This window comes from Haliotis asinina, chromosome 4 (genome assembly GCF_037392515.1).
Source record: "Haliotis asinina isolate JCU_RB_2024 chromosome 4, JCU_Hal_asi_v2, whole genome shotgun sequence".
NCBI classification, from domain to species: domain Eukaryota; kingdom Metazoa; phylum Mollusca; class Gastropoda; order Lepetellida; family Haliotidae; genus Haliotis; species Haliotis asinina.
The window spans coordinates 76,580,093-76,642,721 of NC_090283.1; the positions used below are offsets into that span (position 1 = coordinate 76,580,093).

At 39.0% G+C, this 62,629-nt stretch overlaps 2 protein-coding genes across 5 annotated transcripts; one reads left to right on the forward strand and one right to left on the reverse strand.

Moving 5' to 3' along the window:
- Positions 1 to 1,441: 1,441 nt before the first annotated feature.
- LOC137281906 (nascent polypeptide-associated complex subunit alpha, muscle-specific form-like) lies at positions 1,442 to 44,397 on the reverse strand. 3 transcript variants are annotated; one of them, XM_067813619.1, is made up of 9 exons: positions 44,322 to 44,397; positions 23,843 to 23,984; positions 22,803 to 22,977; positions 21,225 to 21,387; positions 20,286 to 20,412; positions 18,258 to 18,438; positions 14,154 to 14,687; positions 5,362 to 6,535; positions 1,442 to 5,229 (listed from the first exon to the last, which is right to left on the reverse strand). In XM_067813619.1, the coding sequence occupies exons 1-9, from the start codon at positions 44,332 to 44,334 to the stop codon at positions 4,607 to 4,609; spliced, it is 3,132 nt and encodes a 1,043-aa protein (XP_067669720.1). In that variant the 5' UTR covers positions 44,335 to 44,397; the 3' UTR covers positions 1,442 to 4,606. The 3 variants fall into 3 exon arrangements, with proteins under 3 accessions (XP_067669720.1, XP_067669719.1, XP_067669721.1); XM_067813618.1 differs by having other exon boundaries at positions 1,442 to 6,535; XM_067813620.1 differs by lacking the exon at positions 14,154 to 14,687 and having other exon boundaries at positions 1,442 to 6,535.
- On the forward strand, positions 44,340 to 52,411 carry LOC137281909 (coiled-coil domain-containing protein 160 homolog). 2 transcript variants are annotated; one of them, XM_067813626.1, is made up of 3 exons: positions 44,340 to 44,654; positions 48,309 to 48,565; positions 51,268 to 52,411. In XM_067813626.1, exons 2-3 carry the CDS (start codon positions 48,325 to 48,327, stop codon positions 52,023 to 52,025), a joined length of 999 nt encoding a protein of 332 aa, XP_067669727.1. In that variant the 5' UTR covers positions 44,340 to 44,654; positions 48,309 to 48,324; the 3' UTR covers positions 52,026 to 52,411. The 2 variants fall into 2 exon arrangements, with proteins under 2 accessions (XP_067669727.1, XP_067669726.1); XM_067813625.1 differs by having other exon boundaries at positions 44,409 to 44,642.
- Positions 52,412 to 62,629: the final 10,218 nt, after the last annotated feature.

Below are 62,629 nucleotides of genomic sequence, written 5' to 3' on the forward strand. Positions count from 1 at the left end.
TAGGTCACACACAACACTTGCCCATTAAATGCCCATTTATAACACTTAGTGTCATGAGTTTGAGATCTCTATGAGGTGCTGACTGAAATTAGGCTAGTGCACCGTGTAAAGAGCTTTACGTTTACTTTATGTTTTTTGTTTGAAATTGTGCATCATGAATCAAACCTGTGTCTTTGGCATATTATGCACATATGGCTATCACATTAACTAAATGGCTACCCCCACTGCACTGATGAACACGCTGGTACCGTGTTTGCCCTAGACATAAAAATTTCAGTATGGAACGTTCATCAAGACATCAACTGTGATTGTATAATAATGGTAATAAAGCAAGGTAAAGGAGATCAGGAATTTTATCTGCACTGGGCAGTTAACTGGCAAACAATGAACAAAGCAGTCATAAACAACAGCAAATTACAAGCTTAGATTATCTGAACTTAGGGCCTGCATCATCAATGATGCAAACTTTTAAATTCACAGTGTATAGGAGATAATTTGTGCATAAAATATGCACGTTTTTCTGCGTCAGGGCAAACACTGCTGATAATACGTGAATCATCAAAATTAATTGGACTCCAGAAATGAGTATTGAAATATATAATCACAAAACTGTCTTTCTTACAGGTTGCCTTGCAAAAGAAAATTCATTTATCGATATGCCAGTTTTTTTGGTGATGATTGTTAAAGCTTTAAAGATAATTTCCTTTAATGCCATTTGAATAAACAAGGGGAGGTAATCACCGTATCAAACTAACACAAGGTCCATGCGACGACCACATTCAAGTATTGTGTAGTAGAAAGCTACAAGAGTCGGCCATAACAAAAGAAAGATAGACGTTACATTAGCAGCAAGCCAACTGAAGATCTCAGATGTTGCCATGGTTACGTAGGCTTCCCAGCATGCTGTTAGGGCCAGCTCATCAAGGTCAAGGTTACTTGTCCAGCAGATTCAAACATCAGTGTGGCAGATGAACAAATGAGCAATCGAACGGAGCGTGGTGTCGATCAGTTGCCTGCAAACACATGCATTGTTGATAAAAACTAAAGTTATTGAGTTAATGCTGTAAAATAGCAAGAGAAATATATAGTGGAGTTTCAATGATAATTCTGAAGGAATTCAAGATAATACCCAATGATTTCATTCTAACTACAGTAACTGTAGTTTGATCAAATCCCAAAACGTCTTCACTTACATTTCCATGCAGTATGTCATGACAAGATATATCCAACATTGACTTTTTCAACTACACAAGGATCGCAGCCAAACAAAAATCTCAAAGCAGAAATTAATAATACATTTATTAGGAATTCAATATGGTGGAAGTAGTAAATTACTACAATAATTATTACTAAATAAATTTGGACTACTTGTTATCAGTGCCAAATTATTCATATTAATATGCCACATAATGTAGGACAAATCATACGAGGCAATTGAGTGTATTGATACTCCACTGAAGAAGGCAGGAAAGCTAATTGTTATGTGTTTAGTATGTCATCGTTCAACAGCTAAAAACATGAATGACAGATGAAGAAGGATTCAAACTCAATGCAAGGGGAGATAACTCTAAAAGTGATTTCACTCACTCAAAGCTGAAGCTTGGAAAAGACACTGTTTTTTTTTCATGTAGAAATAATTAAAGTAATTTGGTTTTGATGCGAAAAGCAAGCATAAAATGTTCGTCTTTGATTCCTAGTTCAAAAACTCACAATGAAATTAATTCGATTTAAATTAGACAGCCAAAGCAAGCTAATTCAACTTGACATAGCCTACAACACTTTCTGAGGACCAAATGAGTCATTTTTGGTGAAATGCATGGCTCTTAGTAAATGTGTAACATTTAACACTGACATACATCCTAACCTCTCTTTTTTTGAAAATATATAAGCAACTATTTCACATAAGATAATTTCAATGTGAGCATAAGCAGTATTAAGAATGTCTACATGCTACCAAGGTCATGGCTTCCTTGGGACTGTGTCAGTGCATGAGAGAGTGTGAGAGAGAGAGAGAGTGGCAACACACCACTGTCATGTTGAAGCAGTAGAGAATTTATACCATGCTGGGGACACACGCCAAAAACGTAAACAATATAATGAACTATTTTCTTCAAAATTGTGACTATGAGAGTACTGAACCAGGCACTTATTTTTCAGGTTTGACATATTTGAAACTTTCCGTAAAATAAACATACTTTCAGAAACGTATTTCACAATTAAAAATAAAAAAATAAAAATTATTCATGACTCTTCCCAAAAAGACAAAATTTAACAATGAACAGTGACCTTTTCAATGAACTTTCATTCTCAAGTAAATTATCAAAAAATAATTGAAAAGACATTTGTCTCACTCCATGCAAATTCTACTAGCCAATCAAGCATGCTTTCTATAATTTTAGGGTATGTGTTTCAAAACCATGCTACCCTCAATGTACTGACATTTCATCATCAATTTCAAAACAGAGGCACTGTTTGCCACATCCAGTAGCTAACTGTCTATTAGATGTGGTGGTACATTCTACTAACATGCTCTGTATGAGGTAAGCAGATAGAAACTAGATGTGTATTTCTGGCGAGAAAATGGCAATTTGGGAAAACAAATGTACACATAATCATTATGGCATGTGTTGCTATGCCTGGAAGGAAAACTAATATTTCAGATATGCCAAAAATATAATCCATAGATTCCTGAAAATGCATTCATCATTCAGAAATCTTCTCGACTCATAGACACAAGTGGAGGATCATTTTCAAATACTCATTGAACAAATGTAAAAATTTCCAAAACTTTCATAAAAAAGAAAGGTAAAAAGAAAACGTTTGAGATACAGAAGACTGACATGCAACATGGTAAAATTTATGCAACCATGGTAACCCAAAAGATGGCTCCAAGGGACTGAAACAAACTAAGAACAAGCAGGATGAAGATGAACCGACATGACTGCAATAAATATAATCTTTCACAAATATAATGGAATAAAATGAAATAACATGAGCGTAGATACTGAGCATAATAAAGGAATAATGGCTTCATTGGTCAAGCATGCCTCTTGCATATATCATGAGACATTGAGGCATTGTAGATCATTACAAAGGACACTTTGTAGGATGACATATGAGAAAAGGCAAAAATGTTTGACATGTATTGGATTCATCATATCTCCCAGACAAGTTAACATCTATTTCAACAGAGAGGGTTCAAAACAATTATGTGGCAAATGAATGCATTTAACTCACGTACAGATAACTCATTAAATATTTTAGGTTGTCATTTTCAAAATATGGGGCTGTAAACGACAGCAGTTTGAGAGAGACAGAAGTGTTCATGATTGGTTGGTTTGGAGAAATGCTAGCCATGCACTGAGACAATGATCTATAAAATTACACCTGGAAATTACCAGTGTCTTATTAGGGACACACACTTCAGTCTCATTCAATTCTGAAAGTCTGTAGATTTGCATTATCTTAAACATCTGTAGAGTATTGAAAAAGATTTAGTCAATAAATTGGTAAATAGAAACAGCAGGAATTACAGGTCATGTGCAACCTTGTATGGGTATGGATACAAAATTCTATTTAAGTCTGCTTGCCTGAGAATAAAACTGAATAAAATAGAAATAATAAACATCGTAACATTTTTGTCTCATTCGAGGAGAAAAAGACTAGCTACAAGCACCGAGGGTCTAGTGAAATAATGATCGCAGCGTCATATGATTGGATAGATGGCTGACTATCAGACACAACTGACATCATAGGTAATGCACATAGAATACAGCTTATACCAAGGGACTAGTTACATAATCCGTCAGTAGATGCATTCTGGGATGGGTTAGCAGGAACACTTTCATATTGGAAATCTTCATCCATAATTACAAACAACTAACACACCAAATATAGATATCCATGATTTAATCCATGGCGGTAGAAAAACAGTAATCCTCCACTGTACAGGGCAATATATGCCCTGCCTCTGTATATCACACAAACATTCAGGGCGATATATACACTACCTCTGTATGTCACACAAACATTCAGGGCAATATAAACGCTGCCTCTGTATATCACACATTCAGAGCGATATATACACTACCTCTGTATGTCACACAAACATTCAGGGCGATATATACACTACCCCTGTATGTCACGCTAACTTTCAGGGCAACATAGGTACAGCGTCTCTATGTCTCACAAACATTTTGGGTAATATATGTAATGCCTCTGTATATCAAACAAACATTCAGGGCAATAGATACTCCCATAATCATTACGGTTAAGATATAATCTGCACTTGTACTTCACACAATCATTCAGATCAACATAATATTCTAGACTTTATTTCACACAAATCACTATAATACACCATTGGCAAAATATATGCTATTTCTGCATATAACATTCCACCAATGGCTGTGAAGTAACCTGGGCAATACTCCAGTACTATCAATGAAACAATCAGGGCATATAAAGTATTGTATTTTATTGCCCTGAACAATGGAGGATATCAGTCTGCTCATCATAGTCTCAAGAGCCCTACATATATCAAGCACCACAAAGATACATATTCTCAAATTATGCAGCCAGTCACATTAACATGCATGGCAAGAACTCATTTCTTTGTGGGAGGGAAATATGCCCCAAATCTAGAGGGTTTGGGGGCAGGAGCCGGTGCAGAAGGTTTGGGGGCAGGGGCTGGCACAGAAGGTTTGGGGGCAGTTCCCGGGGCAAAAGGTTTGGGGGCAGTTGCAGGGGCAGTTGCAGGGGCAGTTGGGGACGGTTTGGGAGCAGTACTGGGCGGCGAGGTGGGTTTGGGTGTTGTGGCTGCTGCTGATGGTGTTGATGAGGATGCAGCTGCTGCACCATATTTTGGTCCTGTTACGGATCCATACTGCTTAGCACCAACAGAAGATGACCATGGTTTGGGAGCGTATACCCCACTGGATGCTGTGCCTGCAGCCTTCATAAATGGGGATGATGATATCAAGGAAGTAGGACCAGGTCTGGCTGCAGCCTTTGGTGCTGCTCCTGCTGGTGCTGCTGCAGGCTTTGATTCTGCAGGTTTTGGTTCTGCAGGCTTTGATTCTGCAGGTTTTGGTTCTGCAGGCTTTGATTCTGCAGGTTTTGGTTCTGCAGCTGGTTTTGCTTTTGTCTCCCATGGTCTAGAACCAAAGGGTTTAGCAGCAGGGGAAGTTGGTGAGGGCTTAGGTTCCACCACAGGCTTTGATTCTGCTGGTTTGGGTTCTGCATCAGGTTTCGATTTTGTCTCCCATGGTCTAGAACCAAAAGGTTTAGCAGCTGGAGAAGTTAGGGAAGGCTTAGGTTCAACTGCAGGCTTTGATTCTGTAGGTTTGGGTTCTGCTGAAGGTTTTGGTTTGGGCTCCCAGGGTTTAGAGCCATAAGGTTTATCAGCTGGAGCTGTTTGGGCAGGTTTGGGGGTGAACTGTGAACCATACTGCCTCTGCCATGGTTTGGGGGCAAATGCAGCAGCAGGTTTAGGTGCCGCGGCAGTCTCAGCTGGCTCCGGAGTGGTGGGGGATTTAGGGGTGACGTCTGGTTTAGGTGCAGGCGAGGGAGGAGTTGGTTTTGTAGAGACTGCTGGTAATCCTGGCTTGGCAGCAGGAACAGGAGGCTTAGGGCTTGGTGCTGGGACACTGGGTTTAGGTTCAGGGGCTGGGATAGTAGGTTCAGGGGCAGGGGTAGGCTCAGTCAGGACAGGTTCTATTTCTTGCTTCCTTATAGGTTCTGGCACTTTTAGAGGTTCTGTTTTCGGTTCTGGAACTAGCACTGATTCTCCTGGGATTGGCGGGGCCTCAATAACAGGTTCTGCCACTTTAACAGGTTCGGATTTAGGTTCTGGAACTAACACTGGTTCTACTGGGATTGGTGAAACTTCTATAACGGGTTCTGGTTTGGGTTCTGGAAGAGGCTCTGAAGGTGCATCAGCTGCCAGAGCATGTGCTTCATCAGCACCAGGAGGGGGAGGGGAAGGAACCTCTGGTTCCGGAGAGGGGGCTTCAAGGGAGGATACAACTTCAATTTCTAACACCTCATCAGCAGCTACAGGGGCAGGTTCTTCATCTACAGGTGGAGAGAGAACTACGTTAGCTACCGGAACCTCATCTGAACCTGCAGATGGATCTAAAGCTACAACAAATGTCTCACTAGCAACAACATCTGTGTCAGAGGCATCCTCTGATGGAGTAGCATCATCAGGAAGTTCTGTACCTGGTGTTATTTCAGCAGTACTTTCTGGGGGCACCTCAGTTCCTTTGGGGCGAGCGGCTACTTCATCACCTCCATCATCAGTCTCTCGACTTAAGGGTGGTGTTCCTCCTTTACTTGGGCTAGGTGAGCGCTGGTCACCAATTTCTTCAGTAAGTTTTCTCATGATATTGTCAAACTTGTCGACCCCCAAGTAGTCCATCTGCCCCCGTTCCCAGGCCAGCTTGCGTTCCCTGTCATCCAGATACACCATTCCACCTGTTCTGCCAACTCCACCATCAATTTCAAGGCTGGCTAACTGTCCTACAAGTCCGCCCTAGGTAGAGAAAAACAGAGATCACTCAAACAATCACAACTGTTCAGAAAGTACATTAGGTTAGAAAAAGGTCTGACACTTTGACAGTGGATTTCAATTTCTTCATTCTTTCAATGAGAATTATATGAAACATGATGGACAACTACCTTTACTAAGCAGTCATTTGCTTTACACCATTTTCAGCAATATTTCAGTAATATCATGGAAGAGACTTCACACACAGTACTCATGAGGGGAATTGAACTCAGGTCTTTAGCACAATAAGCCAACACTGTAACCGCTAGGCTACCCCACCACCAAAGTGTATGACAGGATCCTCACAATGCTGATAATGTAACGATAACATAAACATACAAGACTGAATATGACATCATTTATCAAAATTGCCTTTCACTTTGTGATGTCTAGATTGAATGAGTGAGTAAATGGGACTGAATGCTGCTTTAAACAGTATTTAATTATTTTCACAACATATCAGCTGAATGTGGGAGAAGACCCTGAAGTGATGCTGGATTCATATGTGGTTATTGCAATGAAGAACTCATGAGCATGGGGGTGGTCAGCAATTTCTGCCACTCCTAAGGTAGGTAACTCTGCAAGTGGTTTACGTATTGAAGAACTCGTGAGCATGGGTGTGGGGTTGATCGGCAATTTCTGCCATTCCCAAGGTAGGTAACTGTGCACAGTGGTTTATGGCCCCTGAGACGATGCTTCACACAAGAGTTTTGCACATTCTACCTATGTTAGGAATAGAACTCAGACCTTTGGTATAAGAAGTGAATGCTATAACTAGAAGGCTATCCCACTGCCTCTGAAAAATCAGTGAACATAGTTGACAAAAACATTCCTGTAATCTATTGCCTGCCTGTAAATAATAGATTTACCAGGAAAATAACACTGACCAAAAGTATGAACAAAGATCCATGGTCGTGAGGTACAAATAGCTGACAAAGCCACAGACCCTAACACCACAATACTCACTTGTCACTTCTAACTACAGACAGAAGGTACAAAGCGCAGCAGGAATTGATACATAATTCACAATTAAGTTCTCTCTCACTTTAGAATTTTATATGATATATGATGTTAAAACCATGTAACAGGTTAAAGCCGATTCCTCTTTATCAATTGTGGCCTCAATAAAATGCCAGTTAGCTACTACTACAAGAAAACACTGTGATATTTCTATACCAACTTAAGAACTTTTAAAGACAACCGCTTAAGTGAGGGTGTGAGGCTGGTTTTACGCTGCTTTTCGCAATATTCCAGCAAAATCACAGCAGGGGACACCAGAACAGGGCTTAAGATCTTCTACCCATGTGGGGAGTCGAACCGGGCCTTCGGTGTAATGAGAGAACGCTTTAACCTCTAGGCTACCCCCATCACCCCAGAACTGCTTAAGACTTGTGTCTAGAAAATGATTTCTTTGTTGGTTGACACAAATCCCTGTTTTACTGAGTATCAGGAACCGTGAGGGTCGTCACTACTGTTGCTTTACATCAGCAATGTTCCAGCTACAGGTAGACGGCAAACAAAAGAGTCCGATCAGCTGCTACAGTGACTGAAGTAATGAGCTTATTGTTGAATGATAAACATAAGCAGGAATCAGGGAAGTTGAGAATATAAGCTGTTTGAAGCAGGGTGAGCAGCATGAGTATATACAGAGACAATATGCATTTAGATAGAAACATATTGTTGTACTGATACAGTGATACAGTAGGGTAGAAGGTAATTGTGTAGCCATGTTGGCAATAGAACCTGGTGTGTCAAACAAACACCAACCACAGGACTACCTTGGGTAACAGGAGTTGATATATGAAGCAATGTGTTAACGACAGGAAGAAAGACTAGCCAAAGCTCAGAATGTATAGAGCATGTCATATAAAAACATAAAATGTCAGGACAAGACCACTGAAGCATTACTCTACTGACTTATTCACAGAGGCTTGAAGTGACACAGTATTTTTGAATGTGAGGCAGTGTGAAACAGGTGTAAAACATGTGATTTGTTCCTGTGTTTGGGATTCATGGAAAGTTTTGACAGTGATTGACATTTTCTAAAGGCAGAGTTGGTTCAAAGCTTTAATGCAGCACTTTCATGAGGTCATAAATATCAGTCTGAAAAAAAAACCCCAACCTCGCAAGTATACACTGTTTGATATCTGTATTGCCAAAATACAAACAGTAGCTGCTTGACAACAGGAATGCAGACACACACACACACCAATCTTTAGAGTTTCATCATTACAACCCAAAATCAGGTGCTTTCACCTTCAGTATCAGGCGCTTTACAAATCCCAACCATCAGGTGCTTACACCCCCACCAGCAGCCAGTACTTTCACCCTTCATACAGCAGATGCTGACACCTGCCAGCAACATTTACTCCACACACCCCTAAAAGCAGGTACTCTATAGCCCCTTACAGCCTGTACTATACACCCCCAGTAGCTGATACTATACACCCCTTAACAGCATGTGCTATACACCCCCAGTAACTGATCCTATACAGCACCTAACAGCAGGTACATTAACCCCCTAACAGCATGTGCTATACACTCCCAGGAGCTGATACTATACAGTACCTAAAAGCAGGTACTTTAACATCCTAAAAGCATGTGCTATACACCCCCAAACAGCAGGTGTTTTACATCCCCCAACGGCGGGTGCTTTATACCCCCAACAACAGTTCCTTCACACATCATAGCATCCATTTAGCTATAAACCCAAGCAGCAGGTACTTTACACCCTATCCACCCCAAGATCATGAGATTTAAAACGCATAGCAGGTGTTTGGGAGACACACAGACACACAGACACAGACACAGACACAGACACAGACACAGACACACACACACACACACACACACACACACACACACCTCTCAAGCATAGCCAGTTTACAAGTACATGTACTCTGACAAAATTACAACAAAGATTCCTACCCAGACTCCTAACACATGGGCAATATATCACAGCTCACTGGCATATTGACTCATCTAAGATGGCATTCTTGCATTAACCTCTCACTCAGTAACCCTACCATGTTATAGGCCATGACCATTGTTTAAAAAAACCCACAGATACCACAATGAATATCACCTGTTATGCCTCAACTCTAAAGCAAGTCCTTGCACATGTCTGCCATTATCTGTGACTATACTGTCTGACCTTCATTGTTCCCCTTGACCCATACTGTCACTGTACACAATACAGCACAAGCATGTTGGGTGGGTAGGATACAGCATGTGTTTACCAGGATACAGCAGGTACTTGCCAGTACACAACATACAACAGGGCACACACACATACCAGCCAAAGTGGAGGACTGGGGACTGGGGAAGTCTTGCTTCCACATTTACCAACTAACATACAGCACACTGGCTCACTGCAAACTCCAACCCCAAAGAAAACAAAAGCAAAACCTAACAGAACAAACAAAAAACACTTGCTGAATTTTTCCAAGTCGTGTGATATTTCAAAGGGACCAATTAAAAAATATACTATTCACATCATACAAGAAACAGTACTGTACACATCAACCATTTCTACTCTTTTCAAATACTTCTGGAAAGAAAAGTCATTAAAGAGTAAATAAATAACATCTTATCTGAGACACTAGCATGAAGAAGTGAACATTTCTGATGTCACATGGAAAAAAAGGAAAAGAAAATTTTGAGATGCCCCCCAATATGAATGGTTCTCCCAACTACCATGCATCCAAGAGAACTCTAAAGGTGAAGGTCACCTAACTGTCCTTGAGAGTAACACAAGGTCACACAAGTGGTTGTTGCATGCTATGCATTTTGTAGGGTCACTACGACCCTGCTCATCCCCACAGGCTGTGTTGTGGCAGGGGTGGAGAATCAATTAACTCCCACCTTCATGTAGCGTGGACATACAGCTTTGTGCTATTTTCACTAGGAATATTACACTGATGTGTTCTGTACTCTTGTTGCTACTGATCATGAGACAATAACCTCGGTACCTCCCCTGCCGACTGCCATGCATTTTGTGAAAGCATCAATCACCATCTTTACAAATTGATCCTGAGATTACAAAATTTTCATTTTAATTCAAGAGCAAACCATTGCTAAGAATATTGTAATTTTTGAATGAATTAAATAATAGACAATTTTCATTAACTGCAAATAAAAAGAATAATATATTTACATATATTGTACAGTCTGCTTCTATACACAACAGTTCCATTCTTTTTCTTATAGTTCTAGGATTGAAAAATTGAATTTTATAAATTATCAAAATAAATAAAACCAAAATAATTCCAGACTATAATACATCACTCTTGTCATGAACCATTACAAGATGTTTCTAATTTTTAGGGAATATAGGTATTCAACTAAAAAATGACTGGAATGAAAATCATTTATATTAAGTAATGCAATCTTAAATATTATTTCAACTGTCATCTGACAAAGATTGCAGCAAACCTTTTCATGAATACTCTAGAGCTATATGTATGCACCTGGATGTATGACTGTTGTTGTTGACACAGCCCAGGTTTGAGTGTCCGAGCAGTTGAAAATATTCCAGAGAAGATTAAAAACACAGCTTCACAGCAGGAATATTTGTAATATATTTGTCAAATTGTGAAATTACTGCTCCTAGATCCCTCCTCAGATCCTTCTACCATATACACACAGTTATGCATGAAAAACTAATTGTCATCATGACCGAGCAAACGCTCCAAACAGATGAACCACAAAAGCTGTCTTTGTCACTAGAATGGACGCTTTTAGATGATGCTGAATGACTAATATTCATGTTTATTCTGTGGAAAACATCAAGGTGCAAGCTAATCCAGGTGTATGTGCCTTACAGTGTGTGGAAGTGGGCTGATGCTTGCTGAGCCCTATGAAGCCAAGGGAGAGAACTCTGCCTTGACTGCCATGCCAAGGACAGTGTCAAGGTACACCGCATTTGTGTTCATTGTAGCCACTCATTCTCACAGTTTCCAAAACATTTATGTTCTTAATACTTATGGCTGAGAGCGGTGCAAACTCTCCTGGTGAATTCTAAAAAAATATCTCATCAAGATGGGTAATTCAGTATTCACTATGAGTGCCAGTCAATACAAAATGTCTGTGTTTATGTTATGCATCTAGTGGTCATTAAATAGATAAAAGTAGAACCCTACCACTATCAAATAATAACTTGAACCAAAATAAGAGAACATGGAAATATTAAACTAACAAAACAGATAAATAAATCTTGTAAGAAAAGTAAAATTTATAGATATCAACTTCCTTTTTGTATAAGTGTTTCTTCCATCCTTCCCCACCTGATGCAAACAAACACACACTCCAAAACATTGTACTATTCACAAGAAAGAAGTTGACATCCTTGAATCTTGTTTTTCTTATGTACTCCACTTCTAAATGTCCTTAAAAGACTTGAATTTAAATCTAACTTCCCTTTTGATTAAAATTTAAATAGAATGGTTATTGTTACAAGAAAAAAATGCATAATCCCTCATCAAATACAGCTGAACAGTTTATCATAGAAGTCAAGAGCACATCATAAGGGTGTGTATTTTTGCCCACACACTGTCATGAAACATTTATCTTTATCAACCTTTGTTCCATTCTAGTCTATCTGTTAACATATTTAATTCAAGGGTCGATATTCAGAGTGCTTTTTATGACGAAAAAAAAGATTAGTTGTCCTTTTCCTGATCTTGATTGGCCCTCCATAATCTTCATCCATGGAGTCCTTGCTATTATCAGGGACAGATGACGATGTTACTTGGTTGAAGTAAAAGCAAATATCTTGGGTACTTCTGGTTTTCTCCTTTGTACAAAAAAGCGCTAATCCCAAAAGAGGTTCGTGACTTGTTAAATATAATGAATGGTTTCTACCCCTGTATAACTACGGTCAATGTTATTGTGAGGGCAAGGATGGATTACCATGGTGATATTTTCATTACTTCCTGTCTGAACTATTTCACAACTATAGAAACCGTGATAAAGATTTGAGTTCTTTGAAAGCATCAAGTACTAAAGTTTTTGTTGTTTTGGGGGCTTTTTCGATTTAAAGTAAAGTCAGCAAATTTACAACTATATCAAAGCCTATACTAATCCAGACACAGTGGTCAATATGAGAGAGTCCAGCACATTCAGAGTATGAGACGATCAAGCCAGATCATCTCTCCATGTGCACGGTGATGAAGGAATCCACAAATCAACCACTACTACCCCAACTTACAGATCACCTCTGTGGTCGAGTGGACAGGTCTCTGCCAGGGGACTTGAAGGTTGCTGGTTCAATCCCTGGTTGCTTCACTCACAATACTTGTAACATGCTATCTGATATTTCATTAGGAGGATAGGGCCCGGTTTTGGTCTAACCTAGAATGAGTAGTTACACATGCTAGTCCAGGGTTGGTGAGGCAGCCTAATGGTTAAGGTGTTCACTCATCACACCAAAGACCTTGGTTTGATTCCCCACATACGTACAATGTACGAAGCCCATATCTGGTGTCCCTGACTGTGATATTGCTTGAATATTGCTAAAAGCGATGTTAAACTAAATTCACTCTCATACTGGTACAAGCAGACACACAGACACAGGTGGACATGAGTCAGAATATGATACTGGTTTGCGTAAGCACAAGCAGCCACACACATGGGAACAAGCAGACATACAAATACTGATACAAATGCACATAAGTCAGTTTAAGGTATTGGTCTGGCCCAGTATGAGCAGCCATCCATACTGATACCAGCAGACGGACAAATACAGATACTGATAGAGACTCATGTGGACGTAAGTCAGTATATTGGTAATGCTCTGGATGAGCACAAGCGGCCACACACACTGGTACAAGCAGACGCACAAACACAGACACATGAGGACAGGTGTCAGTATATTCATTGCTCTGACACATGTCACCATGTATGCACAATAATCTTGAATATGATATTATATTATATACAATGCCCCTTCATTTTGCTCTCCTTTGCAAAGTACCACTCTTCTGACAAGTTAAAGAGTTAGAACAACAATGTGTGTGTACTAAGGTGTTTACATGCCACATGCACTGAATTATTAAACAAGGAATGGTGAAGAAAAGTCTTCAATTAAGGAAGAAGGGATCTACATCAGAAGTGATCAAAGGAAATCATATATTTATCATCCAAAACTGACTTCCACAGGATATACTTGCTGAAGATGAACCCACATCTTTTTGGACATATTGTTACGATGAAATTGCATAAAATTGCTTTGCAAGCAATTGTGATTCAATGAGGTCACAATCAGATATCACTCTCTGGATATGCTGGGTATTTATTTAACAAGAACTTGGTATTTCTGTTTAAAAACCAAATGACAGCAGAAGCATGATTTTGGATGATAAAAAGAACATCATCCGAATGTCTTTGATAAAACAAAAATCAACACCTGTCAATGAAAGTTTACACATTTAGGCAAGCCTCATACTTCTCAAGCTGTTGTCCTCTAGTGTTGATAAATTAGATATCAAAATACACACATGTGAGGTTCTCTGTTCAGTTTGATTCAACTTCAACATACTGCCAGAGTTCCAAATCAAATGAATTGCTATCACAAACAAACACAGTAAGCCATTTTCAAACTTACCACGAAAGTGTTATCAATAATATTGCCATTTTCATCCTCACTACCAACTGGGTGTGACCCATGACCTTCATCAGTTTCAAGGTCATCTGGGTCTTTATCACCATGGCAACCACCAGAGCACTCGAGTGACTCATCTGTGGAACCAGTCTCATCTTCGACTGGTTTATCTTCTACAGTGAGGGTTGTTTCTAACTCACTAGCAGAATAGAGATCTCCAGGTGGGCCGTCAGGGTCAATTTGGGATAAAGGTTCTTCAGAATAATGGGTTTCTATGTTCATATATGATCTAACAGGCGTGGATGAAATCTCAACAACACACGGATCAGGACCTTTGCTATCCCATGATTCCTCAGAATGGTGTGTTGCTTCATGGGAAGGAGGGACATAGAAGACTTGGTCCAGTGTTGGTGGAACGTAAGGAAAGACAACTTGATAGGTGGGTTGTGAATGGGGTTCTGGATGAGATGTTTCGCGAGTGTTTTCAGCTTGATCATGTTGTTTTCCTGACACGAACTCAAAACGTAAAAACGGCGTCTGTAAATAAACAGAGCGTGCTGCAATGCCATTTCATATCCTTACAGGACATAATCACGTTAAGTCTTGGGAACATTTGCTAGTGAAACATGGCTGGCAGTTGTTTTTTACATCTCTGAGTGAATTAATTTGTCTAATTTTGAAAGGGGTTAGAGAAATTATCAAACAGATTGGAAACGATGGGTGACAGGTGTTAAGAAGAAATGGGAAATATAACATAAAACTACAAAATAGGTTAACCCTCTATAACATGCCACACAGTTAACCGAGACCACTCACAAAAAGTCAGACTTTAGGAAATGGAACAAAATTTGTTTTCATTTCATCAAATCTGAGTTCTCGTGACTGATTAACAAAGATCTGTGTACATCCCATGATTGGTCAAGGCCTTCCCTCCACTGACTGTTGGTGTTTCTTACAGCAAGGAAATAGAAAAAGGAGTTGTCATATTTGAGACTACAGCTGTAGAACTCAAGGAAGGGGCTTTCAGATTGGCTACTTGCATTCTTAGTCACCTCAATGGGCAAAGTTTGCAAAAAGTTCCTTTGATTTGAATCATATTAGGATCGATATCCACAGACGTTTGTTTAGCAAGAACTAAGGTCTGTAACATGGCACATTTGGGATTACACTTTCTTGGTAAAGAACAGATTCTAGAACTTTTGTTTAGTTGCGTCCCACTCAGGATTTGAACCCACCACCTCAAGAGTCAGGAACGTAATTGCCAGCGCACAAAGTCAGACCTCTAACCCACTCAGCCATGGTGACATGACCACAGAAAGCTGTGATGGCTAAGTGGGTTAGACGTCTGATGTCTGAGTGCAGGTGATTAGGCTCCTGATTCTGATGTTGATTGTTTGAATCCTGGATAAAACTCAAGCCAACAAATTGAGGGAGTACGATACCATTACACCAATTCCAGCTAGATGGTGGCCAAGCCTACATAAGTGCTATAATCAATACTTTATCCAGAAAATGTAATCCCAAATATAACATTACATTTAACCACTTTCTAAGTGTCACTGTGTATTCATAGCTAAGATCTGATATAAATCAGATTGAATTAGTTCCAAATAGCTACACTATGCCAAACAGACAAACATGCATAGAGAGTCTTGACATGTTTCAGACCAAAATTTGCCACAGATCTTGGCAGGTAAAGGGTTAACATATTTCACCACATACAGGATTACAACATTGCACAACATCAAAATAAATTTACAATGTTTTCACAACCACTGAAACAAGAACACTATTTTCACCAAGTGATGATGTTTCTAAAATTTCCCAATCTGTACTATCTCAGAAAGACTTCCAGAATCATTCAAATTTGTCATGATTGGTTTACTTTCACTCAGTACTCTAATCACCAGAACAAAAAAGGTTATCTCCCCTTGAAACAAGAAAACAACGTTAAAGTTATTCCCTAATAGGGAATGCATTACTAATTTACTATCTAACTGAAAATATTGAAAAAATGTGTGAAGGAAGCACTGAAATGGTTGTTACATATCTAACAATACAATCTGGTTGGTGAAACTGTGATTTGAACTCATGATCATTGTGTTCTGGCATGCCAAAGGGACTTAACTCCCCACAGAAAACTGTCACTCTTTCCACTACAGCATCACCTGTGCCGTTTACACCTGTCTGTAGACATGTATGAAAGGTTTCTGAGCATGGCTCCTCACATCCCCACCTCACATCCTCGCTTCACCACCCCAAAACTTCTTCTGCAACAGTCACTCAAACATCACTCACCAGCCATACCTCATCAAAACATGGAGAGAATGATTCCTTTGTTTGTTTTTCACCAATATTAGAGCTATGCAGTTTGTAAAAGACTGGATGAGACAATCCAATGATTAATGTCAGCAACACTGATCTAAATATTGGATTCGATGATAAGGATCAACCAGGACAGCAGGCCTGACCACCTGATCCAGTCCGCTGCCTCTAGTGATGAGCATGTGTTGCTGAGGAATTCACAAGTCATTTTGTCTAATGACATATTCAATGTGTCTGGACCAGAGAAATCTATGACATAAAACCATACGACCATTTCTGAGTACTGCTACTAGATTCTCAAGGACTACTATACTAGAGTAGGTGGATCCTGGGTATTTTGAAGTATCTGAATATAGGGTCCATTCATCGGGAACTCCTCACACTGGGTCAGAACAAGTCATGCTTGAAGTTTATTCAGTCTTTTATCGGCTGCTGTGCTACTGTTCGCTTGAGGAACAGTTTAAACATGATGCATCAGTTCTACACATGATGCAGTAGTGTTGTGTATCTACCCTCGATGCAGTGGTGTTTTAAGGAATTCTATACATGTCTATGCATGATGCTGAGGTGTTGTACAGGAATCTACCCATGATGCAGTGGTGCTGCATAGGAATCTACCCATGAAGAAAAAAAGTTCTGAGATGGAATCTACCCTCAATGCAGTGGTGCTAAGGTGAGGTGTAGGAATCTACCCATAATGCAATGGTGTTGTGTAGGAATCTACCTACAATGCAGTGGTGATGTGTTGGAATCTACCCACAATGCAGTGGTGCTGTGTACGAATCTACTTACAACGCAGTCATGCTGCACAGGAATCTACCCATGATGAAAAAATGCTGAGATGGAATCTACCCACAATGACGTGGTGCTGTGTGGAAGTCCATGCATGATGCTGAGGTGATGTGTAGGAATCTACCCACAATGCAGTGGTGTTATGTAGCAATCTACCTACAATGCAGTGGTGATGTGTAGGAATCTACCCACAATGCAGTAGTGATGTGTAGGAATCTACCCATGGTGCGGTGGTGTTATAAAGTTCGCTGTATACAAAAACAAAATAAATACTTGTACAGTGAGAAATGTGTACCCAGTCCACCAAGTGCCTGCCCAGTGTTGTCTGATAGCTGATAGCCTGAGATCAGTAGCAATAGTTTTGCAGAGAAAACAGAGATTTGTATAGACAATGATATGAATCCCCAAAGCAGGAATGGTCAACTTACCAATGAATTCTGCAGCAATGACCAAAAAAATAAAATATGGAAATTTACATAAAGTCTTAAAATTTAGTGAAAAGTGAAAAATTAAGCACACTTTATTCTATTAATCAAACTTATGCCAGTACCCCATCCCTAGGCCATATATTCTTGGGCTAACCTCACAAAGAGATCCTAAATACAACAATATATTTTTGATGCTGAAGAATAGCTAAGTTTGTCTATTAAGTAATACCACTTGGCTATTTTTAAACTACATGCAGGATATGTGTATTGATATGAGTAGGTAGGACTACCCAATTTCATAACAATGAGCTGTGAGTCATAGCCCTCAGGTCACTTTGGTTTTCCCATGCCTATTTCACTAATAAACTTATCAGAAAAAGAAATGCTATCTTCACAAAAAATGCACTGACCTTATAAGGATTCAACATTGTAAAAATGAATATATTCATCTGTAACCTTTGCATTGTCATCTAGAGTTAGGAGTAGGGCCAGTTCACGAAAACCCCTATGGAGCCTCTTTTGGCAAATACGACTGGACACAACTGACAATCAGATGACCTACCACGCAGGGGTCCAGTGTGGGTTGCACGGTCTGCATGAATAAATTCCACCATATTTGGAGAAACTCCTGGCTGTGTCCAGTTCCAGGAAGCAGCATTACTTGACCAGTCGCAGTATTAAAACCATGGTGCCATGGTTTCACAGCACCAATAAAATGAACTATCTTCACTTGATCTTTAAATCTAAAAACATAGTTATATGAAATTGGCATTCATGTGAATGTTATTTCACAACATTTTGCATATATACAAACAGCTTGAAGAACAAAGAAAGGGAAATGGTGTTGGTTGATCTGCTGCATGACATGTTCTATTCTGATAGGGAACTTGTCTGTCTGATGACCTGACAACACCTACACATGAAGATATGAGTCAGGTGAACTTTATGATGAGCTGCAGTTCTTGTTTGAATAGGTGAGTGAATGAGTGAGATTAGTTTGCCGCACTCAGCAATATTCCAGCTATATGGCACTGTCTGTAAATAATCGAGCATGACCATATATCTGCACAACCGATGACATGTCAACCAAGTCAGCAAGTCTGACCACCCAATCCCATTAGGCGCTTGTCTGAATGGCCTCACAAAGAATTTAAGGCCAGACACTGCACCTTAGATTGACATTTTTGCTTCAATTTATCAAAATCGAGATTTAGATTTTTTTCCTTTTCTGGTTTCGTTTTTTTTTTCATTTAGTGTTGAGGTGTGCATATTTAAATGATTGTGTTAGGGCAACAAACGTCATATTTGGGATTTCACTTTCTTAATAAAGTACAAATTCTAGTAATTTTTTTGGTTGAGTACCATCCAGGATTCGAAGCCTACTCTCAGAGTCAGGCACCTAATCGCCAGCACACAAAGTCAGCTGCCTAGCCCGCTCAGCCATCGCGACTTCCAGTGTGCTGGCGATTAGGTGCCTGACTCTGAGGGTGCGGGTTCGAATCCCGGATGGGAAAGTACTAGAATTTGTACTTTACTAAGAAAGTGAAATCCCAAATATGACATACAGTAGAATAATTTTATAACGAACACGGATATTACGAACTCACGGCTATAGCGAACTGTTTTAAAAGTCCTGAATAAACCACTATATGTTATCATATAAAAAACTCGTGAATAACGAATTCTCTATGACGAACTTACCGGCTATAGCGAACTGATTTGCAATCCCCACGTGTCCCAGGTAACACTAATTAACGGTGTGAATAACGAACTGAGCGAACTCAATCAGTGTCATTGCCAGTTAGCGATGCTCACTTTGAAATCCTCGACAGTTCCAGTTAACACTAATTAATGGTGTGAATAGTCAATTGAGCAAATTCAATCAGTGTCAATTAGCGGCGCTCACTTTGAAATCTGACCAATAAGTTAGACGTCAATGGCTAACACTTTTGTGTACAAAACACACTCCAGTTTTTACACCCATGTAGTTTGTAGTTTGCATTATTAACCAATCAGATTGCCGGAGGCCGTAAAGCCCATCGTTGCAACCTAGTTTTGTTTACTTTCGGCACAGCAACTCAGTCTTTGGCGATTTAATAGAAAACTACAAGTGCATCCCCTCAAAAGGCCTGTGTATATGCCTCCCACACACACCAGAGATGTGGACAGAAGCTTTTGATACTCGTGAGACTTCTAAAATCTGATATATTCAATGACGAGTGCATAGTGACGAGTGACCTGTGTAAGATTACTGACTTTGTAGTGAAAAGAACGTAATATGAATGAATGAATGTACAAATAAACTGAGTAGGAATGTGTTGTACTGTATAGTGCGTTTTAACGTCTTTCTATGGATTTTCGTGAATAGCGAACTACGGATATAACAAACTAATTTCAGTGGTCCCTTGTAGTTCGTTATAAATGTATTTTACTGTATGTTACATTTGACCGCTTTCTAAATGGCATCGTTTAATCATGTTATAGGGCAGAGGAGTCAGTCTTAAAAGGCATGACAGAACACTGCACCCTGTAACAAGCAATAGGACACCCTAGAGTCAGCAAGATGCTTGAAGGAGGTTGATCAACTTACTGTGTAAAAGCTGGTAGGTAGCTGTAGAATGCCTGAGACACAACATTGTAGATAAAAGGGAGACGCTTCGCTATATCTTTTGTAGCCCAATCATGGAAATATAGATTTAACAGACCCTGATCACCACCTGGAAGAAAAACAACAACTTTTATTGTCTGTGACATCATGATACACCAAGGATGTGTCAAGATGAACGATATTTCGCTACTACTGGAATGTGGAGACTCAAACCGGACGCACATGTTTAGTGATTACTACCAATGGATGTGGATCACTCTGCTACAATATACAGATGAGATTGAGCTTTTGAGAAAATAGGACCAGTTCTGTGGAACTCTTTCCCTTTGGACATCAGGAACTGTACCACATTCAGTTCTTTCCAACCAGACCTCAAAACACATCTCATCACAAAAGCCTACCACTGATCAGTGCTTGAGCTATCGTTCATTGAAAGGTCATTAAACTAGTTTTATTTATTATATCATTATTTAATATAGAGATGTTTAACACTATCCATGAGTAAGGATATGGCACTGATGAGGCTTCTTGGTTGGTGGAACCAATAACCATCAAATCCTGGTAAAACTAAGGGAACAACTGAGTAACCAAGCATGAACTTGAAACTCCTAACAACTGGCATCAAGTTATACAATTGTTATTGACAGATTTTGTTTACAGCCATGCTGATTGCTGGCAGTTTTCAGTGTAGGGGGACATGATGGTTGTTTGGTGTGTATACAGTGATCATTGTTTGGTGTGTATACAGTCATCATTATTGAGTTGGTCCTGAAACAAACTTGGCGTTTAGACCTTGTTACATACTTTCCACTTATATATGCCAAGACCCCGTCAAAGACAACTACAAACCTAGAGGCCAGTTTTTGCATTAGAAGCATCTGTTTGACCAAGCTGACCAATAAATATAACAATGTGACTTACCATCGAAAGTTCCCTGCGTCAATGCAAATTGTACAAGGGCACAGTATGTTTCCAAACTTGGCACCAGCACAAAAACACCAGAGTTGAAACAGTCGGGCCAACCTGCATCTGGAGCTGCCGAAAGCTCTTCACGGTCGAATAATTCATCAACATTTTGTAGCACCTGAAACGTCATTGACAATGTCATCAAAAACACAATCAACATCAAAACATACATCGCCCATAATGTACGAGTGAGTGAGTGAGTGAGTGAGTGAGTGAGAGAGTGAGTTTAGTTTTAAGCAGCACTCAGAAATATTCCAGCTATATGGCGGCAGTCTGTAAATAATCGAGTCTGGACCAGACAATCCAGTGATCAACAGCATGAGCATCGATCTGCACAATTGGGAACAGATGACATGTGTCAACCAAGTCAGCGAGCTTGACCACCCGATCCTGTCAGTTGCCTTTTACCGCAAGCATGGGTTGCGGAAGGCCTATTCTACCCCGTACTTCATGGGTTCATACTACAAGACTTAAGCAATATCGTTGTGACTTCAGTACAGTGAGAGATAGCAGGAGGAAGAGAGGACAAGCAAGAGAGACAGTGAGTGCAAATGATACTACATTGATGCAACAGCTTGTGCTGTTGGATGCAACATGGATGCAACAGTTTGTGCTGTTGGATGCAACATGGATGCAACAGCTCCTGGTGCAGCTGAGTGAGTGAATGAGTAAGTGAGGGAAATAGTGAGTGATGCTGGTTTTCAGCAATAATCCAGCCATATCACGGGGGGGGGGGGAGAGGAACACAGGAAATGGGGTGCATACATTGTAGTCATGTGGCGAAGTGAACCTGGGTTTGTGGTGTAACACGATTCCACATCAGAATGAATGAGCGAGCCTAGTTTTATGTCACTTTCAGCAATCTTCAAACAATACCATGGCAAGGGGGTACTAGATATGGGCTTCACAATTTGTGCGCATGTGCAGAATCAAACCTGGGTAAATATTTGTTTTGCTGTGTTTATTGTCTAAAACAGCAGAGGGGATCAAACAATCCAGTGATTGATACCTAGACAACAAATCAGAGTACTCACTAACTTCAACACTGACTATTTGTAAAATGTAATGGCTTAACAGATAAATGTAATGAATATAGTGTGACTCTGTGAGACACATGAACTAAGTTTTCAGAGAAAGAATAAAATTATCTTGAAGCTGGTGATTTATCTCAGTAAAGGTGATGTGAAATGGGGTTAGTCATCATACTTTAGAATATTTGGCTCATATGGCGATGTACTAGCCCAGACGTAAGTTGGTTTTATAGTGCCAGATCACTGAAATGGTTTAGCATCAAAACCCCACTCAGACAGATTACACTGACTCCATGCTGTCCAGTCTGTTTTACTCTTTTAATGCCGACTGCTGGCAGGGAAGAACAATTGCCATATTTTCAGGTCTTTAGGTCTTACATGGCTGGGAATCGAACCACAAACTTCTGTTCTTTGGGTGGATGCTTATTTCGGGAGACAAAACATTTTTAAACTGAGTATGACAGAGTATGAGAGAGTATGACAGAACAGAAACAGTTCTTACCAAAGTATCGGCATCCATAAAAACACACTTGTTAAACTGTGTTAGTCGCCAACAGTTGATCTTGGTGAGTGTACAGCTCAGGTCAGGACGACCCAGAAGCTGGAGATTGACAGCGTCGTTGCTGTCAAACACATCCACCTCTTTCACCAGGTCAAACACGCGGCCCAGCTGGTTTCTGAAATTGGCATTACAATAATTGGAGTTATCAAAAACATAAACCATCCCTAGGGATTTATGTAGATATGCACAGAAGGCCATAATTGGCCTCAAGATTCTAGAAATATCATTAAAAAAAATCATACATTATGAAAACTTCCCCACATGATTAAATAACACCAAGCTCTGTGGAGATGACCTTTACCAAATGTCAGAATAACAAAGACTTTAATCAAAGACTAAATGATTTGTTATATATTTTTGCACTGAATGACTATGCTACTTGAGAAGGTAAGAAAATGAGAACCAAAGCAATCAAAATAGATTTCTTTAATTTCTTGCCAAGGTATTTAGCTTTGAATCCAAGAGTTCAACTATCAAAATCAAAATCCCTATTTTACATATTCCAGCAATATCAGTGCCCCCGACACCAGAAATGGGTTTCACACATTGCACATGTTGGGAATCAAACCTTGGCCTCAAGAGTGACGAGCGAACACTTTAACCAAAAGGCTACCCAATACTCAAGATTTACAGGATAAACACTACCCTACACAACAAAGTAAAATTAGGAAAGATATTACAATAGCGAAAGGCACAAAATTATCTGATAAGCAATACTTAAGTCAAGTTTCAAAACCACGGAGTGATTTTCAAGTTAAGGCTCTGAATAGAGCGGGAACACTGACAACCAACCCTGCCAAAAATATCTCACTCACCATCCATATACCCCTACCCTCAAAACTTAAACCTCTCTCCATTCTATCGTCGATATACCCCACCTACCAAACAATACACCAACAACATGATACATCCTAACCACCCAACCATTAATATTTCAACTGATCAAGGTCCCCTGCATTCTGTTAACAGGTCATACCCACCTCATTGACTGTGTCACTCCATCCGTTACCATGACAACCAGTTTCCGTGTTGTTTCCACACGACGAAGAGAATTCCCCAAGACCAGACATCCCAAGGCATATGTATCATTTGTTGCCAAGGTAACAAAAGCTTCCTTTTCAGCTGAAAATAAACAGATCCCATTAATAATATGCAATAAAACAAACACCTTTTCACCTTACAGTCAACACTTGCATTCAATTTATTTCACTAGTCTAGACTTAGCATGGTAGGGTGATCAACACCAACTGAGCCACCTTGCCATCCATTTTGTAATTGATTCACCCGTTTTTCCATTGAAGCATTTTCTACAGGCCCTAGAGAACCTAAACACTTTCTCCATCCGTAACTTTTCACCAATCTTTGTTTGAAAACAAAAGCCACAAATACATAGCAAATTACACTTATAGGGGTAAAACAGTATACCGTGGTATTTGTAGAACCGCGGCATTTTGCCTTACGTTCGTTATCCTGTAATACAATCAAATAATTCAGTATGTCGGTTTTCGTATCATTGTTTTAATTACCGTTTAATACTTTTTCTAAAATGTCCAGAAATTATATAATGTTGTCAAAATGTATGCATTGTTTGCAAGATTTTCGATATTTTCTTGAAAGTATGTTCTTCCTGCAAAACCGAAACAGACCAAACCAAAGACCTTGTAGCGCAATACAAACCGCGGAAACCGCATACCATTTCACTCCTTCAGCGTTCAAATTCGCTGTATAAATTCTGCACCAGTGCAGCTAAAAATTGCTGTGTGCAGCTTGAATCTGTTGCTGGACTGCACCAGGTGCAGTTTGAAATGAATTGTCATGTTACATTGATTTGAAAGATGAATGAATAAAACGAAAAGCAAATAGTTTGAAACGTTTGCAAAACGTAAACAAAGATTTACTTCCGCATGTTAAAAATATTATGGACCTAAATAATGGACTTTGATCATTTGCATATCGTCATAAGAATGAACCAATCACAAATGCTTGCTTCAGTTCGCTGGCTAATGTACATAGCGTCATCCTTGGTACCAGCCAATGAAAGTTGGAAGACAGTTAGCTCATATGTCTCCGGATATTTCCGTCAGAACTAGGCGGAAACTGTCGTCACCTAGTAACAAAGTCTTCCGGTTTCGTGTATACTGTCACGTGTAATAACACGATGTCTCGACCAGTCAAAAATACTTAGCTACTTTGCTGTTGAAAAAAATAGTAGCAGGTTCAGATTGTGAAGAAAGCAATGTTGGTGGAGAAAGGCCTAAAGACACCACGGCAAGCCCCAGTACTGTAAATGTTGAGGAGAAGTCAACTGACGAACCATGTACAACTACAAGTATCGGTACGAAAGGGAAACATGTGAGTTCAGAAAAACATGATCATAACGAATTAAAGGTGAAAAAGCCAAAATCATATTCATTTAGAAATGAATGGCGTACAGGCAATAAATAAAAAGCCTTACAGTGACTTTCCAAAGCTTTTGGAATTAATGTCAATTGCAGGAATGGATAATGAGTGAAGTTGTTTCTGAACTAAAAAACACGGAGTTTTTCTCAGTGTTGTGCGATGGCACTACCGACTGTAGCACAATGGAGCAGGAAATAATGTTTATCAGATACGTTCATCAAGGTTTGACAAAGTCAGGATTTGTTTGTCAAAGTTACAAAGGCTGATGCAAGTCACATCAAAGATGCAATCATGGAAATGATGCCTGATAAGTTGGGGTTTGACTGTGATCAATGGAGACACGGTTTAGTGGGTGTGTCGTTTGATGGTGCTTCAACAATGATGGGGTGCAAGAGTGGGGTCGCAATACATTAGTGCCACACTTAGTTGCAATACACTGTTGCTCTCATAGACTGGAATTAGCAGTAAAGGACTCTGCAAAGTCAGTCCCCTACATGTCAGTGATGGATGATGCTCTGTACAACATGCACAGTTTCTACAAAAATTCAGCTAACAGATGGGAGGGGCTTAAAGGCAACAAATTTTTTTGTTAGGTTTGTTGAAAAGTATTTTGCGTTTTGAGCTTGTTCATTCTTGAATAAATGAAAACAAGCCAACTATTTTGAATTGTATTATTTCAATGTCACTGCTACAAACTGTACAAGTCAACAAAATGAAAATGGTGCAGTCTTACTCCCTCAGGTGCAGTCTGGATCAGACTGTCAACTGCACTTGGTGCAGGTTGTGAGAAAAGCCGAATTCGTAAGCTGTCCTTAGATCAAAGGTATATTATCATGAGTTGCAGGCGTCCAACATTTCCTAAATTTTTCTGTCTTGGGATTAAATTGTACAACCAGCTTCCATGGCAGATGGATAAGTTATGTCACTATGTAAGTTCCACGGTAACCAGCGATGCCATAATGGTCTCATTCCCAGGCAATTTTATTGGTTTGTTCTCACTCAGGCACATGCCTGTATTAGCCTTTCTTAGATGGAGGAGAATGACAGACACCCACTTTACACCTTTAACTGTTACTTACAATTTTTCTTATAACCCTCAGAAAAAAAACAGCAAACACTCATTGTGATAAAAGCTTCACTTAGCTTTATTCAATATGTCTACAGCATTCCAGTAATTTTCACGTGAGCTTGAAGTGGGATGAACTGACACCGACTTCAGACATTTTCCACTTCAGTGATATGCATAGATATGGAACTGACAAACCAAGTAAATCAAGGTGAAAACACAAATGCGATCCTCACATCATAGGTTCCTGGTGTGCCAAAGGGAAAGAACTGGGTACAGAAACTTGTGGTTCTTACACAACAGGGCCATGTGTGATGTGTGGGCCAATTACTCTCAAGTATCTCCATTGGGATCAATGAGGACATGTCACATCTTATATATATGCCATGTATGAGTGCTGGAGGAGTTTAGTTTTATGCTGCACTTAACAATATTCCAGCCATATCTCAGCAGTCAGTAAATAATCAAGTATGAACTAGACAGTCCAGTGATCAACAGCATGAGCACAAATGTACCCAATTAGGACATGACATGTGGCAACCAAGTCAACGTCTTTACCACCTGATCCCATCAGTCACCCTCTTGAGACAAGCATGGGTTACTGAAAAACAATTCTATGCCAGATCTTCATGGGCAAACATGGTGAGGAAGAACCATACAGGAACTATTATTTAAGTTGACATCTATCATCTCCAAATGCCATTCAAAGAAATTGACCTTAATACACAACACGGAACGATTTAGAGCTCGGGCAATTCACTGATTCACCGATACATCAGGATAGTTTGATACAGCTATCATATCAGTGACTGGTGTAATAATACAAAATCATACACAACTTTTTCTTAAAGCAAAGTACTATCTTAAACATGTCAAAGTACTTATTTAGAGAAATATGTGCAAGTATGATAGGGTTATGTGTTTGCTTATAACAATAGTGTTTATGTTGTACACAAGTACCTTGAAATAAATCATTTTAAATTGTAATACTGTGTCATTCTTTTAAGGTGTATGTATCGTGATACATATAACATCGTAGGTTAAACATTGTGCAACAGGTCTTATCATGACATAGTGCATCGTCCAAGCCCAATGATTATTTGATTTATGTTTGTAAATGCCAACAGTTTAACCATGAAAAACACCTTATCAAAGTGAACCTTGGTATCACAGGAATCCTGAGTAGCAGAAGGACAGCAGAAGTTTGTTAATGACATTCTCAGTTACCACGGTAATCTGAAATGGTCTAATAAATAACAGTAAAAAGTGAATAGGTGTTAAATGAAGGAATGATATGTACTGTACAGATAAAGGGGGAAAGGGCAGCTTTCAAATACTGTTTTACCTTATTACATTGAATGTGTATACAAAACGTAAAATATATGCGCTTTCTCAACGTAAAATATATATGGAATATTTTACAATGTCAAACATTCAAAAAACCACAAACAGTAGTACTGTTTCCCAAATTTGCCCGCCATACAGGCTAAGTGTGGAATCCTGAAACACAACACCATACTTCCACTGCCTCCCAGCCACTTGTTTTTTCGATCCAGACTTTTATTTACGTGCTGTCATGACTAACAGCAATATTGCCGACTGTAGTATAACATGTACTCAGCTTCCAGAAGTGGTGCTGCTATAGTATTGCCGAGGAATCTGCTGAAACTGCATACATTCCACTTCTTTGTATCAACTACCTTGACCAGCTTTATCAACATGCATTCATTGCTGTTAGAGGTAGAATTTGAAAAAGTGTTCCTAGGAACTATTTTCAAATAAACCAAGTTATTCCTAACCTGGGACTCTGGCCAATAGTTGGAGGCAGATGGTGAATCAATTGTCTTAGAAACACTTGGATTCACAATGTCAATCTGGCCTAAGTGAGATCAGGTGCATTATGATTGGTTTTATGTTAGTAATTTGTTACGTTCAAGGTAATAATAATGTTCTCTGCACATATTTGTACACTGGTACCAGTTCATACAATACTGATCAGCTATTGGTTTATTTCCTTAATACCGAACACCCAAAGGACTTTCCATATATACATGACATTGTTCGATTTACTTTATGCTTGACAATGGAACAATTATCTGTATCACGAAAGAAAGAAGTTGTTATCCATAAAATTTGTTCTAGATTGTTTGGTTTGTTTCTTGTTAATGCTGCATTCTGCAATATTTTGGCTACATGGCTGCGATAAGTATAATAATTATGATCAGACAATCAAGTGATCAACCTCACGAGCGTCGATCTACACAACTGGGATATGATGACAAGTGTCAATCAATAAAGCAGAGTGACAAGGCCCGTTTTCTATTTTGACAATTAAAGAATATTCAAAAGGTGTTTTGTAATAAAGGGTCCCAAACAATATAGATTCCAAGGAAAAACTGGATAATGAACGAAGGAACAATGTTTAAATCATGAACTTGTGTACATCATGAATGAATGAACTAGTGTAAATTATGATCAAATGAGCTTGTATAAATAATGAATGAAAGATGTGTGAATTATGTATGAACAGTGTTTAAATCATGAACCTGTACAACATGAACAATGTATTAGTGTACATTATGCATGAATGAACTGGCATATTTTAGTTAATTATAAGAGCTTTTCTTAACTAAATAAATTATTAACTGTATGTATTACCATTACATGAACACATGGCTACATGCTTGGCTATTACCATTTTCTTAATGTTAATGTTATGTTTCAATGCTGTTATTTGTCAATAAATAATCTAAAACCTTTCTTAATTCTTTTTTCCTATTCATCCCATGTGACAAGGAATAAGGCCCTTTTGACTTTTTGTCACGGCCCTTTGCAGTTTTTTCATCAGCACTTTTGACTTGGCACTTCTTGTCCCTTTTGCTCCCCATCATATAATAACCTCAGTTACCAGTCAGATCCTGGGCAAGTATTATTTATAAGGACCCAAACCTGCCACCGTGTTTGGGGGCTTTTTACGATGGAAATCACTTCCTTGTCTGGTAACAACACAAGTATTTACAAAGCGTCTAACTCTACAAGTCCCAAACTCACTCAACAAAATGTTCACATCAGTATTAACAAACTGACTTTCAAAGCTGAGCATAATTAACTCAAAATTCAAAATGAAAATATTAACCAGTAGAATAGAAACTAATGCATATACAATATACTGAAGAAAAAGTTTATTTTTATACACTTAACAGATTTGAAACTGTGCAAACACTAAGGAAGTACATACCAAAATATATACTTGTTTCATATTCACTATACAGCATATGTCAATAGGAATATATCATACAGGATTGTAGACAGGAATTTCCACGTGGATATAAATGTTGCCTCAGCTGACTAACTCAGACATAAGAATCTGACATAAAGTCGTCAGTTGCAAACCTGAAAAGATTTATTAGGTCACAAAGCCAAGAGTGGTCAAATACTGTCACTAGAGAGTTGGCCAACACGTACCCCACAAAAGACAATGTATGTAGACACATGGAGTAGCTGTGCAAACACTGTACAATGTTTGAAAATATACAGTGTGTGTTAAATGATACACATGCATGTAACCTACTGCAGCATGGAGGTACACACAGCCTTTTCAGCTCTCAATGGCAACTTTGCAAAGAAAGAAAATAAGTATTGTCAGAAAATTATTAGAATCGCATCTCAAGGACAAAATAATTTAAACAGTAAGAAACCGTGCCTATTAGGGATGTTGGAGTAGCAAAGTGGTTAAAGCGTCCACTCGTCACGCCAAGATTTGGGATTGATTCCCTACAAGGGTACAATGAGTGAAGACTATTCCTGGTGTCCAGATGTGGTATAGCTGAATATTGCTTAAAGCAGCATAAACCCACACTCAGTCAATCACTCATTATCATGCCTGTTAGTGTACGAGGGTAAATCAGCAGAAATTGTAGTAGCAGTTATAATAAACATATTTCAGCTTTCTATTTCCTTTCTGACCCTTTCTATTTTTTTTATGAGCCAATCGGTACTAGTACTATTATATCCTATTTCCCCACAGCTGCTTATTGTCATGTCACAGATTTACAGATATTTACATATTAAACAAAAAAATCCTAGATCTTGACTATTTGGACAGTCTTTATAATCACAAGCATAAATATGAAAAAATTCTTACTTTCACTTTGACGATCACACTGTCATAATTTTGGATATGAAAACGTAACAAATATGAAAAACATTGTACGGGTTGATACCACTGTACATATGAATATGGACATGAGTGTACATATGTATACAATGTACACCTGTATGAATATGCACAAGGATACAATCTGCAACTGTGTGACCAACATCTGCATGAATGTACACCTGAATGTCACCAGAACGTAAACTACTCCCATATGAACAAAAACCTGTACACAGTCCACACATGATGGCATATTTGACAGCTGATCACCTACTGGTAGGGAGCGAATTCACTGTTTACATAGGCATCATTATTTATGTCACTGCATATGAATTGTCTCCATACGGTAGGGACATATTGCTGAAATAGCAGGAACCAACAGCAAAGTATTATGAATATTTTCTTATGATTCATGGTAAAACAAAGACGTGATATGACACTAATATTTCTACAATGAAGTGATACAACACAAATATTTCCACAATGAAGAGCTACGACACTAATATTTCCACAATGATGTGATACATATCAACCATTTTGCCACTTGGGGACACTACATTCCTATTTCCACAAAATAGTGACGTGACACCCCTATTTCCACATTGTAGCTAAGACACACATAATTCCACAATGTAGTGACATGACACCCCTATTTCCACACTGTAGCAAAGACACCTCTATTTCCACAATGTAGTGATATGACACCCACATTACCTCAATGTAGCGCTTACATCCCTATTTCCAACATGTACTGACATGACACCAACATTCCCAAAATGTAGTGATATGACACACATATTTTCCAACACATAGTGATCTGACACCTCTATTTTCAACATGTAGTGAGATGACACACATATTCCGATAATGTAGTAATTTGACACCCACATTCCCACAATGTAGTGATATGACATCCCTATTTCCACAATGTAGTGATATGACATCCCTATATCCACAATGTAGCAATATAACACACATATTTCCACCATGTAGCGATATGACACACATATTTCCACCATGTAGCGATATGACACACATATTTCCACCATGTAGCGATATGACACACATATTTCTACTATATTACTGTGCCGATTCTGTGATACACAACCATACTGCCACAAGCGTCAGACGATAACTATTTGATTTATATGCTAATGTCAAAATGTATAGCAGTATCTACAACAAACAGTAAGTTACCCAAGTCACTTCTCCATTTACTGGCATTCACAAGAATGTACATGTACCCTGTTACCTAATGCCTATGCCTCTCTCTAATGCAGAAGGTATGTTTAACACTAAGCACTTACTGAATGAGGTCACAGACAAAACTGCTGACCTAGCCACTATTCACACAACTATGAATGTATGTTGTGGCAGCCTTGTACTTGACTGACTGGATTCCAGCTCAGTCTGAAGCCACAAGCAACACCCACATTGGCCAGCGTAAATATCTCAAATCTGAACTTATTACAATAAGTTATATTCTTTCTTACAAAACAATGTATCGACTTACTAATCCTCCGCTCTCTCCATCCCACAAAACAATGTATCGACTTACTAATCCTCCACTCTCTCCATCCCACAAACAATGCATCGACTTACTAATCCTCCACTCTCTCCATCCCACATCGACTTACTAATCCGCCACTCTCTCCATCCCACAACACAATGCATCGACTTACTAATCCTCCACTCTCTCCATCCCACAAAACAATATGCATTGAACTATTATGATAGACATAACCTGGACCAGGAAGTCATTGGCAATTCTGAATGAGAGTCTCATGCCAGTAAAACTTGCGTAACTACAAGTGTAAAATTTTAGAAACCTCACAAATGAGTCACATGTTCTGTAGACCATCACTGTAGACAGTGGCAAAGTAAAACACCTTCACTCCTGTATATCCTTCATGGACAATACAAGCAGTAATTTCTGAGTCAACTTTGGAAACATTTATTCCCAACACAGAAGAGCACCTACCTCGCTGCGTGTCCATCATGGCCAATACTGACCTCTAGAGTCTACAAGCTATAAGCTATTCCCAATATTGCACTCACATGTCAGTCTCTAAACAATGGCAACAGGTTACACAATATGGGAGACCTATCTGATGGGGGAAGATCAGAGTTTGACTTCTGCTCTCACAATCACTGGTATTGTTAATCTCAGTTATGACATGCTTGTCCTTACAGCCTCATTGTTTTCTTAACCATTTGACATACAACTGCCGAAGCTAAGTGTTACTGCTTTCAACTGTGATGTTTAATATTAGATACTTAACATTTCAAGTGCTTATCTTCACTTCACAAAACACAGTATGAAAACAGTACCGTCACTGTCATCTTGAACATGATGGAAGTACTAATTGTAATAAAGCCTGTTTAAAATGAATTAAGGCATTGTAGTATTGTCAACAAAGCTCTGATGTATGATAAATGCCCCTTGGTACCATCCTTCAACATTCTTTATACCACAGAATGACTCAGCACTAATCCCGAGCACATAATCCTCCTGAACTGAAAGCCATGATCAAGAGTCACTAGTCACTGATTGATCACTACATTGAGTAATTACTTTGTGTAATTTTGTATAGTTTAACATGTAATGTTTCAGAGTGATACTCTGTCACCTATCAAATCTGCTGTAGCATGTGTACTTGGGGTGAAATGGTATGGTATGTATTGCGGTACAAAGCCTTCGGTTCAATCCCTTTCACTTTGGAGTATGAGATATGATCTTCATCCTGAAAAGTTACAAGAGCCAAATTTAACCTTACATTGTTTAATAACATGGGAAAAACTCAACCATAATCTTGGCTCTTTCGAATGAACAAAGCTGTCATTATATACAATATATTAAACAAATTAATACAACACATAAGAACTAGATAGCAAATGCCAAGGGATCCTTCGCACAATCACTGGTATTGTTCGTGACTGCATGTATTCCAGATCTCACACGACATCACTCACGTTGACGGCAGTTTTGCCGAATGATCACGTCTGTAAATACCACCTAATTTCAGGTCAAGTCATCACATTTATAGCTGACCAGTTGTTGAAACATATCAAGGTATAACATAAAATGTGTATCAATTAGATTGGTCGTTTTTAATGAATTATTGCCACTGATAATGTTTTTTCAATTGACTGGATTAAAAAATGACACTGATATGAGCTGCAAAATTGAAACACTGATTATTCATTATATTGAACATGTTGAAATGAATAAGATTTAGACTCATTCGATCTTTATTGAAATGAGCTCATCTGTTGAGCATTTATTAAATAAAAAGTATGAAATCTCAGACATGCATAAACTTGGAATAGCTGCATTACTAATTTCGAGATTCTAAAACAGGTTTACCGAGTACGTTTTGCCATGTCATTGGATGATGTCTGACTGACTTGCAGATCTAAGTAGACAACATTCAAGGCAATTCTGAACTTGCTTCTTGGTAAATGGTGGCTGTCTAGGAATGCATAGTCTTGGACTACATGATGGTACGAAAACACCAAACTTTTTTATTCCATTGCGGTATACTGAACCTGGGCCAAATACTGCGGTATACCGTTTCACCCCTATTTTTACTGCGTCAGCCATCTTTATATGCATAGGGAAACACATTATTCAATGAGTGAGTGAGTGAGTGAGTGAGTGAGTGAGTGAGTGAGTGAGTGAGTGAGTGAGTGAGTGAGTGAGTGAGTGAGTGAGTGAGTGAGTGAGTGAGTGAGTGAGTGAGTGAGTGTGAGTGAGATTTCAGATGTTTATCTTCTGGTGAGGCCCACAAGGATATATTGCTAACAAAGAAACGTCAGGAAACAAAGCAGGATTCAGTACTACAATGACATATATTTTAATCATTGTTTAAATCAAATACACACGTCTTGTGAACATGCTCCATCCACACTCTACCATACGAAAATAGTCCCTGACAGGAAGTCTACTATAACCACGACAAGGACAATGCAAGGAAAACAACAATGATTATAAGGATATATAACACATAGAAACTGAAAACATGCATTGATCAACATTCAAATATGGAAATGATAACTGTTAAGTATTTATTTGTGCATCTTTAACAATTAACAAGACTTCAGTAGAACAACAGCCTGGGCCATAACACATAGTGAGTTTGGTTTTATACATCTTTTATGAAATTTCTGCAATACCACATCTAGGAACACCAGAAACATGTTTTTCACATTGTCACTATGTGGGGAATGGAACCAGATCTTTAGGCATGACATGCGAACAGTATACAGTGTAAGATACCAGTTGTCAGATCTGCACTTGTGTGAAAGTCATGGTGGCTGTGTGGGTTAGATCGCTTTGTGTGCCGGCGATTTGGTGCATGTAGAGTGGGTTCAAATCCCAAATGTAACTCAACCCCAATAAAGCACAAGAATCCATACTTCACTAAGGATGCGTTTTTCCAAATATAACATGTAACATTTGCTCGTCTTCTAAAGGAAAGGCTTTGTGTATTCATTCCTTGACAGAGTCTGGTATGATGATCAGGCTTGAATGCTGAGGCTGTCTCCAGTGAGGGTTGCTGACCACTGTTGTTCATTTAAAAAGTCTTACAGGGAAACATAGAAAAATACAACTACCCATTCTTAGTGTTGCATTCAGACAAAGATAGTCAGTAGAATACTAAGCAAGACAAGTTCAAGATAACATATTATTTGAGTCTGAGAGACATCAACCATTGTAAAACTGGCATACATTAGAAAATCCTAAAAATCCTCTGTGATGGCTCAATGTCCATTCAAATGGCTTCAGTTTCTTAGCATTAAGAGTTATCTCCCTTGTTCAGTTACTTTTCCTTTAACACAAAGTGGTTTGTAAAATGTTAATGAACATTTGGGTAGAAAAAGTTTAGATCACTAGAAGTTGAAAACAATGTGAATGGGGTCTGATGGAAAGTTTAAGTTTTCCAGAAAGAGATATAGAAAAGAGCCTTGTTCCCATTAAGTTTAATTTCATGTTGTCTGCAGCAATATTGCAGTAATGTCACAGCAGGGTACACCAGAAATGGAGATGACAAGAATTTTTTATGGATGATCAACTTCTTTATTGCAGGGTAGCGACGTTTCGGTATAGATTCTTATACCGTTTTCAAGCGTGTGGGGAATGGCAGGGGGAGTACAATATATATACAGCAGAGATGAGCATGTGATGACAATACAACAATAACAGGATTAACAATAACTATTTGAGGTAACAATACATTAGAGAAGTGTTGAGGTAAGCTGATAAAGGACTGAAGCCAGCGGGTGAGTTGACAGAAGCCAGAGTGAGATGAGTGGATTAATTGGTGGAAGCCAGGGTGAGTTGAGTGGACAAATTGAGACTGGGGGCCAGAGTGGGTTGATTAATTAGTGTTAATGATGCAGTTGAATGCCGGAGAGACAAAGACGCCTTGATCCCTGTTGATTGTTGGGTTGTGTCTGCGGATTTGTACTGCTTCAGCAAGTTTGCGTTGTTTGAAGTCATGTTTGTTGCTAGCAAGTGTTGTGACAGTGTCCCAGTTGATGTTGTGGTCAGGAAATTTGGTGATGTGTTCCGAAATGGCTGATTTTGTGTCACCTTTGTTTGTGGAGGTTTTGTGTTCTTTGATGCGTATGTTGAGTGGTCTGGATGTTTCCCCAATGTAGTTGCTGCCGCAGCTGCAGCTGATGTTGTAGATGACGCCTTTAGGGTGTTGTTGTTGTGTACTGTGTTTCCTACCGTTGGCCTTAATGATTGTTTTGAGGGGTGTTCCTGTTGTAAAGTAGGTGTCAATGCCTGCTTGTTGCTTGAGTAGGCGACTGACTTCAAACAACGCAAACTTGCTGAAGCAGTACAAATCCGCAGACACAACCCAACAATCAACAGGGATCAAGGCGTCTTTGTCTCTCCGGCATTCAACTGCATCATTAACACTAATTAATCAACCCACTCTGGCCCCCAGTCTCAATTTGTCCACTCAACTCACCCTGGCTTCCACCAATTAATCCACTCATCTCACTCTGGCTTCTGTCAACTCACCCGCTGGCTTCAGTCCTTTATCAGCTTACCTCAACACTTCTCTAATGTATTGTTACCTCAAATAGTTATTGTTAATCCTGTTATTGTTGTATTGTCATCACATGCTCATCTCTGCTGTATATATATTGTACTCCCCCTGCCATTCCCCACACGCTTGAAAACGGTATAAGAATCTATACCGAAACGTCGCTACCCTGCAATAAAGAAGTTGATCATCCATAAAAAATTCTTGTCATCTTTATCTCAGCAACTTCTAGAATGCCTCTCAAACAGTTCACCAGAAATGGGTTTTGCACATTACATCTCCTCAAGTGTTACTGATTCTATATTGTGCTGGTTGCATTACCACAGTCACGGCTGTTCATGTGTATAGGCTATATTCCATACCACCTACATATGTTCGTGGAAATCAAATCAATGATACAATCTTGACATCTGTTCCTCCAAACGCTTGGTAGACTTAGCTACTGAAAGATGTTACATCCTCGTTTATCCAAGGTGATTTTTACCTGCATTCAGTTGATAATGACTGAGCAGTTTCCTCCAAAGCTTCACCCTGATCTTTCAAAGGAAATGACCCTTACAGTACATTCAAACATCATACCATGCCATGCACGTGTTGAGTCAGACAGTACAGAATTACCAGTAGATACAATAGGCTTTTCAAACAATATGTACCATATTTTTCTGAAAACTGGTATATTGGGTAGAACATTGTAACAAGTTTAGTTATTATCTCAATGGTTCTAAGCTATGATTTTAATTAAAATCTACAGAAACTTTCATTCACCTCTCATGTTTCACCCCACTGTGAGTGAGTGAGTTGAGTTTTAAGACACACTCAGCAATATTCCAGCTATCTAAGTAATCGAGTCCAGATCAGACAATCCAGTGATGAACAGCACGAGCATCAATCTGTGCAACCATGTGAGCGAGCCTTCTAGAAGGGTTAGTATCACCATGATATTGTGACCTTAGCGACCACAAATCACTTTTACAACACTTAAACTTTGAAAGTGTCAGTAAAATCAGGCAGCTATTCAGTTCTAAATACCCTGCATATACATGCTTCATTATTTACTGTCCCCTAATAACATAATGGAATAAGCATAAATGTCAGGTTTACAAATTACAATTTCACCATTCTGCTAAAGTGATCTGAAACAGTGCAGCCATTATCTTCATCACAAAAGTGGTTTTCAACTGCTTGTCTTTCGTAGAATTTTCTAACAGAGGTGTGTTAACTTGACCCACATTTCTTCAATGCTAGTAAGACAAATAAAGTTTAAAATCGTCCTTGTAAAACAATTAATCCTTTCCATGAGAGATCCATTAGTAAAAAATATACATAGTCAGTGTTAGATTTGGGTGAAATTTTGAGTGGGTCCAAATTGATGAAAATAATGTTTCTCTGGACCCCCTCCAATGTTAAATAGATGGGCAGATGTAAAATAGAGAGTGTCCTCACTGAATTTGATGAGTCAAAACACTCAAAAAACCCTCTCTTGAGCCATCACTGCATAGTTTCTGAATCCTGGTATCTGACAAGGACGAGCAATGAAAATGACTACAATGTCTGACATGGTCAATATTATTATGGGCCAGTGTGGCATTGCATCATCAGTGTTTGTCTCCTCAGAAAGACTGTTACTGCCCTACATTCTAACTTGTAATCTCATTTGAGCAAACATGTTTAGAAACACTTAAATTTGACTCTATTTATGACTTCTGGGTTTTCTTTGTGCCCGTGATTGCCATATCCGTCATGTGATCATCGTGATGCCGGGAATTCTGTTATCAGTAGTTTATTTCTGTGGCTGGAGACAAGCTGATAATATTGTGGCCATCATGACTACAAATGAACAGAAATAAGCCTAGACATTCATATTTTCATGATGTAGATTGATGTTCACTAAACAAGATGAATATATTCCACAGTTGTGGTTTAGCAGCATAATTCAGTAGTTACACTTAACTTATTTCATCTTCCAATGGCAGGTTTCAGATTTTAAACCAATGAATCAGGAATTTTGTAAATGAATAATTTAAAAATCTGAGGCTGATTTTATTCAGTTATCTTGAATGGTTGACGCTGACTACTAACTTTCACCCAAAGATATCAGAAAAAATTTTATCTTGATTTTTCTGATGGATGCTTGTTTAAAAATCAAAATAAAACGTTTACTTCCATCCTGATCTTGCTGCATGTCTCACAGTTCCTGGACCATAATAGTATCTCACTTCCACCCCATTAGCGTTACTTGTCTGTATCAAAAATACAGATATTCAGAGACTTGGGGCTTACCTGTATACTCTATGCACCTCTAACACCTGAAAGAAGCTGCCAGTCTGAGGTGTATCGATACAGAACCTTCTCCATAACCTTGGAGTGAACCTTACAAATGTCTTACAATCAGTACACACAGCAGATGCAACATATGTCATATTTGGGATTTCACTTTCTTAGTAAATATGACATATGTTGCATTTGACCACTTTCAAAATGGCATCGTGTAATCATACACAGCAGATGGTTATGGCATTTGTTGACCAACACGCTTAAATTGAACTTTCGATGCTGGCATGACTACATAACTATGGCATCGTGTAATGGCATCGTGTAAGTATGCTGTATATCGACATACTTATGCTATTACTGCAACATAATTTTCATAAAATTTTCATGAAACATAGCATGATATAATAGGCTATTTCTGACTGTTCAGGCATTTTCGATAAATAGATATCAGATAGATATCATAAGTTTATTTATCATTTGTAGCGGAGAATTATGGGACACATATTCCTGCATCCTCCATGCATACTGACAATGGATGCAACTACATTCATTAGTGCATGCATAGGGATGCTGAAAAAGTCAGCAAAAAGTCTGATGAAAATGTGATGAAAATGTGAAGAAAAAAGCCCGCGAAATTGGAGTTCAAACGATTCACTAAATTTCCCCCCGTTTTTTTCCAGTAGAAATTGGTTTCAACAGTTGTGCAGCGCTCAAAATGCATGCGCAGTGAACAGGTTCGCGGAGCTTGAAACAGTATGCATACCCAGAGTATGAGGTCATGAGCAGTAGTCTAATCATGGTTCAGTACACAAACAAGTAAATAATCTACTTGTTACATAAAGAGCTTGTTGATTGTGGTAAGCAGCCTCTGTCACAGAGAAAGCTCAATGTCTGGTTTACTGACACCTATATGTCTGCCTGCCTGTCTGTTTAAGACAATAAGCAATACACAGCTTCAATCATTGACCAAATGCAATTTGAACTTAACACCTATCAGGCTATACACCATAAACAAAATAAATGGATTTATGGCTCATGAACCCGAGTCCTGTCTCTGCCACATTATGTAATTAGGCAGGTGTGATACTTGTACACATGACATTTTTTATGTCTGTAAGTTGCAAAAAAACGACATCCATTTTTCTCGGATGACTGGATCTGACGGAAACGGTGCAAACTCTTGTCAGTTTCAAGTCTTTTGCGTTGAACTTGGATAAATGAGTTTCATGCCACGCAGTAGTTCACCGTCTCTACTGAGATGATTTTTGATTGGATCGAAACAGCAAATTCAGAGAACACGTATTTACAAAACCTACATCTCTATATACATTCTCTATGGATAACAACTTCCTCGAGTGTATATGACTTTGTTTGACAACGGTATATGAATCCATACTAAATTGACGCATTTAGTACAATAAAAGAAGTTGTTATCCATAAAGAATCTTACTTTCTTGCGGCTCGCCATACTTCTAGAATGCCCATCAAACAGATCATCTTTCTGAACACACAATGAACCCTCAGCATATCAGCAAATGAACCAGCCAATCAGAAGCTGTCGTTACACTTGAGTGCACATGCAACAGCTATGACTGGGTTCGGTCTCCTGAATTCGTTTCAAGTGAAGTAAGCCAAAGTACAAAATATTGCAATTTTGAATTGTGATTGTACCCTTATAATTTTGTTTATTTGTTTTTTTACAAGCTGCAATGTATATATGTCATGAATAAGTGATAATTGTGTTTTAATTATGTTTGATTTTTTGGTTGCATGTGACCTTTAAGTGTCAGGGAGCCCCATTTTGTTTAAGGGACTGTCACATACACGACTCAAGGAAAAATCCCTGTGTAGCATTTAACACAAATACTCCAAGGAAATTCATTAACAAATAACGCTTCCATTTGATTTACATGAAAAACTGACAAAGCTCAAATGTGGTTATGTCTATGGTACATATGACTAGAACATTGTGTCACTGACTGAATTGACCATAAAAGTATGTTTACCATTGGACCTGTAATGTTTGACTGAACTCACGGATGTTCTAAAACTTTATGGTTTATTTGTGCTCTACTGTCATTGGTTAATTAATCATGTGACACTTCAGGTTCCAACATATTGAACTACATAGCCCAATACATAACTGTGAAGGCAAGCAATGTAAGCTCATTGGTGTCAGCACTCACTCGTTCCCTGCTTGCTGAATTCCTAAAATCAGGGTTTTACTTGATCCATGATTAGAAAAACGTCTGCCCTGCCAAGTGGTAAATGCATGCACAGGTAGTGCAGGATGCAAAAAGTAAAGTATGAAGACATGGACATCTGATGAAATGACTCATCATGTCACAATAAATCACAATCCCAGAACGAAATTGATGTTCCATTCACTAACAACAGGGCTGCTGACAGAAGGCTGATTGCAAGATTTGCTGCAGGTGCTCAAGTGATTTGATTCACTTTACAATCATGGTATTTAATCATATATTCCTTTCTGGACAGTGACAATTAAACCACATGAGAGGTGGATTTGGAGTGGTAAATAGTCGGGACATAGATGGGTGTACTTGCAATACTGGTGCAATGATCAAGTCACAACATTCCAGTCTTGTTCAGCAGAGTTGAAAATGCGGTATGACAGTCAGTCCTTTGTCTGGGAATGTGTAGATTCCTGTTCTGCCTCAATGCAGATGACACAGAGACAGAGAAGCTCATCATACCAGATACAGTCTCCCACTACTTGTATGCTTTCCTGCTAGTGACAGCTTTATAACTTCCACAACACTGCAGCAAGCTACTAGTGACAAAACCCTTGTATCATGACAGCACTGTTTCTCACGAATCAGTTACACGAATCAAGCATAGCCAAAACAAGACAATGGGGAGAAGATGCATTCAATGTTACAAGCACAGCTGTAGACCATGATACTGGGTCAGTTCTTCATTAGGATACAAAAATACTCCGGTAATGGTCTTCAGTTTGTTCAGCTTATACATACTGACACCATGCCAGACGAGATTTACACCTGGGATGTGGGATTACAATACATGTGCAACAAACTCTTAACAAACATTGGTTTCCTCTATGTGAAACTCCAGGCTCAACATCCAGAAAAGCACATGTAATGCATTATATGAAGTATGGTATGTATTGCGCTACTCTCTCTTGTTCTCTTCAGTATTTATAGTCTATTAACATCACATTTACACTGAAATTTATCCCAAAGATGTTTTTCATTGAATTCTATCAACAAATTAATGAAAATACACACGACTCGAGATAACATTGTCCCAGGATTAAACTTTAAAGGTCATGCCTTAACATTTATCTGACCACTCCTACACAATGTGTAAACATAGAGAAACTGAAGCTACATCAAAGTTGCCAGTAAATCAAAGTCTGCACCAGACAACCCAGAGGTTGACACCATGAGCATCGATACAGCACAATTTGGATATGATGACATGCAACAACAATATGCCATCAGGAAAGATGACACAAAGTATGATCCAAATTGATTTCAGTTGTCTCTACACATGTGCAAAATAGCTATTCGCCCATGTAGCTGTGGCAATGCTGCAAAAGTTCAAGCTTTGTGAACATAGTGTACTGTTCCTACCCTGGCTGGCTCTAAATTCTCGCCCACCTGTAAGTTGATTAAAACACAGAAGCATGCATGTTTCTGTAGAGCTTCAACTATCAAACACCTGCCATTCACTTAACCCAGGTAGCTGGATCAGGGCTTACCCCCACCATCAAGATATATCTGGACTGGATTCATATGTTAATCAAATGAAACTTCGGGAAAAATAAGCTTCACATGGTAAAGATGATGAATTTGGACACCAACTACCAACATGTTAGAGGTTTACATCTTATTAGCAATATCGCACCTGTATGGTGGTGGTCTGTAAATACTGGAGTCTGGAAAGCATGAGTTACGCAGTTCAGATACAGTTCACAAGCATGAACCAAGTTGGGGAGCCTGACCACTTCATCCTGTTAGTAACCAATTTCAACAAACATGGATTGTTGAAGACCAATCCAAACCAGGGCCTTTATTCTCGAAACGTTCGTAGCCCTAAGAATTCTTAACTTTGGTCGTAGCCAATGTGTTAAGAATGGGCTTAAGAACTTCGTAGGGCTACGAATGTTTCGAGAATAGCTAGCCAGGATCTTCACAAGTAAAACTGCTCTATACATGTGCAGGTTGCTTTGGGACACAGATTCTAACCTGGATTCCCGAAGTTGTATGAAATCACATGGGCACAAACAGGAAAGACCAGTTGATGCACTTCCTGTTGTGGTCAGGTGTCCTTGAACTTGCACACATCAAAGCTTCATAACAAGTTTAGTGTAAACTTACGAGCAAAAATGTTCTGACTATAAGGCAGTACCAAATACATGTACTTTCCTCTCTTAAGCGCTGGACCTCTAATAAGCGCTGGGTCTCTAATTAGCACTGGGTCTAGACCTTGGCATTTTGTATCAAATGTTTTCATCCTTGGTCGAAAAATTAATATATTAAGGAATGGTCCCTTACATCATTACTTCCTGTCATCCACATGGCACGGGCCACATGGCACTGGTCCCTTTGTCAAAATACAGAGTACCAGTTTGTTAGTAAGCCCTGGGGTACTTATTAGAGGAAATACTGTATATAACTGTTTGCATTGATGATTTTTGTCCTTATTTGATCACAACAATAAATACTGACATGGACAATCCTGTGATTTACATCATGAGCACACATTCAACAGCATCTGTAAACCAACAAACATTGCCACTTAACCCACTCTAACAAGCAGAATATGAATGGACAAAGTTTGAAGCAGAGTATGGGATATGTACAGTTATATCATTTACCATCGTTGAATTAGTTTTGTACATTCGTACAAACTTGTTGAATTCAAGAGACTTAGTGAGTGAGAGTAGGAATTCAATTTGTTGAAGACCATCATGCTACTGTGTAAGTTCATTTTGTCTTAATTGTCTTGACACTTCAATGGGACAACAGCTACAACCACAATTGTCTGGAATAAAATGTGTAACATGACATTCGTTGTTTAAGTCACACTGTATCCTAAAGTCGCCACCTTTAAAATCTGTTTCCGAACTTGTTCTTCGACTCACACAATGTTTAATAGCTGTCAGCAGTAACAATCCTACTCATCGATGTTAAAGATATCGCCTTTCAACCTAGTGCGTCTGTATTCTTTGTAGCACACATTCAGTGCCACCAACAAAAGCAAACGCGATCACAATTCCATCACGCACGCACCACATGTTGCTCCGCTGCTTGTGAGACGTTCCCCATGCAAAACCATACACGGCAATAGGCACGAGTGGCGGAGGGTCATTCATGTAACACCCTCTAAACCTCTTAACTCCACATGGTTAGCTCAAGTAATCAACACATACGATAGGTATAGACATTAATAATTAATGTTAAAATTTCAACAACATCTAACTGCTGCATAAACAGTAAATATAGCGTACGTACCTCTCTCCCCCATCTTCGAACACTTGACTGTCAGATTGGCCGGAAGTAGAATTCAACCAATCAACGTGTAACTTCCGATCACGTGCTCAGTATTTTGGGAATGCCACTTCGTATGCCTGCATGTCTGAACGTAATGCAGTAATCTGTTCAAAATACAGAGAGGAAACTTAAACATTCCTTCCCCGGGGAAACAAGTCTTCTGTCAACGAGGGGTTTTTTTGTAAATAGAAAATGTAACGCTTATGATGTCTGTTTGAACTCAAAATAAGATCAGCCTTTTCGGACTTGTACGTAAATCTGACTCGCTCAGAGGGAACGATCGTAAGTACTGCAGTAAGTCATCACTGGATTATGGATCATGTGGATAGACTTCCGTCTCATGGAGCAACTTCTAAATTGTTAAGTTGCTACCATGCTTACTTCTTTTTGAAACAATGAATGTATATTCTCAGTCCCTTTAGTCATCAGTAAGTGGACAAATAACAGGATAATGACTGAATACAGATATGCTTCAGTGAAGCTTGAAAACACTTATTACCCAACCGATCTTGTGTTTTTAAAGTTGCTGAGCATAATTAAACAGATATTAAAAAAACAATCAATGAACTTATTTAACCAGGGAAGGTGGAAATATTCTATGTGAAAAGAGGTGTTACTGGTGGAACTCTTTCCAAATTTTTTTCCAAATCAAATTCTGTTTGAAAGGATAGAAAGGTGACAAAGCTGCTGATAAATTGCAGGTTATTTGGGCCATAGTCAAAAGGGATACAAGTCCAAATGGCCTCAAAACTTCCAAGTCAAAATCACCACAGAAAAGTCTCAAACCGCAAGTCAAAATAACCATTCCCAAAAGTCAAAATGGTCACACAAAAAAGTCAAAATGGTCTGTCAAAAAAGTCAAAATGGCCATACATTACTTTATCATATTGATAATCAGAAACATTTGTGTTATTTGATATCATGCAAAGTGTACAAAGGAGAAAAGTTAAATCAGACAAAACTTGATGTTTATTGCACATTAATAAGTCATTTTAAACAAATATATATCTGGTTTCTTTATTCATGTACAAGCACCTTCTTACTGTTTATTTTTACTGTTTATGAGTTACTTCTAGTCAAAATCTTGATCTTCTCTAATGGTCTTCCTGAAGATTGGCCATGGCTGCTTCCTTCAGGAGGAAAGTAAAAGAACAATTATAATAGACACAAGGATTAACAATTAATTGTTCAATGACTGCTTGTTAACAAGGCACTTCTAGATTCACATATTAATTAATGTTACACAATGTATTTAATCCTGTGTTGATTAGTAATTAACAAGCCAATTAGTGGATAAGTGGACTGACCTCTTCAAAACTAAAATGAAAATATACTTAATAAATATTACATAATGCATTATGATGTTTATTTTATATTTACAACATTACATTACAAAGTATGTGTACAGTAATACAGAACTTCAATGAATTGCCATTATTATATACTAGATAATATATATGATTATTACATTTATTTGAGAACAGGGGAAATACATTTGGGACATAGGTTTATCCACTAGACTCGATCAGCAGAGGTTTCCTCTTCTGTGAGCTAGTATCTTAAGAAGGGTGAACTCTTCCACCTCAGTGAGAATCTCAAAGTATCAAGTAGGAAAGTACTTCAATAATAAACACCAAGTTCTGTGTGATATAACTTCTTTAGTCATTTTTATACTTTGATATCAAATAATACAAATGTCATGAGTATTTAAATGGCCATTTTGACTTCTTTGTGTGGACATTTTGACTTTTTGGTATGGCCGTTTTGACTAGGGGTCGTGGCCGTTTTGACTAGGGTCAGTGTGTCCATTTTGTCCTGTTCCCGGTTACTATAGCTTCAGTGGCTGAAGTTGCCAACTGGCCTTCACTTTGCTTGATAGAATTGTTTCTTTCCTTAGGTTTGCCACTGAGCAGTCCAGAAAATGTTTTAATGTCTGTTTGGAACTGAAGTGTGCCAAAGAGAAATATGTTTTTCATCTTGAAACCTAGGGTGTGTTGCAAACAACCAATCGCTTGCAAGCGATGTACAGCGATTTTCGTCACAACAGTGTACTAACTTAGCAAGCGCATCAATCACTGGATGAGGTCTCTTCATTGTCAAACAAATGTGGCGGCTTAGGAAGATTTAAATTTGATGGCTGAAGAAAATTGTTTGACAGCTAACATCCCAGCATCCTCAGTTTATCCTTTAGGTTGAATGTAGTCATAAACAATCATAAATTCAACACTCGTCATCGTGACTCTCCTAATACATTCTTTATTAGCGCCAGATGACCATGCGGTTGAGCTTATCAAAGAGTAGTTGTTTGCAGTTTTGGTAATGTTTGTTTTTTGTCAGTATTGTCTGCATGGTATCCGTCAAGTTCATAAAACGGAGCCAGAAGTGTAGGTCAGTTCAGAGTTCAGTGATTGAGTGTTGGCGATATGGGTATGTTCAGACAACTTAGAATGTGCACTTTTTATGAACTGAACTGTAATATCATAGATTCACAACATGACCAGGATGATTTTCTTTTAGTTCTCATCGTGACATCCCCCGTCATGTTTGGGTCGAGTGTTCTGAGGGGATTCATATTTTTAATATTTACAATGTAAAGTACTTAGAGTGATTTTAATTCTCATAACCTATCGCTTTTGTGATATGTCAATGTGTGATATGCTACAAAAGTACAAAATAAAGCTGTCTTATCAAGTCCTACAACCAGGTGCTCGCGATAGGTGGTACGCAGCAAGAACTGGTTGCTAGCCTGTAGTATTCCTGCATGCAGGAGGATCAAAGTTTTTTATCGTTGTTAACCCTGAAGTTGTGAACATCAAGAAAACAGAAGCAGTACTGTTAATGTTCACATCTTCATGAACAGCTGAAACAAGTTGATATGCCTCACAACAAGCATGCAGTCTTTTTTTTATGTATTTTGATGAACCTGGTTACAAATACATAATTGCAGTATAGTGTAGTTCTCAAAAGTTAGCTTTAGGGCTTTGCCAGTTAGTTTTTTATATTAGCAATACACAGGACTCAGTCTTTAGTAGTTCTTCTATTCTTTTGACAGTGCAGTGTTTAGTTTGTTGCTATGGTTACAGAGTTTATTTACAACATGCTACTTTGTGTTAAGAGTTTTTGCACCATGGTGAATACTGACATCATGTTATTCTAGACATGTGGTAAGGCAGTGTAAGAAATAAGGCCTGCCCGACCGTCTGAGAGAGACTAGGTTTCTGATGAACAGTCTGTATTACAGCTAGTCAGCCTGATGGTCTGGTTTCAGATGCCCCATACATCTGAGTAAATTCACCATATTTATTTATACAGCTCACATATCCATGCAACAAGTGCTTGCTCAAGGTGCTGGTATTTGTTTCCCTTGATCGTTGGATGTCAATCTCAACTCCCGGGGAAGTATACAACTCTTGCTGCCAATAGGAGCAGCGAGCTAATTGTGGCACTCTCACCCTAACGAGTTACCCATTTCACAGCATAGTCACAGTTAAATACTTGTTGCTGTACCCGCAACCATGGGTTTGTGCATATTCATGTGGTCACAATCTGGTCATATACCAACAGATTCACGGGTTCTCAGAGTGCACAGGGTTATGTACTGCACACTAGAGGGTGTGACACTGAAAGAGTCTACACACAAAGGTAACTCCCGATTTTTTCTCACCTTATCACAGGTGGGTTTGATTCCATCACCTTAACCTCGCTGGATCACTAGCCTGGTGTAGCCCTCATATGTTGGTGTCTGGTCTGTTTTAATCCATTTTGGGCGTGTAACATGTTGATGTTACCACCCCTGATGTCTGGTTGGGTTTTGGCTTACTTCATCCAATGGCTAAGATGATGGTGATCTCATGGGATGAAAGCATCCTTATAATTGTCTTTTGGGTTAAGCATGTTAATGGCTTGGGCCTAGATTTTCAGAGCATTTTATTTATGAATTTCTTGCAGACTTATCCACAGCACCATGTCAGGTGACAACGCAACAGGACAGTGGATTGCAGACCTGTTTCAGCCAGTGTTCCCCATTACAGTAGATGATGTGGCAGCACTGCAAGATGAGGGGCCAATTAAAAGCAAGATCAAGAGAGTGCCTGCTTTTGACCCTGAGGCCATTCAAAAAGTGTATGAGAAAGTCAGAGTTATGAATATTCTGGATGCAGAATTGAAACAACAGACATGGGACAGACAGATAGCAGAATTATCAGGTGAGAAAATAATAAGAAGAATACATTTGTATGGCACGATTTCTGCAAAACACAGGTTCAAATTGTTCTGAGTAACGGATGAGTAATTTTCATTATTCTCAGCTCACTGGGGTGTATATAACCCACCTGAAGAATGTATGTATTTCTTCTTGCAAAATTCTAAGCAACATTCTCATACTTTACCAGTAATGGTGGAATAGTGTTCCTAAAAGTTTCCATGAACTGGTGTTCAGGAACTAAGCGACTGATGTGATTGGATGGTCAGGCTTGCTGACATGCTTGATTCGTATTGTGCAACAAAACACAAAAACAAACAATTGGAAAATGTTGTCTTTGAATCAGGTAATTCCCACATTAAGTTTTCTTGTAAGATAAACAAGTGATCAAATGTAAGGGCAGTCTTTGAGTTGGTTAGTATTAACATTTTGGTTCCATCAGGACATTATTGGTTTCAGGTTTGGTTTGTATCATGCAGACTTTTATATAAAACCAGGGGTTCAAAAAAGTTTTAAAAGCCACTTGCCACCGGACATGTCTTGACTGATTTTCCACTTGCCCCGATTTTTATGACATAATCATGAAGTTGTAATTATGAAAGAATAAATCAACATGGTATTTGATGTTATGTTGAGTGGATTTTATTGAGAAGTTATAAATAGCAAAGAAAGATAACTCTTTTTATTATCATTGTGAAATTTAATGGCTACATTTTGAGCATGTATGAAATGAAATCCAAGTTTACTGCAATTTGAAACCATAACCAGACATTATCTAGTAGGCCACAGACAAGTAAGATACCATTATTTGATTGCTCAAAATGAAAACTGATTTGTCCACAGCATCGAACAATGGGATTTTTTAACCCGTGATAAGTGCTGTTTTTTCTTGACAATATTTTTTGATAAATATTCTGAAACATATTTTGAAGAAAATGCTTGTACTGAAGCTGTTAAATGAGACTGATGAATCAGTCAGAACTCTTCACTACTGTGAAATACAATAGTTGATATCTTGCAAGGTTTGCTTATCAAGGGGAGATAATCTAGAAAATTCTCTTCATTTGAGCCTTCACCACACTACTGTGCATATCATGTGAAGTTGTCATCTCTTGTTTAATTGGTTATGTTAATGCTTTGAAAATTATTTATAGCCATGTCTGCTTTGCGATAGCCTAGCATTTTCACTACTTTGTGATCTTAAAATGATGAACAATTTTAAAGAGATTAGTTTTAGACAGATGATCATTTAGATCATCAGAACAGAGTGAATAACATACTTCCATTACTTCGGATATCATAAAGTTCTTGTGTGATAACGAGATTATGATATAAGCATATTCAGAAATATTTATGCAAATCTTGAACAAGCTGTTGAGGTATAGAGACATTTCTTATCATTAACTAAAGCCAGAGACAGCCCACCCTACATAACATAACTCTATACACATGACTCATTATCACTCATCATAGACTGACATTTATTGTATCTAGACATCAAAATTCATTTAGCTGACATATTGCATGTAAGTCTTGTAAATGGGGAAACTGTTGTCATGTTACTGCCTTTGAGTGAGTGAGTGATTGACTTTAGTTTTACGCTGCACTCAGGAATATTCCACCTATATGGCGGCGGTCTGTAAATAATCGAGTCTGGACCAGACAATCCAGTGATCAACAACATGAGCATCGATCTGCGCAATTGGGAAGCGATGACATGTGTCAACCAAGTATCCCGGGCTGGTAATGGGATAACTGTCTCTTCAAATACAGTAGTCCATCAGTGGGTCCACAACACTTTATTCATGATGTAATCTGTTTACAACTACATTATACTGTAACGAGGGCTAGGCGCATTTCGGGAGGCTATAGTCAGCCAACCTGCCTAGCCGCTGTCCGAGGGGTCCAGTCTAGACTCGCACAAAGCATTCTTAATTTCACCCTAGGGTCACGTGACGTGACGTGTCCAGATGTCGGCCTGCAGTATCCTGCACCTCATCCACAATGTCATGCTTCAGTGGCCAACCGGCCTTTGTCTAACTAATTATAGGCAGCTAATGACTCAGTGTTGGTGGCCATGAAGACAATGGTCAAGCTGCGTTTAATTTCCTTTCTATAGAGAGCTATTTCAATTTGCATACCTCAAGGGATATAATAAATATTTCTCACAAACCCTGTTCCAAAATGCCAACGACATATGCCTAGGATACAAGTCAGCAGGCCTGACCACCCTATCCCATTAGCTGCCTCTTACGATAAGCACAGTCGCCTTTTGTGGCAAGCACGGGTTGCTGAAGACCCATTCTACCCCGGGACCTTCACAGTTCTACTGCCTTTGAGACATATTTTAAAGAGAACATACAAATATCCACTTTTAAAATGAAGTATTGAAGAAATTTTGAAGTATGCACTTCCCATTTCCTTATTCCAAGTTATAAAGAAATTGCAAACTTTTCCATGGTAACCAAGAAATTCATGTGCATATTAACTGACGACACTAGGCCATGTCCGCAACATGTCCATACTGGCTATAATTTTATTTAAACATGTCCCTGAGTTTGTACTGTTGTCTCCAGTTGTGTTAATGATTGAACATTCAGGATGTCGATGCATTTATCCTGGTTTCTACTTCACAATCTTTAAACAAAATGTCATTTACATCACTCCATGACTTCAAGACTCATGTGTTGATTGTGTTGTTTGCAGCACATAAAACTGAATCACAGCCTGAAGAAGACAAAGACAAGAAAGACACAGTCGATGAGAAAAAAGAAACCCTTAAGGACTCTGAGTCACACGTTGATCTGAAAGAAAGCTGTATCTGGGACACTGATGAACTTGATGTTCTTCGAAAAGTTTACAAGTCAGCCAAGGGAAGAATCCATGAGTTGGAAGTGGAAGTAAGAGAAGCTCAGAGAAGAAACAAAGTTTTAGAGGATGATAATATAATGCTAACAAAAGCACTGGAAGTTACAGAAAGTGGCTTTAAGGATGCTAAGAAGGCTAATAAGAGGTTGAAAATTCATTGCGATAACTTAAAGGAGCAATTGGAGTTTGCATCAGCAAAGGTGGATGCTGTGACAGAAATGTGGAAAGAAATCAGCGAGGAAAAGTCTACCTTGATGAAAGAAACCCAGGATCTGAGGATCCAGACTGACCAAGAAAGAATGGCCCGAGAGAGGCTGGAAATAAAGGTCGAGGAAGCAGGAAGGGAGATAATTCAGGAAAAGCATCTTGCACAAGAGAATGCTCGTGTTAGGTATGAACAAATGATTTTTGGTCTCCAAAAACATGTGAAGTCGTTGTCTGAGGACCTTACCAAGGAAAGACAATCCCATGAAATTTCCAAGAAAGCGCTAACAAGTTTGAGGCACCATTTTGCGAGTCTGCCGCTACATGACATTATAGCCCCCAATGCAGTGCATGAAGATCAAGTGAAGAATATAGACTATCTCAGCTTGTGAGAGAAGAAACAAATAGCATATCTGTGATTTTTACAATATATCTTGAATGTTTTTATCTGTATTGCGCTTATTTATTGATGGTGAATATTTTCAGTGGATTGAGGATTGTACCATTATTACCTCACCTGACTGAAGGGCAAGCGTGGGTACACCATTTGTCTGAGGTGCTGCAATCTACTTGAGTTATGTCCCATGGAACATCAGGAACTTACGATTATTGATTAGAAAATGTAGTTTGACCTGAGTATGTGTCTCGGTTTGTATGTGTCTCGTTGCATCCTGCAATAAATTGACAAATGTTGATGTACTACTAACGGTAACACTGTTTAGAGATGTCCTAAGCCCAACATACTCACTCAGCTAATGAATACACCATACTTTTGAAAGTAGTCAGATGCACTGTGTTGTATTTGGGGGAGATTACACTTTCGCATCCAGAGACAAAAAGTTTGGTTGTTCAAATTTTTGGAATCCCAAAGAAATGTTTTTTCAAGTCTTTTGTTACCTGATGAGTATCAGGGTGTTATACCCTTTTCCCTAGGCAATCGATCTTTCTTCACTCGTGATCTTGGGATGATGTAGCTGGTATAAATACTCAAGGATAAGACCAATATCGTGTTCAAGTCCATTTTATTGTAGAAATATATTTCACACATAGGTCCTCGGATGTTTATCTAGTTTTCCTGGCCTAAGCACTACACAGATACACCAACTTCATGGAAGGACCTCTTGGTCACTGAGATAACTTCTGATTTCTACCAGTTCATCACAACCAGTCTCTCATGTTACAGAGAGAACGTTTCTTCTCAACAGTTGGGCCCAGAATCCCCCTCAACTTGCCGGACAACTGACAAAATAGAACCCATCAGAATTTGGGCCACTCCCCCTGAAAATGTCCTACGTCATACAAAATGACCCATACACCATCAGAATAACAAGTTGTTTCTATCAGTCCCTTCTGGTGCTCCATTAGATACGAACAGGTTCTTCCAGTGATGAAATGACTGTGAATGGACCTTGGTATATCGAAGGTATATCGAAGTAATATTTCCAATTGGTAGATGTCAGAAGGTACTTAATCGAACCATTTCTGATGTCGTGCGGTTCCCTTCTCTTGGCAGCTGACCTTCTATATCACAAATGTCCATGTACCTCCTTGTGTAAAGTCACTTGATATTCATGTAGAGTCACAAGGGTTAATCAAGCCTAACAACTCTCAGAAATTGTTGTTCCACAAGGGAAGTGAATTGATTTGAAGTCAGTTACTTGGTACTTTCTACGTACGTTGACCCATCCCAACTTGATTTCCTTTATGCCTGAGTGACATTATGTCTTCAAGTCAAACTTAATGAAAAACTCTGATACCAATATTGTCGATGGTGATTTTAGATTTGATCATGTTAATGTATAAACTGATTGGATTTTAGCTCACTTGCCAAAAGTGTGGTAGGCTTCTGTTGTTAAATGCTGAACAGTAATTTCAAAATTATAGAAAATTTATTTGTCAAAAGCTGGGTAAGATAATATAGAGCAATTTTCACTTGAATGTCTTTTGAGGTCAAATCAACCAGCACAACTCAGTTAATGTTTAATGTTCAAGGTTGAGATATAGCATTTAAGACACCAGGTTTGAGATATACCATTTAAGACAGCATGGTTAAGATATAGCATTTTAAGACACCAGGATTGAGATATAGCATTTACTCACCTATTCTTTTCAGTTTGGAAACAGTAATAACCATTGTAAACTATGGTAAAAGGAAGAACTAACAAGCTTCAGAGAGATTAGTGATGTCAGTTGATTGTGACATAGCAACTGAAAGTATCACAGTGGGCTACCAAATACATGGATCTGGTGAAATTGTCCTGTCCCATGGAAGAAAGTTTTGGATGATGAATATCAGTAGAGATATCAGTAGATTCTGTGGTACGGTGTAATTATGTTTGACTGCTGCTTAGTCTCTGAATATATATAATTTTGATAGTAACAAACTAACCCATAAAATTTGAAAAAGAGTCCCATGGAGACTAGAGATTGAGAACCTGAGGAAATCTAGACTTGCTTGAGCATTGCAGAGAGGGCTTGGAAGTAGAGACAAGATACTAGTAATATGGATCAGGTCCATCGCACTTTTGGTGAAGGCTGCCCTGAACAGGAACAATATTTAGTTACTGACAACTTGTCAGCAGTATATGCGATTAAAGCCGGACGTCATGCATATCTCAGAATATCTACAGATAACCTGAAAACCACAACACTAAAACACACAACAGACAAAAACTGTGGTTTGTATGAAACATCAACTCTTCATTCACACTTCAACAAACTACATGCCTTAAGAAAATATTTGTCAAACAGGAAATCGTTTTTATACACATAAACGTCTATTTGTTTTTCACTAGAAAACCAAATAAAAGGTCATTGGTAACATGAAGTTGAACTGCGCATTTCAATCCGATGAATGTGTTTCTACACATAACCTTCAACAAAAGATAAAGAAAAGGTATCTTAACATGGGTGTACGAGAACGGGTTAGACGTTGTTTGCTTATCGGATAATCATGCAATAGCCGCTGCCTGTGAAATAAGATATTAAATGTGACAATAAACCAAACCTGTAAAATTTGGTGAGTGCATGAGTGAGTTAAGTTTTACGCCGCATTACAACATTCCAGCTCTAATATGGCTGCGCGGTAAACTTTGTTTCACAATGTGGCAAATCCGAAATTGAGACCGACTGGCAGGAACTGTTAGATCTGAGATTTGCCTGCTCAAACGCTTTCGTTTAAAGTGTTTGATTGTGAACAAACATTTAGCAAAATGTAGCAACACACTCACTAACATGAATACATGACACGTTTTATGGATAACACCTTCTTTTTATTTACATGATGAAGGAGCAAGAATTAGCTCAGAAACATCGTGTAAAGAGTTAGTAAATAAAAGTCCATAAAACGCCATGTATTCGTGTGCATTCAAGTTCAGAATGCCTTACAAAAACTTTAAACTCACTAGCGCTATATCAAGTGTGGCCTTTCACTCAAGCTTTATATTCTTGCGCGCTTCATAAAGCTTCCCACGTAATTTTAAAATTTGTCATAAATTTGGTACATATTATCAGATTTCACTTTTTGTTGGCAGTATATATTGGGCTATCCACAGACTCGTCTGTAATACATTTTGTATTTTACAAAATATACCGAGGGGGAGAATAAGGGATCACATGAAAGCACACGTGTTCCTTTTATTTTTTTCAAGACTTTTTCACAGACTTCGTATCGCAAAGCTTGTGAAGAAACCTGAAAAAATAGAGGCACTTTTGTGCTTTCATGTGATGCATTTTTTCCCCTCCGTATTTGTTCAACACAGCTAGCTTATAATTTCTGTTTATCCCTCAAATCACTTTCTTTAAAGAAAACTACAGTGAGCCCACTCATAAGACAGAGGTTGAATTGGTTTTCATGACAACCAAATATGTATACAAACAAGTGTCAAAATGCTCTCGGATATGTTTCACTGCAGGTGTTCGATAGCAAGATCACGTGATTCCGTACATCGACTATCAGCCAATCACAGCGTATTTCCGTTGCACGAGATTATTGCAGTGCTTATTTCAGATTTGACAAAAGTTATTTTTAATTCCATGAATACTGAAATATGAACTTTTAAGTCTATAACTTTGAACAGAAATGTGAGAAAAACTCATTTTAACATTCGGAAGAAATTAATGATTTACTTTCCAGAAGTTTACCCTTGTTGAATTGGTAATTTCGACCAGAGACGTCATCGACAAGAAATGCTGCACGTGCAAGACCTTTTTCGGGACTCAAAGAGGAGAGGTTAGTTCACACCATTTTGTTTTTATTGGCTTTAGCGTAAGAAGATTCATACCTATTTCTCTGCGCGTTAATGCTGCCATGACAGGTATTTCAGTCTCGAAACCCAATATTTTGTGTTGACACATATCACTGTCAACTTTAATGAATTATACTCCGGGCAAAACATATATATGCACCCGTTTTTCATGATGACATAAAATGAAACCATGAAGAAATGTGCATGTGGTTCGGACTAAGTTCGTAGCTAAGTTTGTACACAAGGTACCTGTGTGAGGAATCGAACCCGGGTCTTTGGGATGACGAGCCACGCCCACCGTTCCAGACAATCAATCAAGTGATATACGAACAAATGAGACTGTTACCTCTAACAAGGCTGAAATGTATTTAACATACACGGACACACACACACACACACACACACACACACACACACACACACACACACACACACACACTATTATCACCTCAAAGTGGTGACACCCACGAGCTATAAACTTAGAAACATAATCAGATCAAACTTTGATTCGAAGTTCGAACCCCTGATAGGGTGGACGTGTCCAAGGGATGCCCCTTTGTGCACTGAATTGCATGCTAGACGGCCGAGCCACCACTTCTTCTGATGGCCCAAAAAGGCTTTTGGTGACTAATGTCAGTCAGGGTAACAGTTAACAGCTAACTGAACTTTCTTTTACTATTGGGTCACCATTACATACATACGGTATGTATGTAGCATCTACCCAATATGCCCAACTGCTGAAACAAATTATTTTAAAGGACATGTGAGTTTCATTTGTGAAAACGTCGGGTGGGGGGGTGGGGTGGGGGGGGGGGGGGGAGGTGTCAAGGACGTTTCTGGGTAAGATTGGCATTGGTCGTTGAAGGTCCATAGATTTGATTAGATGATTGGCTGTTGTCCTATTGTACATCACGTCATTTCCTTCATGAAATGTCAAGCTGGTTGATATAGCATAAATCCCGCCAGCCTTCCAGAGCATTCTCTATCGGTGTTAGGTCCCATTTCATCCCAGCATTCTCTATTGCTGTTAGCTCCCGTTTCATACACAACACTCTCTATTGCTGTTATCTCCCGTTTCACACTAAACATTCTCTGCACTTTGTTGTTGTCCTGTCCTTCACTCTCAGTATCATCAGTGATGTTTGTAAAGTTTAGAAAACACGTCATCAAACACATTGTTAGAGTCTAGTATTTGCTTGAGTAATTCACGTGTCTTTGGATACAGATAAGTAATATATTGAACTTAAGCATACGTCGGTTTACACATGCTCCGGATGAATTTCCTCAATTTGGCCTTGATCATGTTTTGGTTTAAACCTCGTTTAATGTATGTAAGTCTTTATTCAGCTCACGGATGCGTGAATACATTCATCTTAAAACTTATACCTTATACAAGCCATCTTACTGTTATCACTGTCTGACTCATCATCGTCTGTCTTAGGACACTGTTTATTGTGTAAATGTTTCTGTAAGTTGTGGTGATTGTTAAACACCTGCCCACAAAAAAAACAAAAAACAAAACAAAAAAAAAAAAAAAACCCAAACAAACACACACACACCCCTCCCAAAAAACAAACAAAAAAACAAAACAAACCAAAAAACAAAACAAAACAAAAAACAAAACAGAAAAAACAACAAGAAGAAACAAAAAACAACCTAATCCACCAGAGGCGGGAGTGCTTCACAGGAGAGACGTTGTCTACATGTTGCTTCCTTGGTGCCTCCCCGATCGACCCACTGAAGGTTTTCCGGGACACCAGTTTCTTCAGTGATTTTGCAAATCAGAAGGACCTTGAAACAAGAGACCACAGTCATCACAAAATAGCCTGGTTGCGAGGTGTTATTCACTTGTCTGCTCCCTCTGAACGTTTAAGTCGGTTTGGATGGTCTTTGCTTGGAGGTCCTTTTCAAACTGAATGCATGAGGATAAAGTCGCAGAGGGGGAGATGGTTGTGGTTTTAGATCAACCAACAAGTAACCACAAGGGTTCTGGGTACCCTTTGAAACTGGTCCATGAAATACTCATAGTTTCCTGGATACGCCTGTCTCACCCAAGTCATGATGGGTTGTTGATCGACAGGGTTGTTGAACAGAAGCAGATAATGACAGTTCCTTCGTTGTGTGGGATCCTTACTGTATACAAGTTTTGGTTCAAGACAATCACTGAGTGATTACGATGATGACTTCCTTCTGTAAACAGATATGTAATGGGTGGATCTTTGACATTAAGTTGTCGAGGATAACCACATTCACCACATGGAGGTGCAGAAACGCATACTTTTCGGAAGGAATGTCTTGATGAAATTCTGAGTTGGGATAAACATGGGTTTGAATGGTGTTATTCAAGGACTGCTGTCATTTGTAGAAAAAATACAATACATTGAGGATAAGGTTTAATGTTCATCCGCTTCTTCACTAGGTAGGTTTTCCCACAGGAGGTCGGCCCTGAGACGATCATGGTAAATGGGTGTAAGAGTCTAAATTCTTCTGAAGCACCCACATGTTGCAGCTGCTGTTGCCGTTGTTTGAGATGTTCGGAATGTTTTGTTCGAATATGACAGGACGAGTCATGAGCCCGAACATACTGTTTGGAGCACACGGGACAGGGATGCATGTTCCCACGTCGGCAGTCCTACTACAAATGACATATTTAGCCTTTTGTTTCTATTTACAAATCTGTTTTCATTCGTTTTGTGGGCACTGCTTCCATGGTGTTGGACAACACTTTCTCTCTTCAACTTAGCTTTAGCTTGCTGAACAATTTGTTGGATGCGAGATGTGAGAGCAAACGTGTCAGTAGAACGGGGTAGGTCCATCTCGACCCCTTGCTTCTCATAATAAATCACATAAACATCCACGTTAGTGAACGGATTGGGATAGCCCTTGGCCTACTACTAGTAATAATTGGTCCATTTCTTAGTGTCATCCAGATAGGGTCTTCAGTATCTGCTGTTCATTTTCCCCTTCACTCTTAGGCTGCAGATGAAGTGTCACTGTCACGGGTCCTCGGCTAAATGAAGCTGGATTACCCTTGTGGTCTTATATATAGATGTCCACAGCCTGTACATCTATTTCAGTTTGGTGTGATGTGTCCTAATGACACACATATCTATACACTATCGTTTAAATATCGGGTTGAAAGTAAAACGATTCAGAATACCATTCAGTGAATGTCCTCTGGCTTTCATCATCACATAAAGCATAGAGTCCACAGATTTTACTGTTTTTCGTTTGAAGTATCATGAAGATGCATCATTCCTTTGTAGAAATGTGTGGAATGTCCTTTGAAAATACTAAGGCTTTCTTCCCAAAATTTCAAAACATGCTGTGTGTTTCGAATCTATCCAGTGTTGTCCAGGTTGATGACAGGCTTGGCTATTCAAAATGTATCCTTTGAGATATGTGGATATGGTTTGTGGTAAACTGATCGGCACCAAGCACTTTGATTTTCATCCTTTAGTAACACTGTCCTTCTTCAAGAGGCATTGCAGTTGTCGTGTATTCATGGTGTTGCTAATGTTACGTGCTTCGTCCAAATCACTTGATCCTTGGTGGGTGTCAGCCGGCGGTCAGTGTTTAACTGGGTCACCAACAAAGTGTTCTCCAAGGTCATTGTGATGCCATGCTTCTATGCCTAATGAGGCCACGCAGGTGTTCGATTATGTCATTTAGGACTATGTGAGTCTCTATACAACAAACATTCTCTGTTGCTGTTATCTTCTATTTCATACACATCATTCTCTATTGGTGTTTTCTCCCTCGTAATATACACCACTCTCTATTGTAGTTCCTCGTCCTTTTCACACAAGAGTATGTAATCTTAACGATTTTCAACTTGCTTACGAACATAATATTCATGCCTGTAACCTTCATCACAATGAACAGTCGCTGTAGCTGTATTGGCAATCTTAGAAGATCAATCACACGACCAAGGTGCCCGGTTATTTGTTGTAAGCTACAGCTGTCCATGGTCATGTGGGCTCCATTCCCAGAAAGTCGTACGATGTAGAACTTCTATGTGGAGAATGTGATCAGTACATATAGTGGGTGTATCTTGCTGATCAGAATGTCCCTAATAGCAAAGGGGTATAACCTGCCGTATCTGTGGTGAAGTGTAAAAGTGGGTGGGTGATGCTCCCAGCCACTAATAGCCCAGTCACCGTATATAGAAAGGCAGCTGTAGTGGTAGCTGAGGTGGTTAGTGTCCATGATCTTGTATGTATGAATATTGTACGTGAACAATGGCGGTGGTTAACAGTATTGCCAGCTCCTTCTCTGTGGACAGCATTGTCTTTTTTGTAACATTTGTCCTCTTCAGTACCAGCAACCATGGAATCCTCATCGTGGACAGCAATCATTCTGGTCATGATATTTCACTTTTCAGACGGCATTCTTTCTGGTCGTAACATTTCCCATCAGTCACTGCAGCCCTTGTTGTTTCACTATTTTTCTCGTCACGGACAGAATAATCGGTTTCCCTTAATATTCAGCGATATGTTTTCCTGCAAGCTTTCTCTATTTTCCAACACAACCCACATCCAAAATCTTCATCCAGCACAGGAAACGCTGCCGGTGTAATCTCCATCTTCACAGACACGAATAACAATCAATATTCCTTTCATTTACCTCATGGTATATTCCAGTATTCGTTGCTGTGAGTATCCTGTTGGTAGCCACTAATTGACGTCTTCGTAAACAGCAATCCTGATTATCTTAATCTTCTGTATGAAATAGACCAGTCTTTTTGTATGGAGAGAAGTCTGCCAGACACTGAAGCTGTATTGGCCATCTCTGAAGAACTGTGAGACACTAGTCAATGCTGTCAACAGGAAATGTATGCTGCAAACCATATAATATGAAGATCAAACCGACGACCAAGGTGCCCGGTCATGGGTTGTAAGCTACAGCTGTCCGTGGTCATGTGGTCTCCAAGAAAACCATACGATGTAGGACCTCCATGTGAAGAACGTGATCAGTAGATAGAGTGGTCAAAATGTTCCGAGTAGCAAGGGGAGTATTACCTTCCGCATCTGTGGCAAAGTGTGATGTGTGGGTGATATCCGTACCCACTAATACCCCAGTCACAATGGAACGGCAGCTGTAGTGGTAGCTGAGGTCGTCGGTGTCCCTGTTTCTTAACTGCATTTCGACATAACTGGAGTTTATCTACAATACGTATCAGAAAGGGGTTCCTTATCCAATAAACATAATCATACTTCATGAATCCTAGTTTCAAATTATTGCTGTTATCGGCTTCACAAAGACAGCAATCTCTCTTCCCGAAATCTTTCTGTTTACAGGCTTCATTTTACTGCTGTAATCATCCTCATTGTGCACAGCAGTATATGGTTCTGGTGCCTTCTGTAAGTCAGTCTTCTGTTAGTACAGATCTGTACAGTGGTTAAAGTGTTGGCTCGTCACGTTTGTACAATGCGTGAAGTCCATGTCTGGTGTACCTCTCCGTGATATTGCTGGAATATTGTTATAAATGGCGTAAAACCATACTCACTCACTATTTATAACCAACAACCTCTGATCCTGTGACCTCCTGCATCCTGCACAGCAGCTGTTGCTGTAATCTCTTTCCTTTAACGTGTTCTCGTCTCGTTCTGTGATCTTCCTCCGGCAATCCGCCTCTCTATTGGCAGTAATATCTATTACTATGATATTTGTGCAATATTAGTATTATTGACTTCAATTTGCCAAGTGGTCAGCCCTTTTTGTGGGAATAGAATACCAGGATGCCGTACGGCCCAGCAAACAGATTATCATGATTTGGCTGATTGTGTCATTATGTGCTGGGCCTAGATTTCCGAAGCTCTCTAAGTGCTAAGACTGTCGTACGTTAATGTTAATGTATGGCACTTACGACTGTCTTCGAGCTAAGAGACCTTCGACCCCGGTGGCTTTCATCTATGTTGTTGCACGCGTGGCTGTCCCAAACTTGATTAACTACATGCTACTGTCAAGTCGCTGAAGTAATACCAGTGTGGCTGTCCCGGACCTGTTCATCTACAGTCAAGTTGCTGAAGTATTATAGATGTGGCTGTTCCAGAGCTGGGTACTTACAGGCTGCTGTGATGTTGCTGAAGTAATACAGGGTTGGCTGTCCCTCACTTTATATCGAAGACTTCTTATATGTATATTGAAGACTACTGATTAGATACAGCATAGAATACAAGCATTGTCACTAAGGTGGCATAATCCGCCGCCGCATATTATAAAATCAAACTTAAAAAGAAGTGAAAGGTCGTAGTTCAAGATAAAGTAACAACAAACACATTACTCTCAAACTCTCTTGATATCTTGCACTGAACTCGTTTCAAAAAGCTCTCGTAAGCGTTCATAGAATTCATACCTCGAATACTGTAACATAGGAGATACCAACGTTACGAGAAAATTTACGAGATCTTAGGCTTACGAGAGCTTTGTGAAACGGGGCCCTGCCGTTGTTCAAACACAAAAATATTTTGAAGAGTCAATTAGATCTTGACCAGTGTATGAAACTCAAACACAGTCGCCGTGACCGTGAAATCTAACTGAAGGTCACCAACACCAATTGGGCCCTGCACCTTCCCTAGATAAATCTTGATGTTGAATATGAAGCAGATACAGTGAACGGTTCTTGAGATATCTCGCTGACAATGCAAAACGCCAATTTCGTCCTGTGACCCATGTTGTTTTAGTACATTACTGGCCTCATGTTTGTATTGTTTTCAGTCTTCAGTGTTGTTCAACGTGTTTTCATT

Coding starts and splice junctions, on each gene's coding strand:
- LOC137281909 (XM_067813626.1), top strand. CDS start 48,325: ATGTCAGGTGACAACGCAACAGGACAGTGGATTGCAGACCTGTTTCAG. Junction 48,566..51,267: donor ACAGATAGCAGAATTATCAG/GTGAGAAAATAA, acceptor TGTTGTTTGCAG/CACATAAAACTGAATCACAG.
- LOC137281906 (XM_067813618.1), bottom strand. Junction 21,388..22,802: donor TTATGGATGCCGATACTTTG/GTAAGAACTGTT, acceptor ATGACGTTTCAG/GTGCTACAAAATGTTGATGA. Junction 14,688..18,257: donor CCACACTGGACCCCTGCGTG/GTAGGTCATCTG, acceptor GTTTATTTACAG/ACGCCGTTTTTACGTTTTGA.